The sequence below is a fragment of the Molothrus ater genome, chromosome 8 (assembly GCF_012460135.2).
Source record: "Molothrus ater isolate BHLD 08-10-18 breed brown headed cowbird chromosome 8, BPBGC_Mater_1.1, whole genome shotgun sequence".
Lineage (NCBI taxonomy): Eukaryota > Metazoa > Chordata > Aves > Passeriformes > Icteridae > Molothrus > Molothrus ater.
In genome coordinates, this window is record NC_050485.2 from 30,075,392 (window position 1) to 30,147,480 (window position 72,089).

A 72,089-nucleotide genomic window follows, 5' to 3' on the forward strand; every position below is an offset into this window, starting at 1 on the left:
TAGCAAGACAAAAAAAGAAAGACACCAGCAAAAAAAAATAAGTGCTGAATGGTTCCTGTTCATCTCAGCACACTTCTCGGCTTTCTAGCAATTCATCTCAGTATTAAAAACAAAGTACTAATGACCATCATCCCACCAGTAATTGCCTTAATCTGATCAAAAATTCCTGCAGTTATCAATCACTACAAGTTCTCATTACCTTTTTCTCTTTCTGCTCTGTTATCCCAGAGGCATCTCCACCACCAACATGAAAAATTTTCTTTTATTCGGAGAGCCTGTTAAGGATCTGTAAATCAGAGCTACCAATTTCCTAAACATGCAGCAAAATCACATTTTTTTCCTGGTCCCAGAATCAATCACCTCAGAGTGACTCCAGTGATAAATTAAACTTCATATCTTATGTGCAAGCCAGTGAAAATTATTGTTTTCCACTTGAATAGATGCACAAAGAGGTGTAAAAGCCATTCACATGCCATTCACACAGCAACAGGTATCTCCAAGGACTCCTGCTTTCAATTAATGGCTTGAGCAGAATACCCTGGCCAGGCAGAAACAGTGTTCCACAAATAACTGCTGCAGCCAAATTGCTGGAAAATTGGAGAAGTTCAGGAATATTTATTTTCGTGAATGTAATCCTGAACAAGCCAGTGTAAGATGCCAAGCTGTAAATAGCCTTCCCTCAAGCAAAAAATGGAGTATTTTAAGAACTTTTAGGCAGAGTGAAGGTGAGGTCTGCAGCATCTGCTGTTCCCGGGGCAGGGATGCAGCACCCTCAGCAATCCGTGCTTCAGGGCCTTTCTGGGATTCTGGAGTCTGTCCTTGCAGAGAAACACTTGCCAACAGTAAAAAACAAAGCCCACAGGTTTCCCTGAAGCCTGTCCTGAGCAGCAGGCACTGAGGCACGGCTTTAGATGGTTTTAGCTGGGCTGCAGCAAGAACCCCGAGGGCAGGGATGAAGGTGTGACAGTGCAGACCTGGGGGAAATGAGCACAAACAAGAGAGCTGGTACAGCACAGCATCTAAATAGAGGAGAGACAATGGAAATGAGCCATTCCCAGACAGCCCAGAAACTGAATTCCTGCCATCAAAAGGCATCCCTAATCTCTTCATGCATTAAGGGATTCAGCAGCCCTTGCAATTGCCTAAGCATTTAAAGGTTAATGGCAACCAGGATCTTTCAATGAAGTTATGTAGAGAATAAAGGTTTCAGGAAATTCCACCGTTGTAATTAAGAGATTGATATCACAGACCCACATCTTCCTGAGCTTTGTGCAGGGCCTAACTCTGACTCCTCAGCTTTTCTCTGGGATTCAGAGCAACACAAATAAGTGCATGTCTCCATGAGGCTGTAGGCTTCAAAATCCAGCTGATCATTTCTTCGGGGTCTTATCACTAAACTCAGGTACTGGAAGGCTCCAGCCATTTCTTTAAAACTCCTGGGTGAACAACAGCACCCCAGATACGAACATGATAATCTTCTTTCTTGTGGACTTTTTGTTTGGAGTTTTACTTTTGCTTCTCCTGCAGACATTCAAATTCCCACAGTGACCCACAAAGAGATGCCATGAAAAGCTCTGGCATGGGGTGCTGTAGCCATGATATTTTCTGAAAAATCCCTTTGCCAGGATTTTTCTCCTGAGAAGCTGAGAGGCCTCAGGAACAAAATGTAACCAATGGTTATCTGCTGCTGTGGAATGCAACAGGTGCATCTGGGATTGGGCTCATGTGGTTGTTTCTAATTAATGGCCAATCACAGTCCAGCTGTCTCAGACTCTTTGGTCAGTCACAAGATTGTATTATCATTCCATTCCTTTCATTGTCAGCCTTTGATGAAATCCTTTCTCTATTCTTTTAGTATAGTCTTAGTATAGCATTTTCCTTTAATATAATATATATCATAAAATAATAAATCAGCCTTCTGAAACATGGAGTGAAGATTCTCATCTCTTCTCTTGTCCTGGGACCCCTGTGAACACCACCACAGGGTGCTGCTTCTCTCTACAGCAAAAACGAACTTGTTTTGTTCACTTGTGGCAGCAAAAGACTTCATCACACCTATATCTTTGTGTTTCCTGGTGACTGCTATGAGGGCCTTGCCTGGGATTAAGGAAAGTGGAGAAGGTGTAAAAAAGCTTCTGGATGTGACACCAGAAATGGCTGGTGGTAGATAGATAGGATTGTGAGGAGCTGATGAGACAGACAGCAGGGAAAGGAAGGTCTGTGTCCAGGGGTAGTGGCAAAGGAGTTATGTGAGGAATGGACAAATTTGACGTAATTGAGGGCCTGAGCTCCTGGTGGAGAGCAGAGGCAGCATTGCCCAGGTGATCAAGCACATCTGTGCCTTCAGCTGCAGAGCTGGCACTGTGACATCCTCAAGCAGAGCTGGGTAACAATTTCATGGCCCAGCCCTGCCAGAATCAGCTCTTTCATTTAGTGCTCAGCCCATTTCATACCCGGGGTGTTCTGAGAAGGGTGTTTAGGAGCAAAGCAGACAAAACCCACAGCATCTGCAGATCATCTTCCTGCTTGAAAAACCAGCAAATACTCTCTTAATCAACTGCTGTCTCATGACTCTAAGGCTCCTTCTTTGGGCAGTGATTTTCCTCATGGAACAAGGCGAGAACAGGCTGACATGTGGGGCTGGCACCCCAGACTCAAAATTTATTCTTTCTGGATCAGTCTCTTTCACAAGCCCAAGTCCATCTAAAGAGCAAAAAGAAGAGATGCCCCAGAAGAGAAGCAAGGCAAGCTCTAGGCCAAGCATACAGGATCTTTAGGACTAAGCTGGAGCACTTAAAGCCCAGTTTTTCCTCTGCTGCCTTTACACAAGTGCCCAGCAGGGAACCAGAGAGGTGCTAGATGCTCCATCCCTGAAACATTCCAGGCCAGGCTGGATGAGGCACAGCGTTTAGCAGTCCACATCATTACTGGGATTTCATTAGCAGGGCTGCTAACGAGAAATGGGATTGAGATAAACGTGAGCATTTTCCTCCCAGGGACAACAGATTGACCAATACCCACTAAAAGAAGCAGTAAAAAGCAGGATGTGGGTTCTGTGCCATCTGGGCAGTTTCCACAGAGAACATGCCTGGAGTCCTGGAGGGATCCACCTGGCTGCTAGTCAGAGAATATGTTGCAAGATGCATTTGTACCTTCATGTTTCAGTTTTAAGGTGCTCCCTAAGCTCAGAATTTGGGGCTGATGGGTGAGAAGGGAGCACAGTCCAGGCTCTCCAAACCTGGCAGCAGCCACTGCTTTCAGACTGAGCTGGAAGGCTTCACATCCTGCACAGCCTCACTTGCCAGGAACAGCAGAACTCCACAGGCTGGCAAAGGTGAGCCTAAAACTTCATCCCCACGAGATGAAAAATTAACAGGAGCTCATATAATCTTGCCCTGGCAGAAACAGCAGCAAAACAAGCAGCCCTTGGCAGGCAGGAGAGATGCTCTGTAATGCGCTTCTGGAAAGTGCCCTGCAGTGGTACCGACACTACCTGCCCAGCTCAATAACTGCCTCAGAACACAGAGCAGGCAGGGGAAGGTCAGGTGGAAATTAGATTCCAAAAGAGACAGTGCACATTTAAAATTCTCCAGCCTCGGGAGGACAGAATTGAGTTGTTTATTCAGGAGGAAGCATGTCTGGCTAACATTGAGTTTGCATTTAATTGGCACTGATGAACAATAAAGTTGCAAACTCCTTTCACCAGTGCATGAATGTGCAGAAAACAACCTGCCACAGAACATTACAGAGGAAATGCTGTCCTTCAGCATCCTGCAGCCTTCTGCCATGTGAATCACAGCCCATTTAACAATGACATGGATGCTGGGCTGCTCAGGGAGGGAGAGGCAGCTCTGACCATTACACACCAGCCAACATCATTAGAGTCAATTACCCCATTAGCACTGAAACAGACCCGATACGTGCACGGGGAGCCTCAATGCTCTTCAAGTGCTGCTTTCAACTGGAGATCAAAAACGGGCACAGGAAAGCATCCAGCTGCCTACAGCCAGCACTCAGCACCCGGCAGCATTGGGTCCCTAATTAGGATTTAATAAGCTGGTAATTGTAATGGCAGTGGTCTCATTAGCCTGATACCTCATTACTGTGAGCACAGATCGAGTTGAGAAAGCCAGTCAACCTTGCAAGGCTTTCCAAACAAGCAGACAAGAGCTGATTAAAGCAAGCGCTGCTTTTGAGGCAGTTCCTGATGAAAAGTCCAAATTCATGGCCAATGGGAAACCAACAGTAATTTGTGTCACTCTTTTAAAGAACACCTTTAGTGAGAGGCATGGGACCAGGAAGTTTGTTAATACTAAATAAATGCCCAAAATAAAAAGGAAGAATTTGTAGTCAGCTCTACAAAACAAGGAGCACTGAACTGGAACAAGGCTTGCCCCAAAGACAGTCCGGGGAAATTCCTAATGAGCGCTCAGGATAAAATCTCTAAAGCAGACCAACACATTTCTGAATCTCAAAGAACTTCATGGCCCTTGGTTACTCCCTGTGTTTATTGAAGGTGTCACTTCAGGTGCACACTTGGGCACTGCTCAACAGCAGGTGAAATCATCCAGTCCTCACTGCAGTGCCTTTGATCAAATGTCTGTCTGCTGACTCTCCTCTGCCTCTGTTTGTGCAAGATCATAGCTAAGGGTCCAAAATAAAGTCTTGCATTTATCAATAACAGAAATGCAATGTGTTTTATAAATATTTTTAATTCAGGAATTTAGATTAAAAGTTAGACTATTTCATGAACAAAATTGGAGCACAGATGCCATCTCATGCTGGGTAATCCCCTAGAAACCAATCCATCAAGAACTTCTGAATGCAAATCAAAAAGCCTTTAGGCTCTGTTGCTCACCTTTATTCCAATCAAAAACATTAAGTTTACTGGGGCCAGGATTTTGCAGCAAGTCACTTTACACCACCTTTTCATCTCAAGAGAGCAACATGAGCAGAGAGTTGGTAAAAGGAATTCAAAATAATCAATTCATTAAAAATAAATATCAAAGTGGCTTCATGAAAATCAAATCTTCAACAAAAAAAGAACATTTCTGAGCTTGATTTCTAATTATCCAACTAGACAGTTTTTAAGTTCCTGTGAATGGTTACCAAGGCAGAGACATGTAAAAAGTCTTATACAGGAGGGAATTGAAGGATTAACCTTTTTTCTTTATTTTTTGTGAAAAGATGCCTGCAGAACAAATCTTTATATAGGCTGCCTTTCAGTCATAAAATATCTTGACCTACCACAGAGAGAAAACTGTGCTCTTACCCTCGTGGGTAATTTTGGGATGGCAGAGGATGGATTTGCACAGAGGCCTTGGAGCAGCAACCACCCCATGGGCTGTCACTGGGGCAGCTGTTACCTCCCTGTTCACAAAAGCAACAGTGGCCATGGCCACCCAAAATGGAGGAACCCCTCGGGAGCCCGAAAATGAAATTTTTGAAGCAGTTGAGGGGTCTTCTTTACTATGCTGATATCAGCACTAATACTTCCAAGAGCCACAAGCTGGTGTCTGCCTGATCCTGCAGGAAGCTGGTGCAGGGAGGGCACACAGCAGGAATCCTCTGCCTTGCCTGGTTTTGTGTCCTTCAGCATCAGGAAATGTGTACCTTTGTGGGAACACCCCCAGTGAGTTTTGATAAGTGACTTTATGGCATTACCATAAGGGGACCTTTTGTTCCAGTCCCAAGGTCTCCTTGCCTTCCCTTAAAATGAGATTTCTCCTGGTGTAACTCAATGACCTCTACTAAGCAGATCTATTCACTAACATCAAAATTAATCTCAATGCTAGAGTAATGCAATTTATGGACAATTCAAAAAAGCATTCAGCACTTACAATTAGGACATAATTATGAGTCTGAAAAGAACCCAAGTAACTACTTGCTTTTCCTCACACAAGTTACTGGTCTGACAGGCCCTTGCAAAACAAATCCTTCTGGAGTGATTGAGTAGGAAAGTCCTGGTCTTTCTAATGGCATTTTTGTGTAACATTATGTTGCTACTGGAACCCACAGGTTTCCCTATATTTACCAGAGGCCAGGCAGCTCTGTTAACTCATGGAGAAATCTATCTATCATCTATATCTATCTATCTATCTATCTATCTATCTATCTATCTATCTATCTATCTATCTATCTATCTATCTATCTATCTATCTATCTATCTTTATCTCTATTTATATATCTATCTAATCTATATCTATATCTCTATATCTCTATCATCTATCTCTATCTATCTGTCTATCTATCTATCTATCTATCTATCTATCTATCTATCTATCTATCTATCTATCTTTATCTCTATCTTTATCTCTATTTATATATCTATCTAATATATACCTATATCTATATCTCTATATCTCTATCATCTATCTATCTATCTCTATCTATCTGTCTATCTATCTATCTATCTATCTATCTATCTATCTATCTATCTATCTATCTATCTATCTTTATCTCTATCTTTATCTCTATTTATATATCTATCTAATATATACCTATATCTATATCTCTATATCTCTATCATCTATCTATCTATATCTATCTATCTATCTATCTATCTATCTATCTATCTATCTATCTATCTATCTATCTATCTATCTATATCTATCCATCCATTCATCCACCCATCCAAGGAATGGCCCAAAGAGCACCAGGCAATCTGTGTTTGGCAGATATTTCAGGCTAAGCACTTGTATGGCCACTGATATGTTTTCCTCAGCTCTTTTGGTACTGCCATCCCTCAGGAGCTGTGAGCAGAGCTATTTCCTCAGGGAAAGCCTTTCCAGCCCTCCACCACCAAGGCTCAGACAACACTGCAGGCAAACTGAGCCCACAGCATCTCCTCTACCATTCCTTGGTGAAGGAAATGATCTGCAATGAACTCTCTGAGGCCTCAGCAGACTCTAATAAATTGTGTAATTTATTGCCTAAGCAGACTCTGTATGGATCTTTCACATGTCCCAGTTTTACAGAACATCCCTGTTTGGTTTGTGCATAATTTAAAGAACAGCTGAGTGCTGTTTCCTTCCTTGTGCAAGACTGGATGCAGCCACATGTCTGAGCACTTCCCTGCACAAACATCTCAGCTCAAAACTGCAGCATTTGGTATTTTGCAGGGAAGTCCCTGCCAAGTTCAGCAGAGGCAGAGCTTCAGTCTGTGTCTGCACCCCTGGAATCCTTCACCACTGGTTTTTGTCCTCTCATTTCACTGTTTTCCTTACAACCACCACTTCATTTTGTGCTGCCAGGTTTGTTCTATGGTTTAGAGGAACTTAAAGTATATTTTCTTACTAAAATATGGACAAGAAACTAACCCCTGACATGCTGAAGCAATGGCCAGCACTGCTGCCTGGCCAGACACATCCATCCTCAGCATAAATGTCCCCAAAGAGCCCCACTCAGTGTTTTACAGTAATCGGGCAGATTACTGAAAGTTGAGTGTTTTTATCTCTTCAACTTCCAGGAATTCTCCACCAAGTGGGAACAAGCCTTTCTGACAGCTCTGAGTCAGAGTGAAAGGCAGAAAAAGTGACAGGTTTCTATGACTTGAGAATAAAACCAGAGAGAACACATCTGCAACTTCATACATATTGAAGTAGGCTACAAAAAAAAGTGACAGCAAAAGAAAATCATACCATGTTGGAACCTACAAATCAGGAGAACCTGACTGACAGCACAGCAACAACTAGAGAATAACAGACTAGAATTGCTGGTAGAAAATTTAAATATATTTAAATTAATTCCCCCATTCCCGAGAAAGCAATTATGTTGACGCTAGAAGTACCTAAGATTTCAATCTGTTTTGAAATATCAAGCTGTCAATATTTTCTTCCATTTTGCAAATATCCATTAAGGGGAATTAAAATGCAACATTGCTCAAGGATTGCCAGTACATCGTGCACACAGGAGAGAGATTAAAGCTGCCTTGACAGCTGCAGCCTCACCCCGCTGCAGCAGCGCTGCCCACTCCAGAGCAGCACTCAAGGACAGGAGCGTGGAGAGAAAAGGATGCAGATACCTCTGACATGGTGTAAAGGCTCTCCAGAGCACGTCTGGACAGCCAGAAGTACAGATTAGGATTCCTGAACCCAGAGGATTTCAGGTCATGACGTTTCTCCTCAGAAAAAGGCAGAGATTGTGTAGGTGCACTGCTGTTCTCCTGAGCTAAGCAGTCCTGTCCTGTCTCTGCCTTTCTTCTTCAAGCATCTGTTTTTGGAGACACACAAAGTAGCCCAGACTGTGCCCTGGCTAGGGGGGAAGATGGGGATTTGAAGGTGTCCAGCATGATGCAGCCAGAAGACACTGGACAGCTGAAATAGAGACAAGATGTGAAAACCACATGAAAAGTTACAAATTTCAGACATAACAAAGGCAACACACTGCAAAGCTAAAAAATGCTGAAATTGTGCATAGTGGGGCACACACAAGTTTTGCACCGTCTCAGTTTTTGGTCAGAGATAAGCTCTCCCAAGTGCTGAAGTGCTCCCTCCATTCTGCTCATGGGTTGACATATTCAACATGACCCAGGGCTTTTTTTATTAGCTCTTTATGACTCTGAAAATTCTCAGAGATTAATATTAAGAGCCAAGGCTGTTGTTTGAAATTTATGCAGCCAAGAGAATAATTGTTTCTTCTGTATCAATATTCTTCTTTTGCTTTAAATTCAGTTTATTAGCCTTAATTTGACTGATGAAAAATCAAATAAGTCACATGGTTCAATTAAAAGCAGCCAGACATGTTGGACTTTTTCCTGTGCATATGTAGCCCACAAACAAAGAGAATAATATAATAATGGCCAAAGCATTTGTTTGTATTCAACAGAAGAAGAATTCATCAGACTAAAGCAATCTTGAGCTAAGTCACTCTGAGGATGCAAACCAGCAGAAAGTTAAATTAGCTCCCCTAGGAACTAACTTCAAATGTACTGTGATTTCAGGATGCTTTTAAAAATCAATAGAGCTCTTGAAATACTTTATATACAACCAACAACTTTATATACAACCAACAACTGGCTTCAAAGCAGCTGAATCAGCTGCAGTGTGGTTTGTCCTGCCCTGGGAATGGCTGAAAGGAGCACAGGCACCATTTGGTGCTACAATGACACCCTGCCCTCCCCAGCACACAGCTCCCAGCCAGGCTGGGCAATCCCACTCTCCCCAGAGCACTTCTATCAGCACACAGCTCTAACCTCTGCAACACATGGAAAAATGCCCTCAACCAGCCAGGGGCAGGCCCTGCTGCTCTGGCAGGACAATGCTTTGTAGTTTGCCCAGCTTGATTCAGCTTTCTGCTCCTTTCTTCCCCAAAGCCCACGGGAGAGTGGTGTTTTCATGGAATCACAGGCTGGTTTGGGTTGGAAGGGACCTGAAAGCCCATCCAGTGCCACCCCAGCCATGGCAGAGACACCTTCCACTGTCCCAGGCTGCTCCAAGCCCTGTCCAGCCTGGCCTTGGGCACTGCCAGGGATCCAGGGGCAGCCACAGCTGCTCTGGGCACCTGTGCCAGGACCTGCCCCCCCTGAGTAAAGAATTTCTAATATCTAACCTGCTCTCTTACAGCTTAAAGCCATTTTCTGCTCACTTACATAAATACAGAGCAAAGGATAATCTTTTGTTTCCCCTTTATTAGGCAAACCACCTCCCATCCCTGAAGGTTAGCCCTGGGCATGCCCACACTGTCATTACACCTGTAATTAAAAACCTTCCTGCAGCACATGTGGCCCAGGGACCACTGTGCACCCAGCCCTGAGCAGCTGAGCACAGACCCTCCATGCCCATCCCACCCAGGACTTGGATTTTCCCAGGATTTGGAAACAGGAAGCCACAATTTTGATTTCTTACAGAGCCCAGAGATGATTTAGCTCAGGAGGGGCTTTGGTCAATGCGCCTCAAAGGTGATTCCTGACATTTGCAGATCACTGACTGTGGCTTCTTTAAAGTAACAATCAGAGAAGCAAGTGTGACAGTGAGGCACTGAAGGGCCCTGTAGATGAAACAGCAGCAGGTGTGGATGTGAGACCTCAGCCAGAGCCACTGGGGCTGCTGCACTGCTCTGCTCAGAGTCCTTCTCTCAGCTTGGACCTTCAGATGCCACGAGATTCTCCCAGGATGAGCAGCTGTGCCGGCAAGAGGACCTGGCAAGTTATAAACTTATCAGTCCAAGTTCAGAGAGTTTGCAGCAGATTTGCAGAAACTCTTTGCTAAACAGAGCAGATGAAATATCATGCTAAAATTTTTCTTGTTTCTTTTTACCCAAGGAAATCCCCCTAAGGAATTCATCAGCAGGGGCAGAGTGTGACACCACAAATTTCCACCTGAACTTTTGTCACCTGGGATGTGAGAGTTCAGACCCTTAGGTCTGCCCGGCAATTCCTATATTGGAGAAGCTTTTCCACATAAATGGGAAGCTGCACAGCAGGAACTGACTGTGCTCCCAGCAGGGAGATGTCAGCACCACATTCCCACAGCACTGGGGTCCTGCTCATTGCAGTGCTCACAATAAGCTGCCAAGGAGGTGAACAGTGAAGCATGAAGTTCATGTGCCATCATCACCCAGGGAAGTGCAGAGCATTGGCTACAAAGAGCTACAGGACTTCATTTCACTCAGCAAGGAGGTGAGAGCTCCAAACACATCTGATTGCAGTGACTTACAAAGAGAGGCACTGGGAAAACGTGATCCTAACTCTGCTTTCACAAGGAGGAGCTGCTGCTACCCACAAATGGCATCCTGGCACTGTAACAGCTGCAAGAAGGGTTTGCTTGATATACAGCAGCTAGTAAGAAAAGGCAAATTCAGTGCTGGGAACTATTAAGAAAGAAATAATAAAACGTAATTATGCCAGAGCGTGAACAAACTGAAGATGCAGTTTTTCATTCCATGTCACATTCCCAGAGGGAAACAAGTATGGCAGGATTTCACTTCATGGGTGTCTCTCCCCTGCATATCTGTAACTATGGCACTCTCTGAAGCAGATCAGAGGCATAGCTGGCAAGCAAAGTCCACTTGAATATGTATTCAGAAGTTGTAACTGAGGGAACAAATAGGATAATGAGATTATTTCCAAAACAAGTGGATAATCGCCAGGTATGACGCATCTCTGCATTTTAAGGGCAATGATTATTTTACAGCTTGGATGGAATTCTGCCTCAGATCCATTCCAACAGACATCCAAACTGTGTACCTGAAACAACTGAGGCTGCCTAAGCAACTGGGAACAGCAGGTGCCTGCTCAATAAAGACTTAATACAGAAGCAATTAAGAAAAAGAACCAAGCAGGCCTGTTTTGCTTCTGCTGATCCTGGCTGCCAAGCTCTGCTTCCAGCTCCTTCCACGAGGTGGGTTCAAGTACCAGCAGCCCATGGCCAGTAACTGAGACCTCAAACCAGCAATCCACATCCACCTACTGATGGGTGGTACCTGCTGGAGAAGCCTTTTTTTTTTAACATTGACCACACAGGGAATAGATAATTATTAGATTTCAAGCCCTGACCTGTTTCAAACTGAATGTCACTGCTCAGCCAGTCCTGCCACAGGAACAGGCAGCTGCAGAGCTAGGAGGTGAGCTTACAGTCCATCAGCTCTCCCACAGTGACTGTGTAGAGGCATTTGGGGTGTTTGCTGGCAGTGCAATTCACTCCATGGTCACTGGATGTTCCCACAGGACAGCAGTGTGACACTCACCCCAGGGATCACCTCAGCAGAGCCCTCAGACCTATCCCCAAATTGAACAGGAGCTCTGATCCTGGCAATGCACCTCATGCTTAGGGCAGCATCTCCCAACCACCCTGAGATATTAATTAATGAACTGATCTCTGTACAAAGCCATCCAGTCATAGATAAATGGCCAATGGTGCAAACCATGGGTAATAACAAATAAATTATCCACTGCTCTGTAACAGAGACCCAGGTCATCACTGAAACTGGAACAGCTCCTGGTAAGGAACACTAATTGAAAAACAATACTAATGAGGCAATAAGTGCCATTACTAAATCCACTCTGTTGCCATCGTTAGGCAAGTCAACATTCCTGTTCTGTGCTAATTAGGTCAGATAGCAGAAGCTCAGAAAGATGAACATTAACCAAGTGTATCTGGAGCATTCCAGAGACAGCCAGAAGGGAATTCTGAGTACTCATTGCCTATGGAATTTTGGAATCCCCTTAGAAAGTCATTCCAGCTAGATCAAGATACATTGGTTTAATCCTTCTCCTCACTCTCTCTAGCAAAGCACAAAGCATGCCATCAAGGAGTTTTCAGCTGAGGCCAAATCAGCAAGTTTGCACTGCTTTGCTTATGCAGTAAATGCTGATTTTCTGTCCTTCCTGATGGACAGGGGACAACTTCCCCTCACAGGTGACTCTGGGCCCCATTTCAAGCCACTCTATTTCAGTGCTACAAGGGTGAAATTTAGATTCTCCAGCCTTTTTAAAAGGCACTAGGGACATTCAAGTATCTTGTTGGGCCAGTATCACACTGACTTGTGCTAAATTTACAAAGTAAATTCCTGTGGCTTATAACTACTGGAATGACACCTGCCAAAATAAGTCCACACCTGGTTCATGCCTGCCATGATTACCCATACCTGAAGTTTGTAAGCAACCAAAAATATCCTCGTTTATCCCAGATGAAATCCAGGATGGTCGCTGTCAACTGACCCAAAAGGCCCACACTGTGAGCTGCACTAAGTGCCCTCTGGGCACCTTGTGCATGTCAAAGCTTCACACAAAAATAAAAAAAAAAAAAAACCCAAAATTCTTTGTTTTCTCTCTGCTGGAGCTGGGTTGATGACAGGAGTCAAATTCAAGTGGTTGTTTTTTATTCCATAGTTCTACACAATACTCCTTTCACTAGGGTTGTCACAGTGTACATGAGAAACATTTTTCAGTCACTCAAAACATGCCCTTTGTAGTTCTTGGGGGTTTTGTTTGGTTTTTGTAATTTTTAGAAAGTGAATAATCATGTCAGGGACAAATGAAAAGGGATGAGTTTGGCTGATCACATTTCTATCAAATGACAGGAGTCAAAAACTTCAATGCATTAATCTGTAAACATTTCCCCAACAACTGCAGGAAGGAGATGCAGCTGAAGAAGAGTTGGGTACTTACTTGGTTAAACCCCCAACCCCATCATTTATACCAAAGACCATCTTAACCATGTCTCAGCAACTGTCAACCATTAGTCAGCATGCTGAATTCAAATATTTCAACTTCTCAAATAAAGAAATGAAATTAATCTAAAAATATTTTAATGTAGCAAGCTTGGCTATAGAACCAGTGCAACATAAAGAGGACACCCATTGTATAACCAACTTCACTGCTTAACAGAGTAAGCTACAGATGCAACAGATTCACCACAAGTTATTTGGTTAAATTAAATACTGAAGTTAGAATCATGCTGTTGGTAATTCTGGTTTTACAGTACCAATGCTCAAGTTGGCTGAGTTAGTTTGACTGTAAGTAAAATGCAAGTTTACAGAGAAACAAAATAATTTATCATAGTATCCTGTATTCTGTTCCATGCTCAGTCACAATGATAACGTCTTCAACAGATAAACAAACATTTCGGCATCATGTAAATAATGCCAAAACATACAGGAATTGTAATGCCAAATTTACAACATAATACAGTGCTTAACAAACAGATTCCTCAGGCATGGGGGCAGTGGTGACAATGCTAAACAGGACTAGAAGCATCCAAGCCCTACTCAGTGCATACACAGTGGACCACACTGACAGGAATGCTTTACCTTTTGATGGAATTGTCACTCTAGGAGCTCGTGTCCCAAACATAATGCAATGGAAAAGGAATGTTAAACCCTTGCCTCAGACTTGAAGCAAAGGCACTACATGTTATTTACAAACCTGAAGCAGTAAAACTACTTTAAGACCAGAGAAAAACTGTGACCACTTGACAGAGATGGCAGAGCTTGGTTACTGTACTGTGCGAACCAGGATGGTAATGAAATTGTAAACAAATTTAACCAAATTAGGTTAATGCATCTATTCTTAACTCAAGAATATTGCCATTTCAGCAGACAGTGATTTTTAAAGCTAAGGACACTATCAGAGGTTTTATTTTTGTTTAAAGCCAAGACTTTAAAAACCTGGAAGATGGCAAATTATTTTTGTTCCTTATTAGCCTTCATTAACTTCTCCACAGCACACTTCAACAAAATTTTCAAACCCCATGATTTTATCTAATTCTGCTCCAACTTAAGCAGCTGGTAGCAAAGTTGAAGCAGACATTACCAACACCTGAAAATCCCTTTCAGAGAGGCTTGGTTTACACCACTGGGGATGAGTTCAGATTGCTGGCATTGCTCGACACTGAACACAAAACACTGAAGCATTAGGTCTTACTTGGAAAAAAAACCACTTCCTCAAAATTCAACAGGCTTTGCAAATATGCAAAGAAAGAGATAGGAAAATCATATCTGAATCTCTCAATCCCAGCAGTGTCAAACTCATTCTCCCTCCCCACCCTCCAACTAAATCACATTGCCAAAGTGGCTGGTGATGGAGTTAAATCCATCACCACACTGATGGAGTTAAATCCTCTGACATAAAGCCTGAATACAAAACAAAAAGAAACTTTGTCCCTGCCGCATCTATTTTTTTTTTCTTTTTTTCTTGCATTTTGTAATGAACCCATACAAGCATGAAAGGAGTTGTGTTGGTATTTTGTCTTGTTTTTTAAAATAGGCGTAAGAGTTGTGCCAGACAAAACTGAACAAACTTTTATTTCACTTCAGAAAGATTTTTTTTATATCACCAACTTATTTCTCTTTATAACTAAAGGTGATAAAAAATAAATCCATAGTAATGAAAAAAAACCCCAAACCCTGTAATCAAACTGCTTTTTCAAGTATGTTTCTCCCCTCGTGAAAGAGCTGCATTAGCCATACTGCTGATTAAAACCCACATCACAATGAGCAGACTCAGCCCCTAGGCCCAGATCCGCTGGAGATGGGCTCAGTTGGATCTCCAGGACACAAAACTGGAGGCAGGAGGCAGATGGGCACGTGCACACTTGACATCACTCCTGAAATCCCTGATTCTGACTACACCCTACTGTCACAGCTCCATCACATCCCCCCAGCAGGAGAAATGGCACAGGAGCCACACAGTGATGTTGGACAGGTACCGTTGCTCTGCCCAGTGCAAATCTTGTGCTGATGGAGATGCACTTTGCAGAGCTACCAGACTGGAGAGTTTTGCCCACAATGGTCTTACAGAGCACAAAACAAACCACATCCTCATATTTTGTTCAGTCTGGAATTCTCATCTTCATCTATTGCAATTATGGAATCACAGAATCACAGAATAGTCTGAGTTGGAAGGGATGAGGATCATCCAGTCCAACTCCTGAGGCCAATGAAATATCAGTGAGGGAGATTCTACAAGAGTTGGTCCCTGCATTAAACACTTAATACACGTGAAAAATAATTGGGGACAATCTTCCAAGTCACTATTAGTGATGGTGATAGGTTCAACTTTCCTTCCTTCCTCCTCATTTTCACTTCCTATTAATGCAAGAGAAAAGTGCAACTTTGCAGCATGTTTGTTCACATCAAGTTTTTCCTCAAGAACACATTTTGCAGTAACAAAATATGGTCTATAAAGTCGCAAAGTGCACAAGCTGAAGGCACAGAGTACAAACACATAGGAAAACAGATTTCAAAATACCAAGTAACAAAAAAAGAGATAAAAGAAAAATCTGAAATTCAAAACTCCCTGACAGAAGATACATTTATATGGGACCAACTCTTGAAAGGTGACAGGTTTTAAACTAACAAACAAATACTGCAAAATAATGAAACTTTATTCTTATTATTTAAGTAGAAGCTCCAGAAAATAACTTGAAGTTTAAAATCTAATACACTGACATGTTAACTAGTTTTAAGAATGTCCTTAATATTAAGAAAAGAGTGCAAAAAGGATTCTCCGTTCTAATGCTTTTGGAAGCTGCTGATTTTGGCTGCCCATTCCCACTTTGAAAGGATTGTTTTTCAAGGTGCATTCCTCACAAAGGTCACAGAAGAAGAGCTTGTAGATAGACCAGACCAAGGAATTTGTCTTTCAAAGTCATTCCAACTGTAGCAGCAACTGACATTTTAATATATAAAGAAGAAAGTCCAAAACTCTTCTTCGAGGCATAGTTTGTGTCAGAGCTTGAGTATCAGCAGTTGCCAAAGGAGGCTCCAGATATCACCTGTGCTCCTCCAGTGTCTGTTCTGCTAGGAATAGAAGCTGATCCAGTATATTCACTATCTGTATCCCCTGGAGCTTGCACAAGCTGATGAGCCATCTGAAATTATAGAAAAAGTTAAGAAATTCTCTCATGTTAAACTTCTGCATTACGTCCCCTAAAACACAGCAGTGTCTGCAAAACATTCACAGAGAAATGTCCACTCAGTCATTTCAGCCTGCAGTAAGAGTTCGTCATGAAACAATGACATTTTATGGTAGGGAATAAAGTGAACATACTCAGCTGAAAGCACATGAGGTAACTTGGTGGTAAGAGGGCCATAAAATGAGCAGAAGTTAACAACAGTACCAGAACAGATTCCATTCCCCAACAGCTCCATATCCAAGCAGTTGGTATTATTTCTTCTATGGGAAGGGTTACATTGCAGGCAGCTGTTCCATGTGGAGATGCAGCCTCTGACAGCTCTCCCCACCCTGAGAACCCAGAATTCCACCAGGAGCTGTCTGGCCAAGCTGTGAGGGCAGGGCTGGGTCTGTACTTACTGTAAGTTAACTCTTCTCCAGCTCTCTTGCGTGACTGGTCACCTCTGTGGGAGAAGGCAAAGAAAGATGTTTTCAAGATAACCTCAAGTAAAGATCTCCCTGCTCCTCTGGACCTTCAAAGGCCCCTATCAACCCCAAACATCCTGTGATCTTCAAAACAATAGTGAAACACCTTAGCACAATCAGCAGCTTCTAGAGAATTAGAAAAAAAATGCAAACATAGTAATACTACTACTCAATTTACTGGAAGTACAAGCTATATTTCATAGATTTAATCAGTTCATCCTTTTGATACAGACAGTAGGCTTGATCTCAGAGGATAATTTTTTACAAAATGAAGATGAGGAAAAAATGTTCATATGCAGTTGGAGCTTAAAACATGCATCAAATTGTTTTCCTCACTTTGAACTCCTCAACCAAACTTTACAGAACTATGTGAAAAAACTCTGCATCTGTCAGTCTGAAAAGATGCTCCTGAATCTTACAGACTCTAAGCAAGTTTGAGCTGACAACACTTGCTCTTTAAGCAGAAGATTTTAGCATTTAATGGTGTTGATAAGCTGCTGTTCTTTAACTAGAAGCTGATGTGCAATTACTGCTGTTGAATACACCTCACTGTGCTGTGTTCCTCATGGTTATTGCTTTCAATCTTACTAATTCTGTAGGTGGCTGATAATAGCTCTGCTTACAAGTGCATTTCACCAGTTTCACATTGCTTAGAGAACTAAACATGACATTTCAAGTACTAACAGTCTATATGCACAAAACCAACTGGTTTGAAAAATGTTTTTCTTTAGTTACCTGAAAATGAGAGATTTGGCTGTCAAGTTCTTTGGCTGGTTCTTGGAAGGATGAGACACTGTAGGAAAGGCTGGGAAGGGTAGTAAGGGACACTGACCATTGGAAAGCAAAATGCATTTCAAAAAAACAGTTGGTTTTGTGGATATAGACTTGAAATGTCACATTTAGTTCTCTAAGCAGTATGAAACTGGTGAAATGCACTTGTAAGCAGAACTATTATCAGCCACCTACAGAATTAGTAAGACTGAAAGTCTGACAACACCAAATTGTTCCCTTTTCTGTTTTGTTCTGTACATTGCATTCTTTTTTCAGCATTACATGCCTACTCAGTTACAGAGTCTCACACTTCTATTTCTTGGGCCAAATGCACTGCTTTTCTCAGCCCAGGGTCTGATGGTTTTATTATTATGCTTATCTCTCAAAAAATTCTTTTCCTCAACAGCCAGCCTTTACAAGGAAGGAGTCTGCACCACATCATTTGCATTTGGGTCAATGGTACAGCTCTGCAGCTCAATAATTTACCAAGCTGTGAAGAGAGAGATGACCTTTGAGGAAAACCTTGGGGTATGAAATCAAGAAATACACCCAGCACTAAACATACCCACATCTAGGGGATGCTCAGTCTACAGGGCCAGACTCTCAGCATTGCACAGGTAACAGGAAAAATAAAGATATTTTCTCTTTATGAAGAAATGAACCTCTTGGGAATAGAGCACGAGGCTTCCCCAGCCTGATCTTATATTGTGAGAGTACTGCAGAAATGGTGAAAAGTGCTGTGCCTTTGTCTGGGCAGAAAATAGAACACCACAGAGCAACAGGCATTGCCCAGAGGGAACAATTTACACTTGAACATTTTCTGCTGTGTTTTTTACTGTTTGTTCCTCCCTCTTTTCCCTCTCCCTGATTCAATACTCAGATGGGAAATGTCTATTTAAAATAAACACCTTGCCTGTATAAATAACTCTGAAAGTGGAGTAAGGAGCAAAGTGACATTTCCAGAAGCACCATGAATAAAAGAGAGCTTATAGAAAATAAACAGCCAAAGTAAAGGTTGAAGTTGAGCAGAAGCATGACTATGCAGTAGAAGCACAACCAAAACCCAGGGATGCATGAACTGCAAGCAACCTGCTCAAAAAATGTCAAGCCTTACAATTATGTATTTATTAGGTACCATTTGCAGGGCTGTTAGTGACCAAAAGACATTGAAAACAAGGTCATATTTCAGATATTGAAAATTGTGAAGGTTCTGCATTAACTTTTAAATTATTTTGTCAGTATTTTTAGGTGTATCCATTGTTATCATTTCAGCACTGTCCTGCACAATCACTACTAAAGATTAATAATTATTACCTAGTAAATCCATTCTGAATAAGCTCTCTTTGAAGTTTCTGGTCTTGAGCAGCATATTCCTGAAGCTCAGATTCCACAGCAGGGGGTAGAATATTTGGGATGAATTTAGAAAATAAAGCTGGTGCCATCTGTACCCATTCTGTAAGAAGAGAGAAAGCAATAACAAAATACACGGAAGAGATATTTTGTGACATTTTTACTGTTTGACAAATGTAACTTCATTTTGAATACATATTAGGATCTTGAATTTTAAAAAAAAAAGGAAGAAGAAAAACCCCCCAAATCCACAGGAACCATGCCTTAAAGCAGAACAAATAATGAGAATGTTGAAATCAGATGTTTACATGTAGATAGAAGAATTACTATTTTTCACAGCCTCATCATCAAACTGAAATTTAGTTGTTGCTGCATCTCACAGGACCTACTGAGTCCCTGGACACTCTTAAGGACAGGCAACTGATGATCAGCAAACTCACTTGGATAATTAGATAATGATTGCAACACTGTACTCCAGGAAATCTATCCCCAAAATGTACCCTTCTCTCTCCTGAGCCTTATTTCTAAAAACCTACAGTAGTATCATCATACAACCCTACTCCTCCATCCCCAGTTCAAAGGAATTCATGCATTTCTCTCACTGATCTTCCAAAGCTTAGACAAACACTTCTTAATAAATGGCCAGTTCATAAAATAAGTCTAACCTGTACTAGTTCAGCTTCAAGACAGAAATGTGATTTAATTTCACTACCCTGAACACTGTTTTACAGGAGCAAGACAATTTACCTTGAAGTTGCTTCAAGGCTTAAAGACTAAGCAAGGGATTAAAATTGGGTTTACAGCAGCTATATAGCAAGTTCTGAGAAAAATAAATAGCCCTCAACTATTTCTGCAGCCAGACTTTCCACAGGCTGTAGGAGTTACCTGAAATTGGATCTTTACTTAGAAAAAAGGGACATTTTTAAATTCACTGAGGAACATCACAAGTTTTTATACAATTCCCACAGTCCTGCAAACCAACTGAGGGAGCACTTGACCTCCTCACCCAGAGCAGTGATAGAGGCTTTAAAAAGGACTGGCCCCAGTACTGAGCTGGGATTCAAAGAGAGTTTGGAAGTGTGAGAGCTGTTAGGAACTTTCAGTCTGAGGAGGAAACAAAGGAAGAGAATGAGAAGGGGAAGGCCCTGGCTGCTGGCCAGGGCACTCAGGCACCCACAGGCTGCTCTAATCCCACAGCACCTTCCCCTGGTGCCAGTTACCTGCTCAGCAGCCCCACCAGACACCCATGGAGCCACTCCACAGGGAAAGTGAGCAGCACTGCCTCAGAGGAACCCTTGCTCTGACTGATTCAGAATCCATCCCCAAGAACTAGGATCACCAAAGAACAGCCTCATACACCAAGAAGCCTATCCTGGGCTCTTTGACTACTCAAAATCTGGTTGGTCCCATGGTACCAACCCAAAGGGGTGTCTGCTGTGCTGTGGACAGCAAGACAGGGATCATCTGAAATGGAAAACTGTGAAATCACAAGTCCATCACCTACAATATGAAGTGTGGTCAAAGAACAGCCACCCTGAATTGCTTTTAAAAGAGTAATACTTTTATACTTATGCATACACCCTTCCTATCTTTGGTCCTGAACATTTTCTAAAACTGAAATTAGCATTGCCTTAAAACTGATGGAAGTATGTTCATTCTGCTGATGTAAAAATAATATTTGTTTACAGAAAGTGCATTTTGTGCATGTAGAGTCCACTATATTCCTGCTTTGTACACATGCTAAATATTGCACTAAAGCTCTTTTTAAGGGATTTCCATTCTCATTTCTGTTTCCATAAATGGGGACTGCAAAAATAGACTGAAGCTCAGGAACAATCCTCTCAGGCATGCCACAGTAAGAAACTGTCAGTACTATAAAAGGAAGGCAAACAGGTACCATTTATTTATGGATATTGTGAACACTTCCTGATTCTAATAACTTCTGAAATACAGGGTAAGGCTCTCCTCAGTTCTCCAAAATTTGGAAGATTCTTGTACAAAATCGATTAAAGTCTGCAACACCATTTTCCTTTCAATACAATTGTTATAGCATAAGATGCCACAATGTATTCACAAGTTAAATTAAGTGAAATAATACCAACAAAACAATGGCTTCATAAAAGAAACAGTCAATCATTCACCTCATGCCAAGATTTGGTTGTTTGAAGAGTAACTCTCAATACAACTTTCACCATTTCAATACCATGACTGACCCATTAACATCCTTCTTTCCTTATTTCTACAGAAAAGGAATCCATCTTCCCTTTGTCTCCAGAGCAGAGGGCTGGGTTGTTTTTTTTTTAAAGTATTTGGTATTCACATAGTACCTTGCCCAGATGACAGATAGGCAACAAGAGGGTTCCAGGGTGGAACTGAGCATTATGATGCACAAAACACAACAGACTTTGATTGTTAACTGTGCATTAGTTAGAGAGCAAACACATTTTGGCAAACAAATGGCAATCACAGGATGAGATCAGCACAAACATTTTTCCTTTTTACCTGGTCGTAGTGTATACAGGCCTTTCACAATATTTGCCATGGTTGAAGGAGTTATTTGAAACGGTGTTGACTGAGCTTCCAAAAGTAAAGCTGAAACAAAATTAACACAATCAACAACTTGTCCAACCAAGAAATACAGACTCTTACACATAGATTATTTTAATCAAAAAAATACATTAATGGTGCTTTTTTTGGCACCTGATGTCCTCACAAAGAAAACAACCACGTATCTGATTTCAAACTTATTCTCAGAAGTAATAAAACATCGCCTTTAGATAGAAGTATCCTGCTCAAATTATGTATAGTGAAAATGTGTTATAACTTCTTTTTCATTCATTGGAGGTAGCAGAGGTTCAGCAAAACCAAGCAGGTGATGGCTTTAAGTATTCAGACACAGAACTGAAGCAAACTCATACCAAGTGTGTCAAACAACTGAAGATCCACAAATCCTAACTTTACAGCATTTAGAATCCTGCACACAAAACTAAGATGGACTGAAAGTCCATCTGCACTTGTAGTGCAAAAACTGTAAAAGTCCAAGAAGAAAAGTTGTTCTTTTAAACACAAGTAATAACTGCATCTTCCTTTTGAGGGAAAACCTGCCAATAGCACATTCACTGTTTATGTTGTGATGTACACGTTTTTGTCCTTGGTTGCATTTATATGAGCTTTGTACATACATCTGAATTACAAAAACACACAGACACAAAAGAAAGAAATTAAGAAAGTGTAAACCAACTTCTACATCTTGATTTTTATTTCTCTACCAAGCAGCGGAGCACCTTTCTGTGCCCACCCAGGAGCAGAAATGACTCTTACAATTCTACCCAAGGGACCTGTCTCTTGGGCCTCCACTGGAGAGGCTCTGCTTTGTAAGCTTCAGAGCATCTCCAGTTCTGACTTCAGCATCTGCCACTAGAACACTTAAATAGAAAGAAAAATCTTCAGTAGCATGTTTTTCCTTCTCTTTCTGAAACTCTCTAAGTGGCTCATGTCATAGGGAAATGAAAACAAAGTACTTTTTCTAACCTTCAAGTAATCAAAGTTGTTATATTTAACTGTTATGGATGAATTGTTTTACAAAGAGATATCTTAAAAGTTCTTGCTCATTTCAGCAGAAGCCTTGAGGGTATGAGAGCCTGTGATTTGTTCTGTAATGACATATTTACAGCCCCTTTCCTAAAGGTTTGTCAAACAGCCTCTTGACAGCCAAGAAAGTTGGAAATCACAGAATTAAAATGGGCATAGTGCTTTATGTGACAGTAATGAACAATCCAAACAATGTGTGTGCACATTCAAATATTTATATCTTTAATTAGACTGTGGCCACTTCAGCCTAAGCATCACCAATAGATTTGCAGAGTATCCAAAGAACTGTGAATTTGTTCTTCATATGTAGACATTAAATTATGCAAAACAAATTAATTAAAACAAAAAATCTTCATTATTGCAGCTTCAGAAATTAACATTTCTTATCTTGCTTTCTGAAAATGCACACATCACCTGCTACAAAGCAGATTTAAATCACTCACTCTTGATTTACAGGCAATAAATACAAGCATGACAGTATTATGTTCAACAAGATAAAAAAGTAATGGCATGTATTTCCTGATTCTCATTAAAGAAAATTAAAGAATATCCAGTTCAATAAGCAGTATGAACAGTAGGAACTAACCCAGCTTGTCCAAAAGCTGAACATCAAGCCTCAAAAAACGAATGGCACTTGCTGTAGGATTTGTGTTTTTAGAGTGATTTCCATAAGAGCAAACAAGACTCCTCTCTGGATAGAAGCAAAAGATCTCAATGTAAATTTAAAGACAAAGTTGTAAACTAATATGTGAAGATGTAAAACTTCTTTGCACATTAATTCACCTTCAGTTTTGCAGTGAAACAAACTCAGACATTCATTCAATCCTGTATTACTTCTTGGGAGGCTCACTCAAGAAGAGAAACAGCTCTGCCAGACGTGCTGAAATTACCTCTGTTGTTATTTTATAATCTTACAAAACACTAACAAATACTAAGGCTTTGACTCTTGCTGTATTAGAATAATTAGTCAGAGTCTACAACACAGAAATTGCACAGGCTCCTTGTACCCACTCCCAGAACTGCACCTGCAGCATTTACAAAGATAGTGGAGGGAGAGGCAAAATAAAGCTGAACCTCAGCTGAATGAGAGTGGTAATGGCACCATGATACCATCTGACCACCTCCACAGCACTCACAAATTAATACCACATTCTACAGACTACATAACTAACATGCAAACAAGTTAGTTAACCTGGAAAGAGTCTGGAAAATAAGAACTGGCAGAATCAAAGAAGAGAAGTGTGGGTTGCCATGATGCAAAATATTAAATGCAAAAAGATACAAAATACTTTGAAATATTCTTGAACACAATACTCAAAATGGCCTCAAGGATTCTTGAGAAACAGTGAATGAACAGTATTGGAGTAAGTGAGGTGTGAACCTGCAACACTTCAGGTACTCTGCAGTAACCAAGTTACCCCAATGCTGCACAGCAGCACTGGAGAACCACGGCCCTTGATGAACATTGAAGCCACTCCTAATTAAAGTGAGGCACTTGGGGCAAGATCCAGGAGCCCAGTAATTCCAGGAGTAGCAGATGATATCTCAACAAGTTGAAATTCACTTGTTCATACCTCAAGACTGACTTGCAGAAACTAGGGTTTAGCTGTTCTAAAAAGCTTTGTCTATCCTTCAACATTCCCTTGAAAATAGATTTATTTTACTTGCTGAAGATGGAACTTTTCTGGCAGAACATTGAAACGTTCTGGGCTTTTTTCCTCCCTCTGTAGTAATCAAACAGAATTTCTAAGTGAGCTATTTCAACAAATCAAAGCTAAGTGTGACTTAGGCAGATGTGTTCAAAGTTGTCACTACTCAATAATGCAACTTAAAAAAAATTAGAAACCATATTCCCACTAAAAGCAGCCCCAGCAGCTTCCACACCAAGGCATTAGGCAGCTGTGCTCTCCAGTCTCCAACAGCAGCAGAAGCCATTGCTTAACATAAACAGATGCTGGAGATCTTTGTCCTGCTGTACAAACTGGGCTTTTCAGGACTTAATTCCACTGTGTATGCAACGTCTGTGTTATTGTGCAGAGTGACAACCTCAATACTCCCGGGGAATTGAGCCCCTACAAAAGCTCAGAGCATTTCTGCCTTCATGGGAAGGCCTGCAGGTCCCATGGAGTCAATTCTGTAGTAGGATAAATTATCTTTCCCTCAGCCAAACAATTCGAGGTCCATCTGACCACACAAACATTTCCACTTCACTGTGATAAAATCCCATTCACCCTGAAGATGGTTCCTTTATCCCACTCCATGCAAACCTCTGGATTGAACCCCAATGCCAACAGCAATTAAACAGGGAGGGAACTGCCACAGCTGCCAGCCAAAATGCAGCTGGAAAGGTTTTGTTATTGCCATTTTGGGTTGTGGTTTTCTCTAGGTTGGTCAGGTTTTTGTGTTTGTTTTTTATTGCTGTTATTTGGCATTTCTGGTTTGTTTTTTGTTTGTTTGCTTTTACCTGCTGCCTATTTTGCTATTAAATTGTCTGATGCAACTTGATCATATATTACCTTTTCACTTCTTCAGTTCTTCCATGTTAACTACTGATCTGGAACTTCAAAAGCCTTTTGAATGAAAACTGACTTTCTCTTTGGCTTAACCCTCACATTTGCAGTTATATCAAACCCCTCATGATCCAGGGGTTTTATCTTCCTTTAAACAGAACTAAAAATAAATTTTTACCAACTTAAATTCAGTGTACATTTGTAATGAATTAAAATGTAGATCAGAAAAAAAACCATAGAAAAATTTTATTACTATGCACTTGCCACTAGGCATTTAATAAAGCCACAGCTAACTTTAAAAATACTCATTACACAGACCAAAAGCTTTATTAAGTACATAGTAAAAATGCTACAAAATAAAAATTTCAAATCTTAATCACATGGAAAATATTCAGTGCTGTAAAAAAAATAAATATGAAAAACAAAGCTATAAATGTAGAGATATATGCTTTTGGACTTGTATAATTGGAAAACAGGCTGGTATTTTCACATTTATAATTTTATGAGGTCTTATTGAAATTGGAATATTATTCCTATTTCTTTGCCAAGGAGCTAGATTAACCATGGTGGGCATTACCTGAGACTGTACTTTCCAACTTAATTTGAGGTGCCACAACCCAATCAACATGAAACAAGGAAAATAAGAAATGTAGCTGCAAGTTTTTAAAATGGCCTAGCGTTCTTTCATGAAGGTTTAGTTCAGAGACAAAATTTGCATGTAGATTGTTCTTTAAAGAATTTGAATGTGTTCTACAATACTTGGCAACAACCCAGACTGCTTCCAGTATTGTTACAACACAATTACTTAGTCCTTAGCTGTCAAATTACAGCTGTGACTTCAATATTAGTGATGGGCCCCTTGAACTGCTGAGCATGTAAATATTGATTATTCCATCAGATCTACAGAGCACAGAGGGTATAAAACATTAACAGCTACAAAAGCTCTCTTAGTTATTCCTGCAGAGTGTAAAGGTGTCTGCTGAGGTCTAAGAAAAGGTGACATTCATGTGACAAGATTTTTGAAGGAGTTTCTGCAACAGCAGTATCCCAGCACACTCCCCATGGCTCCAAAGAAGTGGAACAATACCGCAGCTGATTTTCACTATCCCTTATCTGTGTCTATCAATATTTGGAAGAACAGAAGGAAGGAGAACACTGAAGGTTAGAATTGGAACCTTGAAGTGATTAAACTATTTGCCAACATAAAATAAGTTAGAAATTAAATACTGAAATTCACAATCCTGTACATGCATAAAATTTTTTTACAATTATTTTTAATGAAGAACTTCAGAATAATTGCATCCCTTCCCTACATCTCAAAAAAAAGGACTTTTTACACTACAGAACCCTCTTGCCCCCAAATCAATTACTGTCAGAGGCTGGAACCTCAACACCTTCATAGCTGAGGAAAAGAGTACATTAGCTTTTAGTTTCAGAGGAATTCTAGCAGAAATTACCCTGGTTTAGTCTGGCACAAACCCACTGGTATTAACTGGCATATTCTCTTAGTCTTCCACTACGTTTCTTCATTTTTAGGGTATTGAGGAAGAAACCTGATTTCATTTTAACCTATCCTGACACATATGTTAATTCTAAGGACAGAGTCACTCCACAGGCCAGTCATTCTGCCTTTTTTAATATTTCTTTTTTAAAGAAATCTCTCTTTTTTCTGTCCCATTCTTAAACTTAAAAGCAAGAAATACAGTTTATGAACATGGCAGAGTAGAGTTGTGCAGATTTTCTTCTCATACTAACTTTTCAGAGTTTAAGGAGAAAGCAAAGCAGTGTCTAGAGGCTAACATCCAATATATTGCAGAAGGAAAGGGCCTCAGTAATCAAAAAAGACATTTTTAAAACACATTGCTTCTGTCATCACAGTAGTCACCCTGAATCCCAAACCAAAAATAATGATTTCAAACTCCTGAGGGTAGGTTCTATATTAAAGCTTTAGTTCAGATTAGAAATGTGATTTTGAAGCAAATTCACTGATCATCCCCACACTGCTGCTCCTCAGTTGGTATGACAGAGCTGTCTTGAAGCATATTACTTTAATTCCTTTTGGGCAAGATTAAACCAGATGTGCTGAAACTGCTACTCCCTGTCCCTGTCTGACATGAACAAGGAGGAAATAAAATTCTCCAAAAGCAGGGAGAGGTGATCACTGGGTCCTCAACACCAACAGGGAGGCATTTCGTATCTGCTCCCTTTACACCACCCCACTTATTGATGCAGTCATAGCCTAAACCATGCAATGAAACCCCAGCTCTTCCTACAGGGCCCAACCCTTTCAGATAAAAGCTCGTGGTTCTGCTGCAGCAAACCTGTAATGATGCTCCAGGCATTGCTGTCAAAAGCAGCTCGGGACAGACATTCAAGAACAAGATCATTTTCCTTCTGAAACAGTCATTAAATGTGACAAGGTAATGAGAAGCACAAAGAACAACTTCTTCAATGTCAGCAGCATACAGAAAGGCTGGGGGCAATGCTCTCTGCAAGAAGCTGAGACACCATGAGAGTGTTTATTCCCCTTGTCAGGTGTTTTCTCTGCAGTTTGTGCATCAAGGCAGTAACAGGTTGCTTCTCATGTGCAGATTGCTTGAGACAGGTGACAAAATTGAGGAGGAGGGAAGAAATGCCACCTCAAACAAGGGTGAACGTCAATTCAATCCATCTTTTTCTTGTCTATCTGTGCCAAAGGGTGAGGCAAGGGGAGTGAATAAAAGCACACATCAAAACAAGCCCTGTGGTCTCTGTTGTAGCTGTAGAGTCAGGCCATGAACTTGGCATCAATCACAATCCTTCTCTCAGCCTTTTGCACTGTTCCTCTCAAACAGAGTTCTGTATTCACAAACAAAAGCTGGACATGGCACTTATTAATGAAAGGCATTCTGTCAAAGCAGCACACAGCTGAAGAGATGAGGAGGATCCCTTGCTTCACTGACATCAACAGGCTTTGGGAGGTCAGCACAGCAAAACACAGCTGCTAAATACGTAGGGCTGGGTGCCCACAGAGCAACAAACACCCCTACTGAGGCACTGCACAGCAACAGGAAAATCCCTGCTCAGGCAACATCCTCCCTGCTGCATTCATCAGCTTCTAACAGATATAAACAGATCCATTCTCTAGAATTTTGCATTGCATTTCTACCTGCTGAATCAAAAAGCTGGACAATTTCACTGTTAAATAACTGTTAATGTTTGAGTTAACTTTTCTGGTACTTTTTAGAAAGTAGCAATGCATTGGAAATATCTTTCCTGCTTTTATAAAGAAAAAAGCTTTTCCAACATAAACAGCTCTTCTATTGAACTTTAATACACGTCCAAAAAAAAAAAAAAGAAAATGGAACAACAAGATCTCTTCCCCTCATCTGACTCCAAGTGACCTAACTAGAAAGAAACAAAGCTGTCATATGTAAAGATCTTCAGAGAAAAGACTTCCTCTGTAACTAACGAGAAACTAAAAACACAATGAAGTGGGCTGTGAGTGGTCTCCCTCCTCCTGACTTTTATCAAAGAACTTTTTCTTGGAGACCATGAGAAAAACTTCTACTTTGGCAAACATATGTGATGTATTTTTACACTGGGTTTTAGCTCTGAACTCACACAGGCACTGACATAAAGACTTACATTCTGCAACTGCCCACACACCTTCAGAATCCACACACCGTAACCACTCTGTGTGCTCAGGCTTCAGTGGCTAATTCTGTAATTACCCTAAGCAACAAGAACAAAATCAGAAGGGCACCACAAAGCTATTTTACCTCTGATAAAATTCACCTGACTACTCAGTTGAATATCTACTGTACAAAAGTGCAGGCAGATGGTTTTTTTAGGGAAGAACCAACTTATACTGAATGATCTGTACCAGCACATTGCTCTTTCAAGAGTAAGAAACGCTTCTTGAACTCAAAACAGGAACGTGTAAGGCAAGAAACAGCTCTACACACACAGATATCAATGGCTGAAGTACTACAGCAAAGAATTAGGAGAAGGAAGGAGAGGAAGGACTGTCCTCTGAAACAGCTTTCACCTCTATGACCAGCCTACCTTTCTGTTGCCTTTTATTTTAGTATGGGAACATCATCGACCACCCAGAGCAGGATTACAGTCTGGCATTCGCCTTCCTTTCTTCAGTTTTCAGGAAGAAAACAGGAATACTTGCAAACTCTTGTAATTTAAACCCAAGTGATCTCTCCACCAAGGAGACACAACACTATGTTCTTAATGGCTTTTCCTCTTTTGTTAGATTCAAAAGCAAGCTTGGTTTGGACACTAAATTGCCAATATCCAAAAGGAGAAGAATGGCAGTTGCTCGCAAATACTCTGCCATTGAATTTTACCTACTGCAAGTACCAAAAGTAGATAGTTTCAGGAGCTGCTATTCACTTTCACACAGTAATTGCCAGTTTTCTAGACAAGAATAAACAGGCAGGATGTTTCCAGGGCACAGACATTACACTGCAGGACTATCAGAAGAGACAGTGGCTGCATAAGGAGAAAATAAATCTGTTTCTGAGTTTTTCTGCTTACAAGTCACCTCATGCAGGACTGTAGCAGGAACAAAAACGACATTCTCCACCACCCCTTTCCCTAGTGACATGGGCATATTATCTGCACCTTCTCCCCCTCCCACACTCATTTCTGAAGCTGCCTGTAAATAAGATGCTGTATCTTTGCTTTTTACATTCAGTTAAGCAGTTCTGCACACAGCAACTTCTCCCAAGCCATTGAATGCAGCAGTCTTATCAGCAAGAGCCAGCTTTGGCTTTGTAAAGAAAATAATCAGGTTATATTCACTTAGCTCAAATGCACCCACTTTAATTTGAAGAGCACCGACTTGATAAATGTTTGAGTGTAAAAGTGTTTCACAAACAGCTGTGTTCATGGATCTGTGTATTGTGGGTTTTTATTATGTATTTACTTTAACTAATGAGAAGTCCTCCAGATAGTCAAGTGCTTTAAAAAAAAATCATCTATCAAACCCCAAATGGAACCAAAGTGGTACAGGAAAAATTTCCCAAAGTAATGTTCATTTAGGCAATATTTCCTCTGTAAGTAATGAATTGACACCTTGATCACTCCAATTTTTGCAACCAAGTGCTCAGAGAAGTGCTCCTAGCACAGAGACAGGTGTTGATCTTGCACCTTCCTGCGTTCCAGCAGGCAGAGCAGGAATGAGGGGACTCAGCCTGGGGGAATCTGGGTGAGATCCAAGGCCAAGGAAGAGACTGGGCCTGCACTGCTCTTCTGGCTTCTCCTCCCTCTCTTTCTGAAGTAGAGCAGGATTTTTTTCAAAAATCAAATGAACCTGAAATGTACTTACAGTCCTTCCTGAGCACAGCTTCAAATAGAAATGCCAGGCTCTGAGAGAATAACAAGGTACTATAAACAAAACCCACTTTGTACAAACATAGCAACAAATTTCAGGAGAGAGAGCAGATGTTACTCTGACCCTCCAAGTCTAGATCACAAATGGATTAAACCAATTTTGTAATTTGATTTTATTTTCAAACAGAGGGAAGGCAGGCTTCCTCTCACTGAAGTGGCAGTTGCAGCATCTCTTTAAAAAAACAGCCCCAGGATTCCATTTCTCCATACCAATCACAACTTCCTTTAATTTCCAAAGTATCCCCCTTCACATCTGTACTTTTTCCCCTCACAATAGAGAAACATTTTTGCTGAACCAAATCTGTATCAAATATCAGCAAAGAGCACCACATACTGACATTGAGAAGCAAAGTAGCAAACACTGACTTGCATTCTATTTTCATAAAGCCCTTACATTTCCAAAAAGCAAGGTACTACTCATCTATTTTGGTTTGAATTCCAGGAAGCTAGAAAAAACAGCTGAGAAAGGCAGAAAAAAATACAATTCTAGAAGTTTTTCAGCACATCTGTAGTACTACATCATGTGCAACATATCTTCAATTATTTCCCAAGAACCTGTTAGCAAATTTAAAATTTTATTTAGGCATACTTTAACTCAATTTATAAATCCAAGATTTAATTAAATCAGATCACAGCTAGGAGTTCATGTCTGTCAGTATTTATCATCTTACTTAGGAGGGAGATAAAACCCAAATAACTTAGCTTTAATAAACTGATGGTCAGACTGAAATGAACCCAAGGAAATGAACCTCTTGCCCATTAAACAAGAGACTTCATATACAGCAACACAAACAGCTTACCTTTCTTTTTCTTTTTTTTTTTTTTTTTCATTTTACTTCTGCATTTAACAGAGCTGGGGAAAGTATTTCTGATTCCACACACACACACACAACATCACAGGTCTTTTCCTTTCAACAGTTCATCTGCAATTTCTGTGTGATTCTGCTATTATCACTGCAGAAAGTTAATTACCTAGCAACAACACATCTGACATCACCTTTGTCAGAGGTTTATCCACTGTTACACCTTTGCCTTGCCACTGGAAAAAAAATTCTTTGCCTGAAAAATGCAAACATTTTAAGGCAATTATCAACCAAATTTCCATGATCTTATCGCAGCAATCATCTTACCACGTTTCATACCAGTAATTCTCTTTAGCACAAAATAAAACATCAGGCCCATGGCTGGGCATTTCTCATGGTTCTGCTATTTTTAAGGAGAAGTGATCTGCTCCTAGTGTCACTTTTCCATATGGCAAGAACAAGACTTGATCAGAGCTGATGATCTCCCATCCCTGTAGGGTGCCAGGCTCCCTGACCTTGTAGCCACCCTGGTCACCCACCCCTCACCCAGGAATTCACCTCTCAGTGAGCCTGAAACAACAGCCAAGCTCCTTTCCCCCAGCCCTCGCCTGGACAGAGCAGGGCATTGCTACCCAAGCAAAGACAACAGGAGCAGTGAATTCCACTGCCATGTGCTTGGCTAGCTGCCCTTCTGGGGGGCCAAGCATGCCAGCAGCAGCTCCCTGTGCTCACACAAACCCTCCCAGGGGTGGTAGGTTTCACACAAACTCTGTGGCTCACTACAGGACTCACACTTCCCCTTCAGTGCTCCTGTGGCTGTCACTTGCAGCACATTACATTTGCATTAACCCATTAACCCGAGAGACAAACTGCTGGCAACATCCTGCAGCTCACCACCCACAGCAGTACTCCAGCACATCATGGCAATAACCACAGAGTTTGCACAGCTCTCTGACCACTCCACCTTCTTAATGACACCTGTCAATATTTTGATAATGAAGCTGAAAAGTAGCAGCAAAAACAACAGAACAATAAAGCACTCATTCTGCCATAATCACAAATCACAAGGGAAAATAAATATTGGATCTCCAGATCTCAAGCAAAACTTTTCTTCATACAAAGTCAGATTTCTGAAATAAATAAGCTGCGGTGTGTCACATTTCCTCATGCCTCAAAGTATTGAAGTTCACTAATATTTGGCATTTTATCCCTTTTTGCTGTGGATCTCCACAGTATCTGAAAGCATTGGTATCTTTTGCTGTGGATCTCCACAGTACCTGAAGCCTGGCTCTCCAGGCTCCCACTGTAAGAAAAATTCAGCAGCTGTACTTACGCATTAGGTTGTAAATGTGCTTTTCTGCAACGTGTTCCGTAAACAGCTTTATAAGGTCATCTTTTAAGTCTCTGTTAAGCTTGGTTTCTATGTAAAATTTATTCTGGAAAACAAGACAGAAGTTTTCAAGTTTGTTTCTCATAATAGCAAATAAAGGAAACTTTTTTTTTTTCTCCCTGAATAAAACCAGTTCAGAATATTAAAGCTGTAGAATATTTTGCCTGTAAAGTGTTTCCTTGGTGACTGCATTTAAACTAAATAGAACATTCCTATACAACAAAAAAAACATGGGTGACAAACCTACTTACATACAGCCATACTTAAGTATTTTATTTTCTGTATCTACAGCTATACCCCCATACTGATCCAGACTGGAGAGCTTGTATGCAAAACATTTCATTTTAGAACTTTAAGAAATTTTGTAAATTCTCTTAGCACCAAAATACAGCTGGACATCATGTTTGCAACAAAAAAAAAAAAAAGTATTTTTTCCCAATGACTAACCATTAAAATAGATGGCTTACAATAATAAAATATCAGCACAACTATCCACTTCTGTGGTTCATTGACAATCTCAGAGGACAGCTACTCAGAATGAATCAGCTGTGGAAATAAGTGATGCATACAAAACTACACAAAAGTGAACTACATTAAAATTTTTTGGCTACCATTACTTTGACCAATTCAGCATTAATGAAGAATTAATCTCTTTGAGGGAAATTCAAAGATAATTCTATTCATGAGTTCCTCAAGGGACCCAATACCTAATGGTCTATTTGGTATCAATGCTCCATCTCCTGCAATTAATAGCAAGCTTTCTTGTGTGTGTCTTATTCATAGAGGTGTTTTAAAAGCTGGGGGGAAAAATTTGCTTCAAGATAAATCTCCTAACATTAAAAAGCTAACTTGGAAGTAGAACAGCTGAATTAACTAATTTGGACAAATGGTGTAAAAGAATTAAACAGACAATCTAACAGAAAATCAACTCAAAAATAATCCACAGGAATACTTATCTGAGAGATTTACTAGAAGAAGTGATATCTTAAGGGAGAAGGTTTTTCTGTGCTTTTAAATCAAGTTTTTCTCCTATTCACTAAAGGATTTAACAAAACCAGAACTCTCATAACACAGAGCAATCTTCATGTTTTTGTGTGAAACCCATTCTCTGAGCCATTACCAAAACCACAAACACCATAACAATCTGTCCAGACAGAAACCCCTTAAACCTGTGAGAGAACATTCACCAGCAGTTATTTACCTTTAATAAAGATTGCCTGGCAGAACAAAGGCAATCTGAGGGCTGAATATATGTCCCTATTGTATCTTAAGTTTGTTGCAGTGATGGACAACAGGTTTAAAAGATGTTTTTATTAAATTTACAAAATTTGCTGCTGGTGGTTCCCTCTGCTACCCTGAATTTATCCTGACTGTAGAAGTTTCATCAAGGAATAGGACTCAGTTGTTTGCCCTCACCTGGGCCTGTGAACAGAGATTGAGGGAAAGGTTCTGCAGACAGAGTATCCTAATTAGAAACAGACTCACTTATTGGTAATGCTTTTGGTCAATGGTGAATTTCCATTGCAACAGAAACCCACAGCAACTAAAGATACACTTCAAGGAAATGTTAAGCTACACACCACACTACAGCCTTTCACCAGAACATTTTCCTAAACCAGTTTGCACAAGATGTGCAAATTATGATGCTTCATTTTGCTCAGGGGCTGGAAAGCCTAAACTTTTAATTCTAGTAATTTCATTACTAGAAAAGCAACAAAAAAACCCACAACCCAGCAGTTACCAGACAGTACAAACACAGAAGATGTAAAATACTCTTCACATTTGCTTACTTGGAAACACCTTTCCAAAAAGATGTACCACTTTTGTGAGCTTAAATAAATAGTGAAAAAGCATCCAACTGAAGTACTTCATTTCCAACCCACAGTGCTGAAAGGAGAGAGCAGAAGAGCTGGCACCTCCCTCATTCTTGTTAGGGGTAAATCAGGAAGATTTTCTGGGTAACTTGTCACTACCAGTGATAAGTTTTACACTATGCCAGTATTTCTTGAAAAATAAGTCACATAAAGGTCTAACTGACATGTAAAAAGATATGCAGATGTGAGTAACTGAGAAAGTCAGGTATGATACTAACATTAATTCTACAAAACACCTTATGATAAAGCAATCTGGCAGATCTGACAAGATAAAACTCAGTTAATATTAAGAAGAGATCAGTAAGCACTTGAAAGAAAAAAACACAGTATATAGGTGTGCTTATCACACCATGCTCTCATATATTTGTGTATAGACACACACAAAATGCCCTCCAGCTGATAAGCAACAAAATGCAATACCACTCAGTAGGGATAACAATATTTTAGAGGCAAGGAAAAAATTTTAACCATCCCAAAAACACAGTGCTCACAAATGTTAGGCTCATATAACATGATAACAGATTTTCAGCTATATCTCAAAGTAAAATGAAAAAATGAGGTTCTATAAGAAAAATATATCCTCTAAATTTTATATTTTATTCAAGTGGAAATATTTTTTCAATCATGTGTGTAGCAGACTGTGATATGTACAATCTGTAAGCACCTAGAAAAATCTCACTTAAATTTACAAAACAGTTTTCTGCAAGGAACAAAGTACTGTGTATGAAGCTGACTGCCAGTTTCGTTTGCTTCACCTTCAGTTACATCCCTGAACTTCTGAAGGAGGCTAACCCACAAAATCTCAGAGGGTCATTTGGTCTCTGTGCTTTTCTGACAAATCTGCTGCAGCAGCCTAAGACTGAAAAAATCCATCACCGTGTGAAAAAAAACCAAAATGGTCCCAGGAAAAGAAGGAAAAAGAAAACTCCCTCAGTTGCAAGGTCATTCCTCTCAGCCACCCCTCCTGATAAGCCTGGAACCACCCCTTGGTCACCATACACACCCAAGGTAAGAAATCACCTTTCCTGCTTTGGCATGTATCAGGAAAGCAAAGTGCTGCTGCTGCTTTTAAGACACACAGGACTAAGACAAAGTATTATGCCATATTCCAGTTCTACATAAAAACTTTAGTTTTTCCTCAGCTTCATAGATTTTAAAAATCTTTGAATGCATATTAGAAGTTTTCCTAAGCAGCAATATAATTATCCTTTCAGAACAAAGTCCTCAAGAGCAACTCAACAGCCTTGGAAACCCCTGATTAAAGCAATCACAGAAATGGAAACCTCACCTCTGACATAAAGGCAGAGTTTAACAACTTGGTCCACTTCAAAGTGCTTTGAAAAGTATCTATTAAAGGAACTGCAGAGCTGTAATTTAGACTGTAATTAGGCTTTCACCTCCTGCAGTTGTTTTTCAATTGTACTGTTGGACCAGAGAGAGGAAACTGTTGTTGCTGTATGAGAAAACCTGGTTAGACACTACAAAGTAAGATTTTAAGAGTACCTGTACATAAAAGTACTTCCAAATGCACACAAAAAAACCTAAGAAACACATTTTTCACCCTGACTTCTTTAGACATATTTCCCACATCATGCTCAACACTGAAATTATTTCAGTGAAAAAGTTTGACAGCTAATTTGCCATTAGCCTTGTAAACCAGCTGAGCCAAGTCAGCATTGCTTTTGGCAGCAAGAGGAACTGCCAGGTAACAGAACCAGATAGAAGGGCAGATTAGAAGACACCAATCTCAAGAAAGGCAAATTCCTCTTTTAATGCAACAAATCTGTATGGTAACACAATGCCAAAATACTGTAGCAAGTTACTGAAATTCACTGAGACACAGGAGAGCCTCCTAAAGGTTTCCCAAATTCTGTGAAACTACCAATGAGAAAAACTTTGAAGAGTTTGAGGTTTATTTAATCTTTTTTTTTTTTTTTTTTCTAAGTGATGCCAAAACAAGGACAGCTTCTGGGAGGACAAATTTTAAGCTTAAGTTATTCATTACCACAAAAAAAAGTTTTGGTACTTTGACAAAAAGGATGCAAATTATTGGTTTCTGAACCATTCCAAGTACACCTGACAGTGCTATGAACATTATTTTGGCTTCCTCCATCCAACACTCTGAACTGCTTTATCAAATGATGAAGACATTTCCAAGCCACATTTCTTCCTGTCTTTTTTGAATCTGTACTATCTGAAAGCAAAAAATAGTCATCTCAACAACCTGCCCAAACTAAAAAGCCAAAATTTAACAAGTCAGTAAATGATCTCTGTACAAAAAGATATAAATAATGAACTATTTGAGATGGCTTTTTTTCCCATTAAAATCAAAACCATTCTCCCCACTCCCAGGAAAGAAGTATTAGGGCAGAACCCAACTACAAAACTCTGCATTTAAAAAGCATGGCTTCCCCTTCCTCTCCCCATACAATTTGATCAGTATTGTTAGGCACAAATCTTAAGTTTTACATGTCAGAAGTTATTACAGCTGCATTTTATTCTTTTCATTTTCAGTCAGTATCTCATGTATGGACATATTTATTTGAAAAGAATTTTCTAAAACTTACCATATATATGAAAAGAGGCACAATGCTCTGCAATGCTCCCATATACTGTCCAAGAGCTACGTTAAATCTTTCAATATAGAGATCTGGAGGGCTGGCCTGCAAGAAACCGTAAAAGTCAGGTTGTAATTTGAACAAGAGAAAGATCTGGAACAGCATGGGCTATGCTTTCATAGCAAACTCAAACAACTCCAAAGGATTTGATACACTAGGATCACACAAAGCAAGCCACACATCATTCCAGAGTTTCTGCTCTAACTCCCTCCAGCAAAACCAATCTCCCTTCAGTAACGAGGTTTTCCTAGGACTATACATCAGTGCCCAGCACAAGGTCCATTCAATAAGAAATACAGTGAGCCTGTAACAAGCTGACATTTAGCATATGCAAATAAAAACACTCCTTTTTAAAGACCAGAGGTTTGTTTTGAAAGCACCAGCTGTCATGCCTAGAATCCATAACCAAACGTGCACAAGTGCTGCAGTGTGTGCTCCCACCCCCCTGAGCTTTCCCTCCACCAGAGCAGGGTGGCATTAGGCTTTGCAGCTGAGCTGGCAAGTGGCACATCCTCCTGCTCCAGGGAATGCTGCCCTCCACAGAAAACTATTCTAAGTTACTGCTGGGACACCTCAGGCAAGGCAAGTGTTCAGGGGGTTCAGCTTCACAAAGAAGCAACATCTTCAGAGAGAATTCTGCATTCAGGTCTCATGCTCCAGGTTAGGCCTGTGGAAATCCAGCTGTGCTCCAGCCTAAACTTGGCTACACAAAACCTAAATGTGCTATTTTCTGGCTACAATACCCTATTTCCCAAAGAAGGAGATAAGGAACTTAAAAGATCTGTTCAGCAGCAGGTGAAGTTAAATTGAGAGGAGAACCAGAAGAACAGGAAGCACTAAGCACTGTTTCTGTTACAATATCCATTTGAAGGCCTGCAGGGGAGCTGCACTGGAGCATTCAGAAGAGCACTTAGATACCCACAGCTGGAAGTGGAGCTACAGCAATGTCCTCCTCCACTATCCACTTCTCCACCCCAATCCTCCCCCCTTACACTGCCCTACCTCTGGCCCAAGCCCTGCTTTGGTCTCTCCAGAGGGGCTGGGTGGCTGCCTGAGCTCCTACTGCTCACATACACAGATACACCTATACAAACCCAAGGGCAAAGTGTTGCTTGTGAATGAGAAACAAAACTTCTCTTCCCCTGCACTGTTTTCCCCTCTGACAGCACCAAGCCAAAAGAAGATGGAGAATACAGCAGTAACTGGGACCTTGCAAGAAAATAAGTTCAAAGATTTCCGTAAAGCCAAAGCATCTATGGCACAAGAAACACTCAAGGCTTAGCTGCACCTTGACCACCTTATCAGAACTTAAAGCTATCTTCACAAACATTTTTCAACCTTTTGTATGGACATTCACCAGCAGCCCTAAGAGAAAAGTTAAAATTTATGTTGCTATTTTGCTCTATGAAGTATTCTAAATTTATGACTTTTTTTTCCCCCTTAAAATAGCTTCTTTTGCCTCCCTTCTTATATGCTTAATGAACACGTGGATAATTTTCACAGCAAACACCAATGCACAGCAGACAGTTCAGAAAGGAAAGCAAAACTGGCAAAGGAAGAAAGAGAGTTATTCCATATGCAGTTGCCAAAGGCTATGCATGGTTATTCCTCATTTTGATCATAAGGTTTTAATCTTATTGCAAATGCAGTTCTCAGGGGTGGCCAAACAAATTTTAGTTCAAAAATGCCAGCAACATATAAAAGTGGCTATGAGCTCCAAGGACTCCCTTTCATATGTAGCTACATATACAATTTGTTGCAAATAACATGCAATGAAATCTGCATTCTAAGCAGTATGTATTCCTGCTTCACTCCTTTTCAACCTCAACTTTAAATATGGTTATACCCTCTGATTTGTATACAGCTTCTAAGATTAAAGAAAAAGGAAAATTCTACTTGAAAGAACACGTCAGACAAAAGGAGACCATAGCCTGACACAGGGCACCACTCTTCTCTCACTGATAGATTGCCATTTTCATTAAAAAAACCAAACAACAATAAAGCCAACAAAAAAAAAAAAAAAAAACAAAAAAAAAAAAAAAAAAAAAACCACCAAAAACAAAAAAAACAAACCCAAAAACCCACAGTCAGAAACTGTCTGGGCAGTGGAGATTTAATCCCAGGCAATGTGTGCAGCCAGTCTGCCACACTTTTGACAGGGGATATAAGCACTGGTATCTTTTCCCCCTCTGCAGATGAGAACTCTGCTAGCTCAGCTCCCAAAGGTGTCACAGCAAGGGAGGCTGTTCAGGAGAATGACCTCAGGAGCCTCTCATGGAAGGGTACCTGGGAGCTATCAACCATCACTTTGCCTTGCAATCAAGAGGAAAGCAAATGCTCTGGATAAAGACAAAAAAAGCTAAGAGAGGCTGATGGCTTCAGAGGAAGTGCCTCACTCGTGTCAGGCAAGTATCAGGCCTTGGTTTTAACCTCTGCAATGCAGAAATTATGGTGGTGTCTGCTTTATCAGCATGGCATGTCACTTTTCAATTTTATTCTCCTGATAGTGTTTCATGTCAAGCCCAAGCAGCCAAGACAGTAACAGCAATGGACAACAACAAAAAAAAAGTAAGATTGACAACCAAACTCTGCTCAACTAAAGCTTGACTTGTAAACTACCAAAATACCCAAGCCAAAGAGAAATCAATAATAGTATTTTCACAGCTCATCTATGAATTACTGTAATCTGTGTGGGGAAAACAGAACCATCTGTTTTCTGTTCATCACAGTGTCACTGTACAGCTGCTCCAAACTGCCAGACTGAAATCAATTATTTGCTTCAGCACAGGATCTTTCTCCACATCTCTACATTCACATTTACAGGACAGTAACTGGAGCTGGAATAGTTTTATGTAAAACTATTTGAATTTTGTAAACTAAAAAGCAGCACATGGCAACAAATTCACGAGTAAATAGAAGTTGCTAAGATTTTTATATTAAGTGGCCATCATTACAGCCCAACTTGAATTTAAAATCTACACTTATTCAGATATAGCTATTACAAGAAAAAAACCCAAAAAAAACTGCTTTGGCTGACACTTTTTACTCCTGGTCCTAGTCCAGGAAAAGAGAATGCATACATTCAGCTGTTTAAATTACAAGGGATGGGGCAGAATTAAGCCTGACATTTACTTCTTACAACTCCCCAGCAACTATAAAGTGTTTAAACCCACTCCTATCTTACCTGAGGGATGTATTACAGAAGGTATTCAAATATACAAAATATACACTCCTAGCTTAAGGTTTTCCAGGAAAGAAGAGAATCCCTCATTCCTTCACTCCTCATCCTGAATCCCATCAAACTATCAATTCAGGGGGTTGGGGATGGTATTTTTTTGTAAATTTGTTGGGTTTTTGGATTGTTTGGGTTTTTTTAAAACACTCAATACAGGCAGACAGTTTAAATCCTCTCCTACATTCTCTCTTATCTACCACTTGTAGGGTTAAAAACAGTTTTCCAGCAACAATTGTATTGTGTGTCTGTTCACAGGAGCACTGAATGTTTGCATGATTTCTCAAACTGATGCATTTGCATTTGCTTAACATCTTGAGCTTGGTTGCGAGTCAGCTGCTTCTTAGAATAAAATACTATGGGTGCTGTTTAAAAGCAGATGTTCAAGACACAATTTCATCTCCTTACACAACACAGTGGACATCTCAGCACCAACAGAAATGAGAAGTAACAAGAAAACACATTTGGGAAAGGATTACATAAAGACACAGTCAAACAAAACAAGCAGCTGGAGATCCTGTGTAGTAAATTACCCTTCCCATATTTGAAATCTAATATCTAGGCATTTCAAGGCACTTGTGGGCAAGAAACTATGCATCTGAAAAAGATACGGGTTTTTTGTGTTTGAAAACCAGTCTCAATATCATTCTTAAACTGAACATATGAAATCAGAAGGCAGCTGCTGGCTCAAAATAACTCACAAACAGCTCACAAGAAAGAAAGAGAGACAACAGTTCTGTGCTTGAGGAACACAAAGTTAATCTGTTTCTGAAGAGTTTTCTGGCACAACCAGCAGTATGTATAGTAGAGCTTACATTCCTATGGTGAATGGGCAGCTCCATTTTCCTGGGAATATGCTCCCTGCCAAAATGCCAGCACATATGCTGCAGCATCCCTCCCACGCCTGCCAAGTGAAAAGGGAGAATGGCTATGACTACACAAATTAACCTGCTATTCATGTAAGTGGTCTGAATCTTCTAAACCACTCTTTGTTCTTTCTCAAGAAAATATAATTTGTTTACCTTGCCTTGCAATGTACGTGATGCCCAGGTCTACCTCACTAGACATTAGAATTATTAAAACCTTTTACAAAAAACAGACATTAAACCAAAGCACAACTCAAAGACTCTGTCTTCCTAGTCAAGCCTGCACTCAAACCTGCTCAAAGCCTCATGACATTTTCTCATGTAACTGTCTCACAGCAGGGTAGCAGGTGTGGGCCCTGTTCCATTCCCATTCTACATTCTAGTAAAACAAAAAGACATTGTATCTAAAGACCATCAAAACTGTGTAGCAGTAAGAAAACTTCAGAAGCTTTTCTATCTATTAAACACAGATTCATTTGTGCTGTACTTGTATCTTTCTGTAATTGCATCAAGGTCTGCAGCCCCAGTGTAGTGTGACAAACCAGATAAACAGAGCTGCAGAAACAAACAAGCCTTTCCAAAAAGCTGCAGACAAGAATGCTCCTCTCAGCTTAACTTGCTGATGGTTGTGTCATTTTTAATGGCAATTCTGGCAATATGGTCACCCCTACTGCTTCAAGTCAAAACCCATCTTTTTGATGTCCACACACAGAGATACAAACATTTATAATACTCCTGGTTTCTACCATCTGAGTTCAAATCATCCATGTGAGCTGATTCAGTTCAGGGAAACTCACAGCAATAAATTCACTTTAATTTTTGCTGATACCTTTACCAGGGTTCTTTGAGCACCTTAAAGTCCTCACTCAGGACACCTGAATCCCACACACATTCTCCCAAGGAAACAGCAAGTGGGACAATACTTTCATACACTGCACTGACTGGTTTGAGAGCCAAGACAAAAGGCTGAGAAGTTGTAATGATTAATATCAGGCAGGAAACTTTTCTGGCATTGCACAACAAAGACTATAAACCTGCAGGTCCTGGGGGCCAAACAGGAGACATGCAAATCATCTACCAACACCAGTGACTCCTCAGTGCAGTCATGTTCATTATTAAAAAAAATATAATCCATCATCATAAAAAACCCCACCACAAACAGAAAACAACAGATCCCCTTTTCTCTCTCCTCTAGATAAATAAAAGGTGCCACATAACAAATAAATAGTTTTCAGCCCTCAATCATTTCAAAAAGGAAGCACTGAGTTTATTCTAACTAAAAGGAAAATATTGCTCTGCACCTGCACAAAAAAGCTACATTTGTAAAAAGGCAGGCTCGAAGCCACAGTGCATTTTGATTGTCAATGCTTTGAGTACTTTCCAGCATCTTTTGCTGAAGTGCTAATGGGTAAAGTGCTTGATTTTAAATTACTTTATCAGAGTGCATAAGAATAAATTAAGCCAGAAACACCAGTGCCTAATGCAAATACAGTTTTACTCATTTTAAAGAGATGTATTTAATTTGAAAGCATATGTTTGTGTATCCACCCTACCTCATACATCTGAATGACTCAGCAATTACCCACAAAAACAGATGACATTATTTTAAACCACAACATAATGAACCATGCCCATTACCAGTGAAATGTTTCCAAATAAAGCATCTTAGAAAAATCACCTGCATGCTACAGGCTTCACAGACCTCAACACAACAGGAAACAAGTTAATTTGTGTTTTCTGCAGCGACACGTTATTTTTTTTAAACTGACAAATTCCAAAATTCCAATCAGCTCAGGAATTATGGAGATTAAATTCTCAATTACTGAAAGTCCCCATGGTAAAACTCTGTCTTAACTAATGCAGAGAAGCTGGTCAGACATCAGCTGCAGGAAAGGAAAGCAATCCTTGCTGTGAGTCTCTCCATAGCAGCCTGAAGAGGGGATCATTAACTGACTGATACAGTAATGAGGGAGCTGGAAATGGCTTGGCATACAGAAGGTCCCAAATCAGCCTGGTGACAAGCAATTCACGTCATCTAAATGTACCATTACTCAACAGGTCACTGCCCACTGCTCTTCACCCAATGTCCAACAGGCAGAAATACACCAGCCCAGCCACATTTTCCTGTGGCCTCTGCCACCACTGACAGTAACTCTCTCAAGCCAAAAAGCTGTGAAACAATCCCTCAGGAACACACAGGGCAACAAACACCAACACCACACAAGCTGTCCTGCAGTGTGGAAAAGCAAATGTCACACAGGATGACCAGGGTTTGTTCTGAGTGTCCCAGCAGGACACAGGAGAGTCCATCACTCTGCTGACTCCAGCTGTGGCCAGGCAAGCACAGGGCTACACACACAGGGAGGGGGGCAATAAATATATATATATATATATAAGGAGTTTCTGCAGTGAATGCCCCGAAGAGAGAAACCAAACTCCATTAAGACTAAATCCATGCAAGAGCAAGTCTGACCAGTCCCCTGAGGTGCTCCCACTTTACTGTTTGGTATCTGGGTTTTACTGGTTTGGCTGTTGATGAGTGGCTCCTGTAGGAGACAGCTTGCTCTGGCATGTTGGTTACATGCAGACACTCTGCAGCCCACTTGCCATTTAACTGTTACATTGCTATGCAAAGGAAGTGCTGCCCTGTCCAGACAAGGACATTTCATTTGTCTGCCATTTCAGTTTCTATAACCATCTGTTTTCTTACACACACCAACATTCCTGCTTCCACTGGGCTACTTTTGCATCTCTGAACATTAAAAACCAACAACTTGAATCAAGTCATAGCTTGCCAAATAAACAGAACTCTTAAATGTTGTTGGCAGGTGAATGAGATTATGTCAAAAAGCAAAAAACCACAAATTGTGCATTAAAAGGATTCTCATACATATAAAGGATTCACATATATAGGTTTTTTCATTGTTTGCCTGTGGGAACCAGAAACTTCCAAGCAACCAACATTTACAAAGTAATTTGCTATTGATGCCAGGGTAAAGATCTAGAACTGCATTTTCAACATAAATTCCAGGTGACTGAATGTCACCAAAATGTACTAAGATCAAAGAAGTATCAGCATAATAAAACATACTGTGGTAGTTTCTTAAGAGTAAATTTCACAACCCACAGCTAAAACAGCTTCTTTATAGAATAATTTTTTGAGGCACGTGAGAGTTTTACCTCCAGCAGCTCAAAAAGATCCATTTGTCATCCAAAGGCCGAGTCATGCTCACACGTCAGACAAAACCCACATGATGCACTCAAGGATGGTATTGTGTTATATTACAGGTGTGTCTAACCCACATAAGGAAGCTTTTGCAAGGCTCAGATTGCATTAAACAGTTGTCTCAATTATTCTTTAAACAAGCTGATTTTCAGAAGGCAGCCTTGTTTTTACACAGAAGTATTTAGGCTCATATGTGCTAAAACAAATTTTAAAATCAGCTGCCTCAGTTTTGGGACTTAAGAGAAAATAGTCAGGCATTAGCAAGTGAAGAATTTGGGGTATTCCCAAATTCAAATCAAACTAAAGCCATCTATTACTATGAGATATATCAGAAGAACTGGCCAAACCTGTATAGCTGAAATGATTCATAGTTCTCACAAACAGAAGAAAAAAGGCTGTACCAGCTCAGCAGAACCAAGGGAAGGCTTTATTTTAAATACTACATTCACCAGCTCCAAGCAATTTTTACAGAACACTGAGGCTGTCACTCCATGAGGAATAAAGAGATCATAAAAGAAGAAAGAACCTAGCAAATACCATGCCTATTAAATTTCTTTATAAGGAAAGCCACAAGAGGAAAACAGTGCAACATGCAAAAAGGACATCAGAGAGATCACAGTGCTATATATTTTGGGAATGCACATTTACCCAGAAATATCTGATGCATTTAAAGCATTAAGACTGTTTTGGGCTGACCTAAATTAGTTATCAATGTGTTAGAAGCACTGAAAATCTGCTGTAGTTTAGGGCTTCTTGGTATCTGGCTTCTCTACTTCATGCACTGCAAATCAGTAGAGAACTCAAACATCAGCTATGGAAGTGAAAAAAGCTTCAGGGAAAAAAATCAAGCAGTGTTGCTGCTACAACAATGACAATTTCAAGTACATATCTTGGAGATTCTAGTCTAAAAGGAATATTCAACAAGGTACACATGTGAAAACAACCATGGATGCACAGGTAAGATGCAGAGAAGGATAGGGATTTACAAGCTATATATATTAGGACTGCTGTAAACCACTGACATCTACAGATAGGCAAGAAAAATGCACAATAAGCTGTAATGGAACTCCATATGCATTAATTCCTAACTCATACTTCACAATCTATATTTAATTCACTTAATTTTTTTTCATTTAGATTTTCCCTTGTGCTGCTTTTTGTTGCACAAGAACCATAAACAGTTTATACACATTTACACAGGAATGGTAGACATTTATCTCATGTGCTCAGATCATTTTGACTGAGGTATTTACGTCCCAGATGATACTTAAGATTTCCCTTTCTCCATTCTTTCACTCTATATCATATATTTAGGTTTAGCCAGTGCTCTCCACATGGTTGAGATCTCCAAGGTCTGGCAGAGCCAAACCTTTGCATCTAGTAGTTGGTTTGCAGTCTGACAGCCCAGTAGTGAGTGAAGTAGGTGACAATTTTGTAAGTTAGTCATAATAGCAATCCCCTCCACGGGCCACCTACATACTGTTCTGATATAATCACAGATCCCAGGAAAGAGAGAATGAGATTGTGCAGCTTCTTACCTGCAGCTCCTTTGAGACTCTCTCTAAGTGGTTAGTTATCTTTTTTATTAGGTCACTATACATCTGTTCCGAATGCTGCTGGCATACACACTTATACACACAACTGCAGAAACAAATACAGGAACAAACAATGAACTTACAACAGTTTGCGGTGAAGGGTAACACACTTCAAAACATTTTGTTCAAGTTTTAGACGATTGTAGTTAATAGAATGATTGTTGAACTTTGAAATACAGTTCTAAGGTTGGAATGAGTTCCAGCAGGCTCTCAGGGCTCCCTGGAGGCTCCAGGGTGTCCATCCCATTCCCCTTCCCCAACTTCATTTTAACTTGCAATGAGTTCTCTTACAGTGCACTTGCAAACACCCAGGACAATTCTGTCAACAGCACACTCCTACTTCTGCTTTTGTCTCTCCTTTGTGAATGAAGTCCCCATTAAAATAAGCAGGTTTAACAATTCTGTGAATATTCTAAGGCAAAACCCTCACTAAAAGAAGGGGAATGCTGACAAGTATCATAGAAGTAGCATGAAAACCATGGAAGTGTTAAAAAGAAATGGCAAAAGTTCTACAATTACAGACCCAACCATGCTTCTCCATTCTTTCTTCATTTCTTTCTTAAATTCTAAGAAAATTCTACAATTTCATAATAAAGAAAGATGCAGAAAAAGGACTATAAAACTAATTCTGCATTCTATGGCTTTGCTGTGTTATGTCTGGTCTTCAGTGCCACCTTTGATTCTTAAGAATACTTTAGTGCTTTCATATTGCAATATAACATGTGCAAAACAAGGCTATTCATTGAAGACATATTTACAGAAGTTGTAAAACAAATACATTTATTATTTTCAGCAAGAAGTTATTGGAGTAGTCATCACTGTCAGGACTAACACCAACATTCATCTGTACCAAGCAGCTTTTACTCCTCAGTCAGCATTTCAAAATGTAGCTGCGAAATCCAAGAGGCCCAGGGAGACTTCACCTGGTATCCTGGGCAAGTCACATCTCTGTTCTGCTCCCTTCTCCTCTCCTCTGTACCAAGAACTGTACCAAGCAAGCAATTTAGGCCAGAGACTACTCTTAGGACAACGGATTTCCAGGGAGATCCAGACCCCAGCCTTGAATTCTGCAGGCTTTAAACGGCCCCAGAAGCCCAAATGGGGCTATGGGACAGCAACACTGTATCTCTGTAGGGGAACTCTGACTCTCCAATTCTCTAGTGAGAAGATGGCACAAAGGCAAACTACAAAGATGGCAAAAGTCTGCTTATTTGGTGAACTATGTTATTTGTTAAAAACCAAAAGACACCCTACCACCTCTCATATTATTATATTTTAAAAATACTGAGTATCTCTGGTTGGCTATTATTTACATATTATCAGTCAAGGTCATTGTTTTTCTTTCATATCAAGTCTACCAATAGCAGATCCTATATTGAAACATGCAACTGCAAAAGATATTTTGGTATATAATGCTTTTTGCTAAGAGCAAAAATATCAGTTTGGTTTGGATCAAAGAGAGAAACACTGATCAGAAAAGTGAGACTGATTTTTGTGATCTCTTACAAAATCAGCCAGCTGGGTAACCCCAGCAGATGGCCACACATTTGTTTGCTGCACAGCTAACCAGTACACAGCCACTTCCACAAGCTGACTGCTTTATTTGTATGCAACTAAACTGATATTTAAAGAACACTTGTCCTTAGTGTTACACACACTATTGCTGCCTCTATTTCTGCAACATGTTCTGTAGTCAAACACCAGCGTTCTCATGTACACACAGGGTGTGTTTACATTTGATTTGAACACTTCTACTTAGAGGTTCCTTCTCCATTCTGAGATCCTGTTTTCAGTTCCTGATTGTGGGCTAATTCTGTGAATCATCCTTGCCCTGATATTACCCAAAAGAAGTCACAAGCTTGTTAGTTCTTTAACATAACCAAACACCTTAGGAAAAGGAAATCCCAAAAAGACATGAAGAGGGTAAGCAGTGGATGAATATCCAAGCTCTCCTCAGGAACAGAAAGCTGCACTGCACCTGGGAGGCAGTGGAGGCTTCCAGAAATACAACCTAGCTGCTCATGTTTTCCTCGTCTCAAACCTTCCTTCACACCTCTCTGCCAATTTATCCAACCCTTTTATAACTGGAAGTGACTATGCACAGGCAGGCTTTGGACTCAGCTGAAAACAGACACTATTGACACTCTGATACTTTACAGATAAACTGCTCCATGGTAAATATCTGCATACACACCTTGGAAGTTATCTCCCAGCTCTCACTGCTGGAGAGTAAACACCTACAGCTATCACTGACCATGTCAAATATAGCAAATACCCAAATATTTGGGTATCTAATAATGTATTTGAGTTTGCATTATGGAAAACTCAATTCCTTTAGTCAGCACAAAGATGACCCAGAATACTACTGGATTTTCATGTCAGTTTCATTGTAAAGAAAAAAATATATATGTAGCTGTTTGAAGCACTTCAAGAAACATTCCACTTTTCAGACTAAAGAACTGGCTTAGAAGCAGAGAAGATCTAAACTCCAAGTCTGCTACAGATTCTCAAAAATATTCCAAGCAAATATCCTTATTAAATTCAATTTTTTTAAAATATCAATTATCCTTCCCTTGTCAATCTATCTTGTCAAGATTGTCCATCAAAGGAACAGTCTAAAAATATTTAAAAAACCAAAATCAATCTCCTGGTTGGAGGAGGCTGTGGCAGAGTAATTACAACCCCAGACATAATTTTTAAAGGAAAACTGACACACCAGCTTTACCAGTAACACTAAACTATGGAAAATCTTTAGCTTTGTTAATAGTAAAATATATCCAACAGATATCCATGCATCATTACAGTCCTGCACCAAGTGCCCCAGATGTACAGGGGTTATCCAGGAGAGACTCAAAATCCAGTATTCCTTCAGTAAATAAAACTTTTGAGGAGTAGAAAGATGACAAGGATGAAGTCCAGTTATCTGCAAACCATAACTAGATTTAATTAAACCATTAACTTTGCACACCTACTCATTATCAGAGATCACTTCTGAGAGATCTCTTACTGCAGACTGTTTGCACATTGGGGATTTCAAGCTGGGAAAGGATTCTGATTACTTACACTAAAGCTGGCTCTCTTAATTCAAACAGCCATCTCAATTATTTATATTCATGATGATTGATCTCTGAGTCCTGATAAAAGTAGTTCCAAAAGTTTGCAGAGGAAAGAGGAAGTTTCTTGAAGTTTTCAATGGGAACTAAGGGGCAAAACTGAACACCTGCCTTTCTTAATCCAAAGTTTTAAACTGCAGAGACAAAGTGGCTAAAAGGAAGTGGCCATGAGATAACAGAGCTGAAAGTCTTTAAAACCAGCCATCAGTGACTGGAGCTGGCAGCATTATTCCACAGAGGGCAACACTATGGTGAAGAAAATCAAGACAGCAGTGCCACAGTTGTGCAAGGGCCAGGGGTTTTAACAGCATCCTGGGCAGTAAATCCAGAGCAGTCACCCACTTTCCATCCTGTTCACCAAGACCCTGAATACCTGCCACCGACAGAACAAACATCTCCATTTTTGCTCATCTCATAAGAAACTGCCAGGTGTCTAGAGCATTTAGCATTTTGGTTTGGAGCAGCAGTGTGATGGGAAAGCAAAGCCCCCCCGATCCCCGGTACTGAGCACTGGTTTAGCCTGAAGGCAGTTCTGCTGTGTGATTAGATCCCTTTCAAACCAAACTGCAGCTCCAAGACAGCTACAGCCCAAGCTCCTCCAGACAAGAATGGAGCTCCAAAGGAGTGTCCTTCAAACTGCCTGGCACTTGGCAAGGGGAGAACACACCAAAACACCTCGGGCAAAACACACAAATGACAATCTACATCAAAGCACCTTGGCACCAGGTGCTTCTATTTCCTTCTGCACATCAACCACACCAAATTGGTCCCTATTAGCTACCACAAAGAACCCTTTTGATACATTAGGTCAACTGCTTACCATGCCAATTTCTTTGGAGAAAAGGATGTTGAGTCTTTAATACATTTCCTAGGACGTTACACTAAGCAACTGTGATGGGGTTTATTTTAATGTTAGTGTTTTCAGCACTTCTGCATTTTAATTCTTTAGCATTTATTCCTCTTAACATGGTATGTCAAGATATGTATCTATTATTCACTCTAACCATTTAAACAATACTGTATTTCACATGACTTTCCCATATGTCTCCTCAAAGGTACAAAATATGACATATATTTAAACAACAAAACCAAATAAACATTTCCTTTTAAAGAGAAAATAATTTATGGAGCATTTAAAGTATTTCCGTACCTGTATATTTGTTCATAGGAGATAGGGATGTAGTCACCAGGACTCTGAGTTAAAAGCTGATCTATGGCACTGTCCAACTTTGGCCAATATGTGCTCTTATAGTCTTCAATTGTTATAACATTCATTACTGCAAGAAAAAGACAAGAACAGATTTAGTAACTTCACCTAAAAGACTAGAAACAAGTGAACACTCTGTGATTTCAGATCACACCAATAACAAGGCCAAATAACTGGGAACAGCTCACTTCCACCAAAATAACCTAATCTAAAACTAAAGCCCAGACTTGAATTTGTACCTCTGTATTTATAAAAATAAAAACAGAAAAACTACCAAATCAGTGCATTGGTATTTCTCTGGGGCCTAAGTAACATGGAAAAGCAAACTCGTGGGAGTTCTAACATGAAAATATAGTAATACAAATTTATAAAAAGATTAGTTCAGACTAATAAATTATGTAACTTTGTAGCAGTTCAGAACCAATCATTAACACAGCATCTTCACGTTCAGGAGGACAAGCTCTGGCCAAAACTGGTAGGTTTTGAATATTCCTTCCCAGCAGATGTATTCATTTCACAAATCTCAGGTGGGACCAGCAGCTTCCTTGGTATAAAAGATGATGCAGTTCCCTCTGCCTTCAACTGCAGTTAGGCTTCCAGGCAACTTTTCTGAATCTGCATTCCAGTTTCCCTCTAGCAGGGACAATTACACTCCTTCTGCAGATAAAGATCACCAGAGGGAAGAACAGGAGGTGTTTAAATTAGAGCTCCCCACTGCTCCCTGGCCTTCCTCCTGAGCTTCCCAACTGCACCCTCCTGCACCAGTGACTCAGGGCACCTTCCCAGCCACAGGAGCGCTTGGATCTCTCTCTTTTCAGGGAGGATTTCTGAACCAACCACTCGTGGCTCAGTTCCAACATGTTCACACCCTCCCTTCAGGGCCTTACTCGCAGCACTTCCTCAGCTGCCTTGTCACACCACCACAGCTTCACAGCACCCACTCAAAAAAGCCCTCAGCAACCAACAGCACCTCAGTCAAATCTGTGATTTGAATCCAAGCAATGAAATCAAAGCAAATCTATCAAAACAAAAACAGATCAAAACTATCCAGCCTAGGAAATCTAGAATAATTTCTTCATTTGAACTCCACGTGTGGGTCTGGAGTAAATGGAATAGAGAATAAGATACTTCTCACCCCACACAGAACATTTTAGACAATACTGGAAACAAGTATTTTGGTTAGCAATGAATTTTAAATATACATTTAAATGTAGATTCACTGATGGGTTTGAGAAGCAATATTTTTGAAAGGTATTTTCAAAGGGGTTGAAAGGAGCTGAGTGAATGAGTCACTTTTGGCACCATTATAAGGAACAATTGTAAGGAAATTGGCTAAACAGTTATGAGTATCATGAGGAAAATAAAAGATTGTAAAGAGAACATGGAATTAGGAGAGGTGTGAGACAAGGAGGTGTTGGAACTCTATCTGTAGGAGCAAGTATTACAGATCTGTGTGCCGTGTTAGGGTATTTCAGCCTGAAATTTGGCTTAGAGGAGGATGTTAGTGCAGCACCCCTGGCTCCTCTTCATCCAGCTGCAGCCATTGGTGCCCTCTTGCTTCACAGCTGCTACAGAATCAGATCTAGTTAACCTAAAAGTGTCTGAGCAGTGACCAGGTCCCCACCACCTGGGCTGCAGGACACTGCCCCAGGAGCCCAGGCTGCCATCTGAAAGGACATCACTGTTTGCCAACGAGAGAGTCAAGGTCACAGGGCTGGCTACACAACCAGCAGGATTTCAGCTGACAAGTCCAACAAGTCAGCTTCCCCATCAAAGATCACCCATGCAGTCAGCAACAGCAGAGCACCTCCCTGGCAGTACACTCAGCCCCTGTTCCTTGCCTTGCAATGCCTTGTTTGAGCTCTCATCCCTTACAGAACCCACACTCCAAGCAGATGTTCTCAGCAGCAGCTCAACACAGCAGCTTTACTATTCCTGCTTACACTCTGCAGAAAAATCTGAGCTTTTTTTTACTTTGCTAAAAAAGATGGGCCTCCACAGAACTACTCTGTTCCACAGAAAATATTAAGCTGAAGTCAGCATAAACATTAGACCAAGTCTTGCTTTTAAGATTTCAACGTATAATCACACCCACATCTGGTTTAACATATTAAATGAGCCCTATTAATTTGAAAGAAACTAGTCAAGTAAAATTTGGGAACACTGCAAAATCATTTTAACAGGCTGTTGAGATGTTAATTTTTTACATTTTTTTACAATATGGAAAAAGCAAGCAGCAGCAGAGAGGAAGGTCTGCCCATTAGACACGCTGCACAGGTAAAGGACAAAACGCTTTTACAAAAAGCCCCATGAGACTTGCACAGAAAAGTCTGCATAGAAAATTCACTGATAATTTCACAGTAACATTCCAGAAAAGCTTCATACTCATTCAAAAGTCTCTTACAAGTACTATGTAATTTGATTTCCACACTTCAGTTCTGAAACTAAGCCAACCACAATATTTACATAGCTAAAAGTCCAAGACTACAAACTGAACAATCACTATTTTTATTCTTCTAATCCAGAAAACAAAGTACTTGAAAATTTTAATAATTATCACAAGTTAGTAATGGCCTTCTTCTCCTGGCAGCTCTTACACACACAGAAGTGAAGGGTGGCCTGAAGACCCTCCAACTACAAACTCTGCAAGAACAAGGTCAAGACCAGCAAGGAATCAGATCTTTAGCAAGGAAAGACAGATTGCCCTTTAATTTTTTTATTTTTCTCTCTTTTTAGTATGTCATACTTAAATGCTTATCCCTACAATAGGTGTTCAAGATTTAAAAGGATTTGCCCAATAGCTTCCACTCCCAAACTGCAATTTAGTTGGTTTCTGGGAAGTGACACTGATATTTTGTAAGAAAGCATGCTAGAATGCTGGATTTTATCCAACCCCAGCAAGGATGGGGAGGTGGGGCTGGGAGAGAAGTCAGCCCAATAGAATCGAAAGAAGTCAGTATTTTCCAGAGAATTCAGCATTTTCTAGAAAATTATTAAAGACTTCACAAGTAAATCTTGAGCAACAACTGCTGCTTTTCCATACAAAAAAAAAAAAGTTCAAAAAGAAAACTTTAGGTGAAATGCAGCAGTGAAACCATTTCAGTAAAACAGAATATGCATGAGCTATCATAACCTAGATATATCAGTATTACAGTCATAATGGAAACACAGCCTGCTTCAACCCACCAAATTCTTTGATATCAACTTCAATGAAAAGAATGGCAAAACCCATTAAGACTAAAAAAAAAAAAAACCACAAAAAATATAGCCCATCAAAGTAGGTATACATCTCCCATGCAACTGGTAATAAAACCTTACACACACACACTTTTTCAAATCTGTAGCTAAAAAGCAAGAGACAGAGCAGGATGGCTGATCCAACATACTGCCAAGTGTGCAGACAGCAGTCTGACAATTATCTGTCATTTATTCTGGCAATAAAAATAAAAGCAAGCAACTAAGCATCTTCCAGAAGCTGCATTTCATCTCACCAAGTGAGGTACATGAAACTTTACTGCTCACATAGCACTGCACCCTACAATCCTCAGTATTTTGCTAAAGTGTACAAACTCTTCAGGCAGCTGTCCAAGAGTCACGTACAGAATGTGGCCTTGTGCTTTCCTGTTTCTCAGCCCCTATGTGCATGTTTTCACAATAGATTTTGCTCTGCCCCCCCTGCCTGACACATCCCAGCATACATTAGCAAGTTTATGAGTTTGCCCCGTGGTTGGCTTCCAATTCTATTCTATTTTTGTAACCTGTTTCTCAGCCTGCATGAAGGCTGGTTAGTAAAAGTAACTTTTTCTTCACCAGACCATGTGCCCACGCAGCAATGCACACACACTGCACCGAGCAATGTTATGCAACAGGGAAGGCAGCAGATTTGTGGATATGCCAGTGCACACAGCCACATGTGCCTGTCCCAAATGGCACTGGCATCAACAACACTTATAACCACCCCTTCTTGAAAAGGAGAAAAGAAACAAAATGGAAACTCTTCATTGTTCACCTCAATCGGGTTATGCTGCAATTACTATTACGGAAGAGTTCTTCTTAAAGTACTAGAAGTTCTTCACCTTCTTTTCTCCCTCATGAACTTTGAAAAATACTTTTCCCAACACTACTGCTTTATCAATCCACAGCTATGACTGAAGCTGATCAACTGTAAATATTTAGTTTTAAGTTTACTACAACATAGAAGTTTTTCTTAAGTTGCTTTAAGTAGAAGGTAAACTATTAAAGAAAAACTATTAAACGAACTATGCATTATTCTAATTTTAGCTTTTATCAAAATCTCAAGCAAGGAGAACTGGATTTAGCCTCTTTGAAAGACAGAAAGGATACTCTGTCCAGGACAGCAAGGCTTCAAGTTGTTGCTAATCCAGCTGCAGAACTGCCTTATGCAGCAGAGAACAGACAACTTTTCCATCAAGCTTAGGGCTGGCAAACTTCTCTAGGCATGTTCTGCCATTAGTGGGACAGAGCAGGCAGGAGGGATCCAGCACACACTGATTCCCTCTTAGGGAACACTTATATCCAAAGAGACCCTTCTCCCTTTTTCTATGGGTGAAAATTAAACAAAGGTGATTGAGGGATCCTCTGTCAGAGCCAGGATAAGACGAGGCAGGAGCTCACCTCAGCTCCTTGAGGTTCTCAGTCAATACCACTTCACTGGACTTGTTCTGTTCACTTACATGTACCATCACAGCTGTCCACTACACAAGGGTGTGGAAAAGTTCTAATGAATTTCCCTTAGAGAATTTTCTGTTTTCCAGGAAAATTAAAAAAAAAAAAAAAATCAGTAAAATATTACATTGGGATACCAGTGCTGGAGAAGTGAAAACAAGAACTCCAAAACCACACCCTAAGCAAAATGCTGCTGCTTCTCCCCCTCAGACATAAATTGTGGATTAGCTGGAAAATCACCTTCCCACTTGCTGGAGATCCAGCTTGAAAACCATTTTCATTCTGAAACAGATGGAAAAACTGAGATTCTGAATGTCTGGACTAAGACTTCAAGAGCCTAGTTTAGCAAGGTCGAACGACATCTCATCTCAGCTGTCTCCAGGGTTTAGAAGCCACCCCAAGGTACCTGCAGACCTGACAAGCAAGGCAGGCAAAGTGCCAGGGAGCTCACAGAGCCTGGGAGTCTTAACTTCAAAGCAGCCAGCCTTGGCCACGTGCCACAAAAGCCAGGCTTACCCGAGAAGCAGGAATCCAGAACTGAACTTTGAGCTTTTGACCACCTCTGCACATGGACAGGTGAGAGAGCACTGGGGAAAGTGGGGAGGACACACAAAGTGCATTTCCCATCTGAATTTTATTGTGGCAATCACAGCTGCACTTCCAGGAATGCTTTAACTATCCAAATCCAAGTTTTCCAACAGTCCATGAGAAAAAAATGGTCTATTTTGCCCAGAAAGGTGACTTTCGGAAAAAAAGTAGAACTGAAATGTACAGCAAAAAATCTGAAATGTACAGCAAGACTCCTTCGGTCTTAACACAGAAAAAAAAATAGGGAGAAAATGCCATTTTTGAATGCCATTTTTGTTAGAAGCTACATGCAAAAGCCATTTTGGAATCCCCAAAGCCAGGATAGATTAAGCTCTGAACAACCTGGTCTAGAGAAAGGTGTCCCTGCTCAAGCAGGAGACTTTGAACAATATGGTCTTTAAGGTCCCTTCCAACCCAAACCATTCTCTGATGTTATAATTCTATTTTTGGGGCTACCTTGGGTAAATTTACCCTCTGTGGTTCTCATCCCACCTTTGCAGAGACTCGTCCCTTCCGGGACAGCATGACCCTTGCAGGGGCTCTGCTCACAGCTCCCTGCAGCAATCCCAAACAGGCTTCCCATTCATCTCTAGGTTTTCCTAGGCTGATGGATAAAGTGTATAGGAAAGGTCTGAGCTAAAAGGTTTCAGTGCCAGCAGCGGCACAGAGCCCTGCCCACGCTCACTCTCCCAGCTCTACAGCCACAGCCACCGTGACAGCAAAGCAGAAGTTGGGGCGCTATGCGAGCAAAGGCTATTTTCGCCTTCCAAGGCGCCTTAACCCATCTGACTTCGCTCCGAGAACCTCTCGAGGCGAGCCCCAGGTCTGGGCAGGAACGAGCGGAGCCCCAGAGGGGAGCGGGGCAGCGGGTTCAGCACAGCGGCAGCAGCAGCAGGCGGGGCCCCCCCGTGCCCAGGCCCGGCTCACTCACGGAACTTGGAGGTCGAGGCGCTGATGTTGATGGCGGCGATGGCCCCGGCCGCCCCCACCCTGCCGGCGGCAGCCCCCGGCTCGCAGCCCCGCAGCCCCGCTCCGTTGTGCTCGGGCCCCGCGGGGCGCGGCGGCCCGGCCGGCGGCAGCAGCCGCTCGCCGAGCAGGTGCCGCCCGTAACCGCCCGCGCCCCAATTGTTGTGGTTCTGGTCGTCCATCATAGCCTCGCCGCCGCCTTCCTCTTCCATGCTCTCCTCCTCCATGGCGGGCGCCTGGCTGCGGGAGCGGGGCGGGATCAGCGCCCGCCGCCCATCGCCGCCGCCTCAGGCCCGGCGGGGCTCGGCGGGCTCGGCCCGGGCCCCAGCCCAGCTCCGGCCGCGCCGCGCGACACTTCGCGCCGGGCGGAAGGCGGCAGCCGCGCCGGGCGGCACCGCCGCAGGGCATGCTGGGGGATGTAGTCCTGCGGGGCGGAGCGACTGGCGGGGCGCGGAAAGAGGCGCGGCCGGCGCGGGCTCCGTCGCCGGCCGCGCCCGGGGTTCGCTCTTCCCGGTTCTCCGAGGGCCGGGAGGGTTTGTCTGGAGCGGGGAGGCTCCGGCAGGGTCCGCGCGGAGAGCGGGCCCCGTGCCCACAGCGCCCCCTGGCGGGAGCGTGGCGGCCGTGAGGGGCCCGCTCTCAGGAAAAAGGGCCGAGCACGATCGGGATGTCACTTGTCACACCTTGTCCCCGCTCCTCGGCACCACCGCCACCCTGCGAGGTGTCCCTGCCCATGGGGGGCTTGGAAACAAACCATCCTTAAAAGTCCCTTCCAGCCCAACCTGTTCTGTGAAGTGCCTGCGCAGTGCTGCTCCGTTCCATTCTCCTGTTAATAGGGGAAATGACTTGCACAAATAACGTATAAACCCGTTTGTCTTGCAATAAACAACGTAACAATTCAGAAGTATTTTTTAATATGCTCTTTGCCAAGAACTGTACTTATAAGACAAGGAGTAATGGATACAAATTGAAAGAGGGGAACTTTAGGTCAGATATTAGGAAGAAATTCATTACTGTGAAACACTGGAACAGGTTGCCCACAGAAATCATGGATTCCCCATCCCTGGCAGTGTCCAGGGACACTTTGGAAGAGCCTTGAGCAGCCTGGTCTAGTGGAAGATGTCCCTGTCCATGGCAGCAGGGTTGGGACTAAGATAGTCCTTAAGGTCTCTCCCAACCCCTTCACATTCCATGATCCTATGATAATATTGCCTAGTTGCCTTCAAGTACACTTACTTTACGTTTTATTTTCATTTTCACCTGGGCACTGTGATGGAAGAATGGAAATGAGCAGTGGGTTTTTACTGAAAATAGATTTCCACTGTGTCGGTTTTTGATCTTGCTTGGCAAACAAAACAAAAACAAGAAAAAGTGAAAAATGTAAATAAAATCAAAGGTGGGTCTTCTTTCCAAAATGTCTCATAAAAAGTGAAAAGTGTGTCATCTTTCTTCCTAGTAGAAACACCAGGTTCTATTTTAGCATGAAACAAAATTGTTTTGTTTTATAAAAGCAGAAGATGCTGCTGATTTCACAGCAGTGTGGAACCAACTCAAGTTGCTTTGATAAAGGCAAGTGATGAAAACAGTTTGTCCCTATTGCATGGGGTGTACATTTGTACATTTTTGAACTGAGAGTGTTTTTCCTTAGATGTAAAATCACACCTTGAACATCAATGCTCTGCTCAAACCAGCAGACATTTCTCTCCATTTTCCATCTTGGTAAACCCCAACCAGTCACAATTTGGTCTCAGAGTCCAAAAGCTGACTTGGCACATCATGCATAGATCTCAGATTACAGCTTCAGCAAATTCACAGGCCTGCTCTGGCTGCTGGTTTGTTTCTATCCACACCTTTCCCACACCTGGAAAGAGAACAGACAGGACATTTCTGTTCACTCTGCTGCAATTTGTGTTTAGTGACTTGGATGTGCAGTGTAATGCAGGTATCAGTAGAGTCATTTATACTGGATGTTAAACTTAGAAAGCTAAAGCAGCAAACCATTTCCAGCTTAGCTAAGTGTTCATAACCACAACTCTGATAACCACACAGAAAAGTACATGGAGTTTGCATATCTTCACTGCTTCGAGGAAGGCATGTTTGTGTTCTCAGCCCTCAGAGCAACTCCACTGTAGCCTCCCACTCATCTGCTCTTGCTGATCTCAGGAGTGGGGCTCTGATTGTTTGCCAGTGTTTAAAAACATCACAAACTGAGGAGGAATCAGAAACTTACTCTTATCAGCAGAGTTTTATCTTTTTTTTACTAATTTCAAAAGTGCTTATACTAACATCTAAGAGCAGTGGACAAACACAGAATTTTTCAGTTCTAGAATTACTGCTTTTCATTTTCAGATCTAAAATGTCTTCTTTTTTCTTTCATGCTCTCTTGCTGCCCACGCCTATTTCTGCTGCCATCTCTGTAATTTACTGAACAGCTGGGGTTTGGCTTGGGTTGGATTGGTTGGTTTGGGTTGGGTTGGTTTGGTTTGGGTTGGGTTGAGTTGGGTTGGGTTGGTTTGGTTTGGTTTGGTTTGGTTTGGTTTGGTTTGGTTTGGTTTGGTTTGGTTTGGGTTGAGTTGGGTTGGGTTGGTTTGGTTTGGTTTGGGGTGGTTTGGTTTGGTTTGGTTTGGTTTGGTTTGGTTTGGGGTGGTTTGGTTTGGTTTGGTTTGGTTTGGGTTGGGTTGGGTTGGTTTGGTTTGGTTTGATTTGGTTTGGTTTGGTTTGGTTTGGTTTGGTTTGGTTTGGTTTGGTTTGGTTTGGTTTGGTTTGGTTTGGTTTGGTTTGGTTTGGTTTGGGGTGGTTTGGTTTGGTTTGATTTGGTTTGGTTTGGTTTGGTTTGGTTTGGTTTGGTTTGGTTTGGTTTGGTTTGGTTTGGTTTGGTTTGGGGTGGTTTGGTTTGGTTTGATTTGGTTTGGTTTGGTTTGGTTTGGTTTGGTTTGGTTTGGTTTGGTTTGGTTTGGTTTGGTTTGGTTGGGGTTTTTTGCCACAATCTTTAAAGGCACCTTGCCCTTCTAATTCCTTCTCACAACGTTCCATTCACTGTGACTACACTCACTGCACTTCCCTGTGGCAGGAATCCAGGAAAGCTTAGGAAATACTTCACGGCCTTGTGCAACCAGGCAGCTCATCTTACCAATCAAACAAGAAGCCCTTTCTTGCCTCCCATAAGGCAAAGAACAAGCTGCAACAGCCATCCATGGCTCACACACTATTCCAAACACGCCTGCACGCTGATAAAGGCACTATCAAAGGGCTCATCACTGCAGCAGCACTTGTTTTTGCACAGAGACTTCTCTGCACAGCTTCCTTTTTTCCTCGTCAGCATGTGAAAATTCGACTCAGGCTTTAAATACTGCCTTGGCAAAGTTAGGTTTTGAAATACCATAACTATAATTATTTTCGCTGTTAGCTGAGAATATCACATAAAAATTCAGTTCTGACAAGACCTGAGGATCCTCACGTCTCTGTAACATCCCCGGAGACTCAGGCTTGTCTCTATTGTAACTGGCTCGTCAGTAGACTGCAGCAATTTTGATGACAAAGTAACATGCAGATGTCACACTTTCATTTCAGTCTCCAGGATCTGCATGTAATTACCCAGACAAGTATCACAAGTGGTTTTTACATCTTCATATCTTTTTTCTCTTTCTTTTCTCTTTTTTTTTGTTTTTTTTCTTCTTGGCTCACAATTTCTGATAATCAGGTCACAGCCACAAGCTTTGCTACAAATTTAAATTTCCTAACAGTACCTGTTCATGGAAAGTGTGAGGCATTAAAGAAATATTACCTACACAGAACTTCACAGAAATGAGACCACAAGGAAGCTTTTCCTTCCAGGTTCTCAGAAGCAGACTGGGACACTTGCTGGATGTTTCTTCTTGTGTAATTTTATGAACATTTTTATCAATCAGATAAGGGAATTTGTCTTTCTCATCTATTTGTGTTTATAAAACAGAATTATTAGGTAGCCCAGAAGAGCTGTTTCTGCACTCTGTGTCCCAGCTGAGTATATATAGGTAGCAGTTAAATGATATATAGGTAACAGTTAAATGATATATGAGGCATGTTGGGAAAAGATGTGTGTGTTTTGGTTTATTTCCTGCCACTGGTAATAAACATTATGACATGGATACAATTCTTATTTTAAAAGACATTTCTTCCTGATTTCCCAAGCACCAATCCCACTGCAGTCAGTAGGAAAGCTTTCATTGATTTCAATGGGATTTCAATCAAGCCCTAACACAGCGTGTAAAACGCTTTTCAGATTTATAGCTCTGGTTCTAAAAACCAAATTAAAAAAAGAAAATAATTCCAACCAGAAAGAAAAAATAGTGCTAGGCAGAGCCTTAAATAGCAGTGTGTCAGGAGGAGCATACAACACAGCTCTTTCAATGCTTAAAAAGACAGCCCCTTGCTGAGTGCTGGCAGAGAGCAGATAAACCCACAAGGAAGTTTAGGTACTCGTTATTTTTGAGACATATTTTGACAATTGATGATTTTCTCAGGCACAGGGGACTGAAAGTCCCATTGAGACTGGCGATTTGTGGAATACCTCTTTCAACAGCAACTCCCACTTTGGGCAAGCTGATCTGTATAAAGTTTTCCTGAAAATGTGCCAGTTATGGGATGGAGAGATCATCCTTAGTGTTTCTTGACTAGATGTAATTTGTGAACACTGACTATATACAGTCTCTAGTTTCATGATGTCTCAGTTGGTCTCTGCCTAAACAGGGAAAAATTGGAAAAACACAGTTTATGTGATAAATCCTTGGTAAATAAAGGTTGGTAACACGTTTGACCAGCACTATCGATTTCTGATCTCGATGGAAAGTGTCAGAACACCAGCAGAAATCACCTGCCTGAAGAGGAATAATCCTTGCCATCTTCCACAAGCAGAAGTTCTATTGTGAACAAAGGAAATGCCAGCTAATCCCCAAGACAGCAGGAGTGTGCTCATGCCAGGTGCCAGCAGAGTGCCTTTGGTGGAGAAGAGAAGCACACAGCCAGGGAGCAGCCAGGGAACAGCAGGGTAGATGTGAGCTCTGATCAAAGCTAACACGGGTACTCCAGGGATGTCTGTCCTTTCCCTGTGCTGTCCCACACGGCTGCTTTGCAGGGCAGAACAAAAATACAGAGCCAAATCAGATCATATTCCCCTGAAATAAGGTAAAGAATGATTCCATGGTCTGCTTCTGGTACCCTGGGTGCATATGCAAAAACTCAGCTTGATGATTTGCACTTGGGCTATGTGAGTTAGTTTTAAATAAAGCTCAGTGTGTTCCTGCTTCTGTCCTTCAGCAAGGCTGTATTCCTACTTCTCCGCCTAACAAAGAGGATAGGACCCAGAACTGTGTGAAAATGTTTAAAATGAAAATGTATATTCAAACCAGTTCCCCTCTCTCTGTCTGAATGCTCTCTCCAGCAAGATATTAAGAGCACAATGACTACAGGAGAATGTGCACTGAAATTTTTCCAGTTTCCCCTCTAGCGGTCCCATTCCCTGCATCATCTGTGCCTGCTGTGCGGGCTCTGAGTACACTAATTTGCCATAATTAACAAGACCAGCCTCACTTAGATTCCCATAAAACCAGTGCCCTGTTTAAGCTCAGAGCTTAAGGCTCACTCCATACCTGCCCTATGCTGTGTATGCCCTGTCACCTTTTTCTGCCAAGTCCAGACACGTTCCTCCCTCATAAATTATTTAACAGGATTATCTCAAGGTCTCTGTCACTGAGTTCCTGCATTTGGGAATAGCTCAGTGTTTGGTCCATGGGAGCAGAGCACGAGAGCCCTGCCCAGCCACGTCCCCTGGGCCACAGCCACCCTGAGCAGCTCTGGATGCTCTGTCACATCAGTCAGGCACATAAAGCAGCGTCCTGAGCCCAGCCCTGAGGGCTGCAGGGTGGGAGGTGTGTGTACCCTGTAAAACAGGACTATATTTTGCTCTTGAACCAAGACAAAGCACAATTCTTTTAGTGTAATTGCACTACATGCACATTTGTGGCACCTTTGTGTCAATCCTTCTAACTACAGGCATGACCAGACTATTCTATCCCATTAGCCAATATCAAAGGGCTTTCATGTTAAATAATAAAATTTATTGCCTGCTCTTCATTAGTAACCTTATTTTGGCTGTTTTCTGTGCCTTTGGTCAGCCAGTCTCATTTATCAATGAGGGCAACAAGGCTGATGAGGGGTTGGGAACACAAACCCTGTGAGGAGCCCCTGAGGGAGCTGTGGGTGCTCAGCCTGGAGGAAAGGAGACTCAGGGCTGCCCTCATCGCTCTCACAGCTCCTGAAAGGTGCCTGTGCTCAGCTGGGGCTGGGCTCTTTCTCCAGCAGCACTGACACAACCAGAGCACTCAGCCTCAAGGGAAATACAGGTTGGATAGCAGGAAAAAGTTTTTCACAGAAATGATGATAAAGCTCTGGAATGGCTGCCCAGGGAGGTGCTGGAGTCCCCATCCCTGGGTGTGTTTAACAAAGCCTGGATGTGGCACTGGGTGCCAGGGTTGAGTTGAGCTGTTGGGGCTGGTTTGGACTCGATGATCTTGAAGGTCTCTTCCAACCCAGAAATTTTGTGAATTCTGTGAATCTGGATGACACTGGGCCAGTGCAAGCAACAGAAAGGACTCTCTGAAAATGTGCTCAGTTCCTTACAGAACCAGGCACCTGGAGCTGCCCAGGCTGGCATTAGCTCCCCACAGCTGGCACCACAGGAATGGGAAAGTCATCCAGCATGTGGGTACATCCAGCAACAGGCAGCATTTGGAAATAAACACAAAAGCTCCAGTTTTATTAATGCAAAAGAAAGAAGCAAAACAGCATGTAAATTTTCTGCTGTTTCATCATGTTTTCTCATCTGACTTGCTCCATTATCTCCCAATAATCTTCTGCTGAGCCTCTCCCTCCACTCGGGTGTGCAATCTCTTGTAAGATCTCTAAAAGCGACCTATTTATCAAAAGCAAAAAGCAAACTCTAGACTTCCCAGTGCAGATTTTGTTTATTTTGACATTAAGTATTTAATTTCTTTCTCAGAATGTATTCAGAGAGTATGTGAGAGTCTGTGAAAACTTTGGTTCCAGTAAAATAAGGTGCATTAGTGTATGCATTAAGTCATTAAGTGACATTTTCAGAGAATCTCACAAAGTTTTTGAGCTTTAATCTTACACCCATGTTTCCCTAAATTCTGAATTCTCCTAAATAAAAATAAAAACCTGAGCATGGACGGCTCTCACCCTGCAGAGCCAGCTGTAATTGGCCTAGAGGTGGAGCCAGTCATCTGCAGGGCTCAACACAGAGCAGCAGACGTTCTCTGAGCAATAACACGGGAAAACAGAAATAGTAATAATGTAAGTCAGGGATTTGCTTCAATAATGGCTCTGTGGGTGTGATACATCCTCACCTATAGTGAGCAGCAGATTACTGGAAGGTTTAGAATATAGCTGTGATAGCCACAATGGAATTTCTCAGGGGAAAATGTGGGAAGGGAGCCTTGGGGGGGGGAGAAAGAATCTCTGCACAAATGAAAACCATACATAAAGGAGAAGAGAACAAGCAGCACCTTCCTCACAGAGCAATGTTTTGCTGCCCTACCACGCAGAGCCCTGCTGCTGATTACTGTCTTGCACAATTTTTAGGTGTCAAGCAGCAATTCTCTTGCTATTTCAAGAACAGGCCTTTCTAGGACTGTTTAATCAGATAGTAGGGAAGCTTTCTTCATCACATCTTTCACTGGCTTTCACATCTAAGGCATTCTGGAAAATGATTTGCACAGGACTTATCTGGGCTGGCATAAGCTACCATTGTGCAGCAACAAAAGAGTCAGTGCCCAGTCTTTGTTTTTTATCAGATACTGGATATCGACTTCCTCATTATTTGTATTTTCTCAGGAAATGGAAAAATAGCATCCATAGTTCCTCCTGCTGGGAGATAATGCATGAATTCATCATGCCTTCAGTTTTAAACCTGACTGTTTTTTTTCCAGGGCTGTAAGAGAGGAGATACTGGTCCATTAAAACTTTTTTCCCTGTAAGTTGTCATGGTGGGGAAGGCTTTAAACAGAATTATTTTTCATTTTTAATTTTTTTAAGCAGTTTAGTCATCTGCTTTCAATTAAATACTCTCAAAGGAAGGTTCACCCATGTATTCTGCTGCTTCCCACTTTCTATTCTGCATTGTCCAGATTTGACACCTGCTCTTGTTCACTCCAAAATCTCGGCTGGCCAAACTAGTGTCCCCTCTGTAAAATTCTTCAGAGTGAAAGAAATTACAGAAATGCAAGAGGTTTTAGAGACAAGGTTAAACACAGAAATAAAAACTGCAAGGGATTTTCATGTGTTGTTATTCAAGGATCAAAGGCAGACAAATGCCAGCCTCTAGCCCTCATGATTACTGCTCTTCCTAGCACAGCAAGTGGCCTTATCTTAATCAAACTTCTCTATCAGCACTTCAGCCTCATCCTCTTCAGTCTGCCCAGAGCTCTGGCATCATCCACCATCCACAATCTTGTCTTGTCTGGCTTCTTTGCTCAGTACTCTCTAATTTTCTCCCTACTTCTTCAGTTATTTCTTCCCTTCAGCCTCTCCTTCCCCGCCCATGTTGTGTTTGTGTCCCTGGCTTGACTTTCTCTCCTCCCTTCCTTTCTGGCAGCAATGCAACCTCAGCAGATCAAAAACCTCAGAGACATCTTTAACTCTCCCTCTGGACCCACAACCTTATCTCCTTCCCTCCTCTTCCTTGGGCACAGTCCCATCACCCCACCTGGCTGCTGCCCTGGCCTGGCCCTTCTTGAGAAGTGCTTCAGGAAACATTTTGGCATCCACCCTCTTTTCATCCCCAAAGGTGCAGCTCTCCTGAGCAGGTTCTTTCCTCTCTTACAGTGGCCTGGTTTTTTTCACTTCCCCTAAAAGACATGGTTATGTTCCCCCCTTATCCATCAAACCTAAACCATCTCAGACCCCTCTTGGGTTTCTGGACCCTCTTCTCCATTGCATCAAACAGAAGCTTCACTTTCAAGGTTCTTTATGATGCAGTTCTTGTCTTTCATTAAGTGTCAGGAAACCAACTCCGTCCTCTAATCCATTCAGGATAAAAGCCCTTATCTCCCACTTGTTAAAACACTCACTTAGGCACCTTTGTGCTTTTTCCCAGGCAGCCTTAAGTGTCTGTGAAACTATCCTCATTATCCTCCTAATTCTCCTGTGGCATTACGTCAATAACATCCTGAAGTGCTCGGCTGTGGGTTTGCTGCAGCCCTCTGACTCAGAGTGGCTCATGTGTCCTTCTGCCTGCCTCCCTGTCTGTATCCATTCATTAATTGTCCGATAGTGAGGTCTGAGAAGGACAGACATCTCCTTTCTCTTCCACAGCCCCCACCTCAGTGAGGTCCTGATCCCTGACCAGCTGCTGTATTACAACAGTAAGGGAATTAATCAATCCACAGCCTTTTCCTATCAAAATTATGCTTCAATTTTTTAAAAATTTTATTTCTAGAAGCAGATTTGTCCCAAATTCACCACGGACTGGAGGAATTTAGATGCAAATGACACATATAACACTACATAATAAAAGAAAGCAATGAACTAGCAAGAACATAGATGAGCATTATTGAAAACTAATTCTGACTTCATGCCAGAATGAAAGAAAAAATAAATGTGGAGTTCCTGGCAGCATATCAGCAGAAAAGATAAGAAAAGGCAGAAGCATTCCTAGGAGGTTTTTTATATGTGCCATGCTTTAAATTCACACCTTTTCTTCTATCAACTATTTGTAGAACTGGTAGAACTTATCAGAAGATAAGAATACAAGAAGAGGGCTTTTAAAGGAGTCTGGGACTAAAGCACCTTTTAATTGCCATCTTCTGATGTTACAAATATCTAATCCAATCCTGTTTTTTTGGTTTTTCCATGGTAATAAGTAGCATTAACAGATTCTGCCTCAGGTCAATCAGTTTCTCTGCTCTTGCCACGCCCTCTTGCAAGCTGCTCCTTCCCTGCTTCAAGCCTGATTCACCAGGACAGATTTTATCCCTAAATCAAAGACATATCCACTTGGCTTCATCCATGTCTCCTTGAAGTGAAAGCAGAATTCAAAGAAAATACTCTTTTATATTCATGTGGTCAAAACCATTCTGTTTTGCTGTTAGACAACAATTTCTAAGCCATAAATCTTTACCAGGAGAACTTTTGCTGGCAGAATTATAGTGGCAGCAGAGCCAGCATAGCATTCCTAATTCCAAACACCACCAGTTTGACATATGCTTAAGTCTAGAACAGAGGGACTAAGCTTTTAAATAGCTTAATTCATTGCTGCAATTTCTTTAATAAATATCAGCTGAAAATGTCACGCAGGATCAAAATCATTGTAGAGGTGCTACAAAACAACACAGTGAATAGAAAGCAATGCAGGAGGAACTAGAAACAAAATCAGCTTTATTTACAGTAAATAAAAGGGAGGGAGAACAATAATATCACTTATTTTTATGTGTATTCATTAGTGTGGTTTAAGGCATGTGGAAATTTCACTGCAAAACTCACTGCTGCAGTGCATAACTAATGAAAGCAGAGAAGGGGCTACTCTACTGTTACAGCAAAAGTCTCAGCTGAATCTAACCACCTTTCATGGACTTTTCCTTCGTGCATTCTCTGATGAGGTACAATGAGAATTAACACATTATAGGTGAACATTTATCTGCTGCTTTATGAAGAAGTTAACATCTACGTGAAAAAAAAATAAGCAAAGAAAAGAAAACCCACAAAAACCTAAATAAATAAATCACTGTAGAGGAACTAACAGAATCAGACAAAGTAAATTAAATGCTTAGAAATCTTAAATAACTAGCTTAAGTAAAAGAGGTTGCAAATAGCCTGTCATATGTGTTACTTTCACAGACAGAAATTACTTTAAGTTCTCTTTAAATGTTTCTTCTGTAAGTGAAACAGGTAAAGAAAAGCCCATATGACAATAATAAGGGGAATTAGGTCAGCTTCTGAACTCATCCATCAGTGAAATGCAGCACATCTCCAGCTCATACAATTCCAAAATAATTTAAAGCGATTGTTTTCAAGTCAATCTTCTATCACCCACCTTTCTTTTTGCTAGAGGCCAGAAATAGCACCTCATAATTTATCTTCTGTGTCAAGCTTTGCAGCAGCTACCCCCTTCTGAGCCACTGAACTCAGTTTGCTGCATCTGCTTTCAATATACACACTGGAACCACATTTTCTCTCTTGCATTCACCTGTCAAATGTGGTTTAGGAGAACACGCTTCAGATCCTGCTAAGAAATGCTACATCCACAAGACTCAGAGCTCAGAATTCAGTGTTTGTGAACTCTTGAAAAGCTTAGGAACTTCAACTCATTGCAATGAACTAAAGCTGCTAACCCGTGGGCTGGATGCCAGAGACAAATTGGCTGGTGATTTTTAAATTTATAAAACTGGAAGCTGCCTTGGACTCAAACGTTCAAAATTTCCACCTAAATAAATGCTGAAAGCTTCTGTATTCTCTTCCCAAACACTTTGCATTGTCAACAGTCTGGGACACTTAGATAAGTCAGGAGCTCCTGGAACTTTTCTTGGTTCACAGGTCAGGCTGTGAAACCCCTACACGTGCTGGCTCTGTGGAGATAAGGCTCAGGCATGACAAGCCCTTTTCCCTCTCCCTCTTGCCCTTGATGCTCTGCTTTTACCAGAAGTAAAACTTGGCTGCACAGGTGGAAAGCAAGGGCACTTTGGGCAGGTGGCAGTTCTGGGCAGTCAGGAGAGGGATGTACCACAGCTTGTGTTTGCCATTCAGCACATCCTTCCTTTCAGGAAAGCTGGTTACAAGATCCCAGTGTGCCCAGGCTGCTGTGCACAAGCTCTTCCTTCTCTGCAACTTGCCAGAAAGTCTCTCTGGCTTTCCACACTGCCCTGATGGAGTGTAGCCTGATCCAGTAGGAACAACACTGGTAGAAGGGACCACAGCACTCAGGCCATTTGTCATCTCTTGCAGGAGTCTATTGGAAACACATGCCCAGTCCCAGGGCTCTGCTGTACCAAGCACCAGAGAAGAGAGCAATCTGGCAGCTCTGCTCTGCACAAATCTCTGCTCTGCACAATTTACTGAGCAGATGTTGGACAGAATAGAAAGAACAATCCAGACAACAGGAGGCGTGTCCTGAAGCTGAACCTCACCGTGCCAGTTTATTTATGTGTTTCCACACCCTCACTGCTCTGAAAACAGAGGTCCACAATTCCTGTATGAGTGTGCACAGCAAGACTCAAGTAAATGGCAAATAGCATGTGGCAGTTCAAGTCCCTTTATGTTGGTGCCTGCTTCTTCATCTTTCAAAATGCAGAAGCAGCAGCCATTCTGAGCTGGAATGCAACCAGCTTTGTGTTGAAAAAGGAAGAATTCCCTTTAAGAGGTCAGTATCCAACCTCAGCTTTGTTCACTGAATAGCAGGAATTATGTTTGAAAGGTATGTCCCTTTGAGCAGCCCCTGAATAGGAAAAACTATAGGAGACTGCACATTTTTACAAAGAGAGGATGTGCTCTTCCCCATTTACTGATCCAATGCTCAAAGAGCTCAGAAAACACCTCCTGCAGGTGCCAGGCTTTGAGAACAAAACAAAACAAAAAAAGAAAAATGGATATTCTGGTAACTATGGAGAGGCCAAAAAAAACCCAACATTTTTCTAGGTCACTGAAAGCAGGCAAAACACAGAAAGTGTTTTCTATTGCCACTCCACTCTCCCCTGTGCTCCCCACAAACATAAATAGTTCTGTGATTCATTGCAAAGCTGTTCTTCCCTTGCTGAATCTGAAAGAGACTATAATTGCTTTTTCCATACACCAGTAATGATGACAGGGAGCAAGATGCCTTTTTGACATAAAATGGTATGTCATTCATTAAAATTACTAATGCCTGAGTGGGAAGTTTTCAGCAGAAATGTCATCTTCTCAGAACATGCATTGAAAGGAAATCAGACAAATAGAAGTTTTCTCTTCTTACTTTTGCACAACACATCAGCCTAGTTTGCAGCTTAGCAAAACCTGTCTGCATGTTCTCATAGGAGCTGTGGGTTTGTTAAAACACCAGCCCAAAGCTGATGTTAAAAAATTAATTCTCTGTAATTCAAAGTGTGACCAAATCTGTTCCTAGTGAAATATTTCATCTTTTATAGTTCTTTGCTGTGGTGGAATTCACAAGGGTCCCAGGACAAGAGAAGAGATGAGAATCCTGACTCCATGTTTCAAAAGGCTGATTTATTATTTTATGATATATATATATATTATATTAAAACTATACTAAAAGAATAGGAGAAAGGATTTCATCACAAGGCTTGAAAGGAAAGGAATGGAATGATAACAAAAGCTCATGACTCTCAGAGAGTCTGAGACAGCTGGACTGAGATTGGCCATTAATTAAAAACAACAACATGAGACCAATCCCAGATGCACCTGTTGCATTCCACAGCAGCAGATAATCATTGTTTTTCTCTTCCTATGAGGCTTCTCAGCTTCTCAGGAGAAAAAATCCCGGCAAAGGGATTTTTCATAAAATATGTCTGTGACACTTTGCATTCTAAGTTTGTGGACTTAGACAACTTTTGAATAAACACACACCATTTGTTACAGCACTTCCATCAGCAAATGGAAAGCTGTATTAGGTTTAAGGGATTTGTTTCAACAGGAAGGAGACGTGGCCAGCGAAGGGAGCATCACCACCCAGTGAAGCAGCCTGGCTTCTCATGCAGTTGTCCTTCCCAGCTTTAAAACCTCGCAGAAGTTCTCTCCAGGGATCACCTCCCCACCACTGCCTGGTGCCCAGTGTCACCAGCAGACCTGCCAGACCTCAGTGGGTTCATCCCAGGAGAGCTTGTATCGCAGGGAACCCCAGCGCTCTTGTGCGGCAAAAATAACGGTGTGCCCTTGGTCAGCAGCAATTTGTTCTCTGTCTGTCAGCTCCTTCCCTGCAAGGACCCCGTGCCCACCATGCAGGGCTGGGAGATAAAGGTGAAACATGCCTTTTTTGCTGAGAGCAGAGGCAGAGTGACATCCCTCTGCCTGTGATGCACCTCGCTGTACAGCAAACGCAACACATCAATTGCTGATGCCATCAAAGGAAATAGCATTGCCAGCCACATGGGAAATATGTCAGCAAAACAAATGGATTCAAATAAACAGCAGCAGAAGGCACATAGCAATATTGATTCATGGCTTTTTATCCTCTGTCCTTTTGAAATGGTCCCTTTCCAGCACTCAGGCTGCTGTGATAAATACCTCCTCCCCCTGCTGCATGCTTGACTACTGAGAATACATTTTGTGCCTTTTTTTTTTGAGCAGAGAGGAAAAAAATAAAAGGATGAAAAAAGAAAAAGACACCTACACTTTGTAGTGATTCTGGTTTTGAGCCATTAGCTTGCCCTGCAGTATCAAACATAGCTTTGAACCTCTCCCTAATACAACAATGGCTGATTTGTATCAAGGAGCTTCTCAGTAAAGGCAAGGCATTTGAGAAAAACACTGAATTGTGTGTCATTAAAAAAAAAGGTTAGCAGTAGAAACACATCAAAGGAAGAAAGATCAAAATTACTGTAAAGTGAGCAATTGAAGCAACTGGAAAAGTCCTTCCCATTCAGACAGGTCACCTATTCAAGTCCAGGCTGAATCAAAAGTGAAAATGAGTCTTCTGTAGCTTTGGAGAAATGAGATGAGGGGTCTCTCTACTGGGTTTTCATCTGAAAGACAGCCCCATTGCAAAATCAGCTGCTGTCAATTTTAGCAAAGGACAGGGCAAGCTTGTAGGTTTGGGCAATTCCAATTATTTGAAACAAAAATATAAGGCTAAGTTTTGAATAAACACCACCACCAGAAGAACTTTTTTTTCCAGCTCACCAAAAAAAAACACACAAAAAAAAAAGACGTGCAAATGGTGTTTGTTAGCTCCTGGTTTATGAATGAATAGGAGCAAGGCCAAAGCTCAGGCAATGTCTGAGAGCGAGCTGTGAGCTTCCAAAAAACCCCATGGTGAGAGTCTCAGCTGCACAGGATTGTCAGCCACCAGCAGAAGGGCCATCTCCTGCTCTCCTGTGCCAGCTCCAGGGAAGGACAACTTGCTTTGGGGCTTGCAGACAAACAGGATTATAGGAGAGTCATCAATGCCAGAATAAAATGAAACTATGGAGGAATACCAAGAAAGCTTTAACCCCTGTCCTTCAGCATACCTAATGCCCTGATGTCTCAAGGAGGGCAGTGCTGCCAGTTCAAGTCTTGCCTGTCCCCCACACAAGATCATTTGTCTTTGAAGAGGAGGCAGCAGGGAGACATTGCCGAGACCCAGTCCCTGTGCCCTGAGTGCGCTGCTCAAAGGCTGCATAGGCACAGGAGGAGAAAAAAACCCTTGTAAACCAGAGGAACTGCTTGTGCTGAGCTCAGGTTACCCTGGCTGGCACTGATCTCATGACAGGACAGTCCTTCCTGCTCGTTCTAATGGCACAACTCACTAAAACCC

The 72,089-nt window shown here is 41.3% G+C and overlaps 1 protein-coding gene across 1 annotated transcript; it reads right to left on the reverse strand.

The window, feature by feature from the left end:
- Positions 1 to 12,802: 12,802 nt before the first annotated feature.
- CACUL1 (CDK2 associated cullin domain 1) lies at positions 12,803 to 56,925 on the reverse strand. Its single transcript, XM_036385732.2, has 9 exons — positions 56,559 to 56,925; positions 50,297 to 50,423; positions 45,977 to 46,079; positions 37,064 to 37,159; positions 32,566 to 32,668; positions 21,443 to 21,532; positions 18,905 to 19,043; positions 16,754 to 16,797; positions 12,803 to 16,310 (listed from the first exon to the last, which is right to left on the reverse strand). The coding sequence occupies exons 1-9, from the start codon at positions 56,818 to 56,820 to the stop codon at positions 16,270 to 16,272; spliced, it is 1,005 nt and encodes a 334-aa protein (XP_036241625.1). The 5' UTR covers positions 56,821 to 56,925; the 3' UTR covers positions 12,803 to 16,269.
- Between the last annotated feature and the right edge of the window lie 15,164 nt (positions 56,926 to 72,089).

Excerpts from the sequence above, each read along its gene's own strand:
- CACUL1 (XM_036385732.2), bottom strand. The coding sequence starts at position 56,820 with ATGGAGGAGGAGAGCATGGAAGAGGAAGGCGGCGGCGAGGCTATGATG. Across the intron at positions 21,533-32,565 it reads GCACATTTACAACCTAATGC|CTTTACTTTTGGAAGCTCAG; the intron begins GTAAGTACAGCT and ends ATTTTGTTTCAG. Across the intron at positions 16,311-16,753 it reads TGGAGAAGAGTTAACTTACA|ATGGCTCATCAGCTTGTGCA; the intron begins GTAAGTACAGAC and ends CTATAATTTCAG.